This window comes from Coffea eugenioides, chromosome 2 (genome assembly GCF_003713205.1).
Source record: "Coffea eugenioides isolate CCC68of chromosome 2, Ceug_1.0, whole genome shotgun sequence".
NCBI classification, from domain to species: domain Eukaryota; kingdom Viridiplantae; phylum Streptophyta; class Magnoliopsida; order Gentianales; family Rubiaceae; genus Coffea; species Coffea eugenioides.
This window is the reverse complement of record NC_040036.1, coordinates 25494417-25552310: the sequence shown is the minus strand read 5'-3', so window position 1 is coordinate 25552310 and position 57894 is coordinate 25494417. Positions and strand designations below refer to the sequence as shown.

General features: G+C 36.5%; 4 protein-coding genes across 10 annotated transcripts; 2 read left to right on the top strand and 2 right to left on the bottom strand.

Annotated features, from left to right (window-relative positions):
• Positions 1-6829: 6829 nt before the first annotated feature.
• On the bottom strand, positions 6830-12040 carry LOC113759326 (cell number regulator 6-like). Its single transcript, XM_027301892.1, has 6 exons — positions 11945-12040; positions 10930-11044; positions 10512-10780; positions 9313-9459; positions 7145-7309; positions 6830-7051 (listed from the first exon to the last, which is right to left on the bottom strand). The coding sequence occupies exons 1-6, from the start codon at positions 12038-12040 to the stop codon at positions 6830-6832; spliced, it is 1014 nt and encodes a 337-aa protein (XP_027157693.1).
• A 1311-nt stretch (positions 12041-13351) lies between these two features.
• LOC113760948 lies at positions 13352-26318 on the top strand. Of its 4 annotated transcripts, none has more exons than XM_027303710.1 (19): positions 13352-14339; positions 15326-15862; positions 15960-16079; positions 16162-18105; positions 18210-18326; positions 18462-18644; positions 18748-18810; positions 19172-19243; positions 19358-19621; positions 20270-20389; positions 21144-21203; positions 22486-22526; positions 22709-22786; positions 22874-22958; positions 23349-23511; positions 23632-23774; positions 24171-24357; positions 25365-25469; positions 25926-26318. In XM_027303710.1, the coding sequence occupies exons 1-15, from the start codon at positions 13452-13454 to the stop codon at positions 23481-23483; spliced, it is 4707 nt and encodes a 1568-aa protein (XP_027159511.1). In that variant the 5' UTR covers positions 13352-13451; the 3' UTR covers positions 23484-23511; positions 23632-23774; positions 24171-24357; positions 25365-25469; positions 25926-26318. The 4 variants fall into 4 exon arrangements, with proteins under 4 accessions (XP_027159511.1, XP_027159510.1, XP_027159509.1 ...); XM_027303709.1 differs by having other exon boundaries at positions 25341-25469; positions 25961-26318; XM_027303708.1 differs by having other exon boundaries at positions 25341-25469.
• On the bottom strand, positions 26156-29261 carry LOC113760949 (putative pre-16S rRNA nuclease). 4 transcript variants are annotated; one of them, XM_027303713.1, is made up of 8 exons: positions 28903-29261; positions 28737-28796; positions 28140-28252; positions 27673-27741; positions 26921-26972; positions 26716-26803; positions 26604-26609; positions 26156-26367 (listed from the first exon to the last, which is right to left on the bottom strand). In XM_027303713.1, the coding sequence occupies exons 1-8, from the start codon at positions 29203-29205 to the stop codon at positions 26345-26347; spliced, it is 714 nt and encodes a 237-aa protein (XP_027159514.1). In that variant the 5' UTR covers positions 29206-29261; the 3' UTR covers positions 26156-26344. The 4 variants fall into 4 exon arrangements, 3 of the variants coding, with proteins under 3 accessions (XP_027159514.1, XP_027159515.1, XP_027159513.1); XR_003467111.1 differs by having other exon boundaries at positions 26604-26803; positions 28903-29260; XM_027303714.1 differs by lacking the exon at positions 26604-26609.
• A 5899-nt stretch (positions 29262-35160) lies between these two features.
• On the top strand, positions 35161-37636 carry LOC113762540 (SPX domain-containing protein 3). Its single transcript, XM_027306029.1, has 3 exons — positions 35161-35567; positions 36668-36824; positions 36975-37636. The coding sequence occupies exons 1-3, from the start codon at positions 35322-35324 to the stop codon at positions 37340-37342; spliced, it is 771 nt and encodes a 256-aa protein (XP_027161830.1). The 5' UTR covers positions 35161-35321; the 3' UTR covers positions 37343-37636.
• The last annotated feature ends 20258 nt before the right edge of the window (positions 37637-57894 follow it).

Genomic DNA, 57894 nt, shown 5'->3' with positions numbered 1-57894 from the left:
GGTGAAATTTAATTTATTTTTATAAATAATATAAAATTTATAGTCTTATAATTATATAACCTTACCCTTATATTGTAATATAACATGAATGAACTAATTTGCCCCTACTAATTAAATTTAAAAATTTTTGATAATTTTGCCCCTACTACTAATATAATAATATTTGGACTAATTTGCTTGTGCAAATGATACAAATTCACACTAAATATTATACAATCAAACTCTCAGACAATGATATGATAATAAATGACTAATTTGCCCCTACTAATTATATTAATTTTTTAAAACTAATTTGCTCCTATTCATTATTTTAAATTTTTTGACAAATTTACCTCTATGAATGAATTTAATCTTTTGACTAATTTACCCCTACTTACATGATAATAAAAGGATTATATTGCCCTTACTAACTTTATTTTCTCAATCAAATTCTATATAAGCTCAAGCTCGACCCAAAGAAAAATATTCTACTGGCTTGAGGTTGACTCATTTAGAACTTTAAATGGGTTGAATTTTATTTAATTTAACCCCAACTCAGTCAAAACTCACCCCATTATTTAATTAAATTTAAATTTTAGATTCAAAAACTAGGTTAGAACCTATTTTTTAAGGGTCCGAATGGAATGAGTTTTGAATGCAAATTTTTATATATCAAAACCCTTGATTTACTTTATAATTCTAAAGTTTAAAATTATTTTATTTTAATGAAATTTACAATTTTATAAATTATTTTATTAAAATGATTTTGTAAATTAAGGGGTATTTTGGTCATTAAAATAGTAATCATATCTCATCCAATCTCTAACCTGTGACGACCCCGCTTCTTCCAAGGGCGAACCCTAGGGTATCGGCGGGACGCCTGCCTAACTCGCGCCAGGACTCAAAATTTCAAAACAATAAAAGCTAGACAAACCAAAAGAGTACGATTTACGATATATACAACCCCCAAAAGGTCTATTTACATCCTCAAAAGTATCCAGTCAAACCACTATAATACATTATGATAACAACCAGCAGGAAGTAGACCCTAAGGAGGGTCCTCATACAAACCACCAAAACAAAACAAACATCTTAATTGTCCAACTATTACAAACTAAACCTAACTATACTAGTGAATGTGCCAAGAAGTTCCCCGCATCGCCCCCTGCTAAGGAAAATAAAGGAAACGGGGTAAGATATATGCTTAGTAAGTAATCAGGGGTAAAATCATAAATTGCACATTTAGATAAACAACTATTTCACAAAAATGTCCAGTCAAGTGCAAAAGTAACAATACAAATGAAGGATACAGGTTGGCTCCAAAGCCAAGTCGTTTGCCATGCGTGACCTCCTGCTGACACTCCGTCGACCACAAATAAAGTCCGTAGAACTCAACTTGTACACCCACCTAACACCTTATCACCCTCACTGGCCAGTCACCTCACAAACTTGCTCGAACGAACGAAATTGAGCCTGGTTCACAAGCTCGGTTCACAAACTTGGTTCACAACTTGAACCTACAAACTTGGTTCACATTCTCGGTGAATCGGATTCACAAACTTGGTGACCTCAAACTAGGTTGGACTGGTTTCGACCAAGCCTTGACCGATTCGAATAGTCCATCTAGGTCGGAAGATCAACCCCAACTTACAAACGTCACACCGAGCTACAAGCTCAAGGGATTCAAACCCAAAACTCACAAATATCACCCCGAGCTACAAGTTCAAGGGATTCAAACCCAAAATAATTCATGTATACACATCTCATAAAGAAACATAGGTACAAACTAGGGTTTAGGTCGAGTGTGATAAAGTACACCCTCGCCTAAGTCCCCCTTTTATTCACATCAAAACACATAAGCAGTTTATACACATAAACGGCCTGAATACTTACTCCAAAAGTACGTATAGCAAAAATGCAAGGATCACGTCACGTATACAGCTAGTAGGCCCCACCGACACCGTCTAGCCCGTCACCGTCTGAAATAGAAAATTGCACCACAATATATCACAAACGGCTACTAACATGCATAACTCAAGTAAAACGGCAAAATGAACACACGCGCGCGCGGAAACCGCAAACGGAAACGGCCAAATTTGGCACCTAAAACCGTTTTGATCAAATTTCAAGCTACGGTTATCAGATCGAAGTGCATGAGGTACTGTTACGAAGCTAAAAAGAAAGGCTACAACTTTCATAAGACACCTCAAGTCAGATCTCAATGGAACTAGGACAAAAATGTGCAAAACAGTTCCAGCCATTTCATTTCGGGTTATCAAACAGGTCCTGTTTGAAAGACCATAACTCACGACTCAGAAATCGAAATCAAGAAATTCCAGAGGCGTTAGAAAGATTATTTATAAGGCTATAACTTTTGTGTTTTGACCAAAAGCTGAATCAGTATGGAGCATAGGGAAAAAGAGGTTCAAAGTTTCTGTCAGAACTGTCCAAATTCGAAGGCAATTCTGACAACCGATCTTGTTTTGGTCATAACTGAAGCTACGGAACTCGGATTCGAATGTACTTTATACCGTTTCGAAGCTAAAACCAAGATCTATATTTCTTATGAAGGGATCTATACCCAGTTCACACGTTATCAAGACAGACAGAACATGGTCAGAAGCAAAATTCAAAAACGTAACACAATCCAGTGTACAAAACAGGTGCAAGTGTTTTGGCTATAACTTAGGCTACAGTGATCCGTTTAACCTGAAATTTTGCAGGTACACAAAGGACTCCAAAAGATACAACTTTCATGTTTTAGGCAAGCCTTGAATCCGTGTGGAACATACAGAAACAATGGGGCCAATACCGAAATTCTGGGCTGCCCTGTTTTTCTGATTTGAATGGTTTCGCGTGCTTCAAACGCATGATCCGTTTTTTTTTTTTTTTTGTGTTTATCATGCAAGATTTCCAGTCAAATGAACACCAAAAACACACCCTTGAACCATCTCTTATGTAGCCTTCTAACGCTCTAAAATTGCACCAATAAATTCTCTAAAATTAACCAAACACTAACCACACTTTCTAACTTAACTTCACATGTACCTATTAACTTAATCTAACCATTAGTGCATCAAACCCCAACCAAGCTAACCCTAACCAAACTAATACTCCTTTCTTTAGCCTAGGGTTTCTTAACCCAAATCAGTTTTTACCATCCACTCACCAAACAAATAAAACAAATCATCAAACACAACCATTACAATCTTCATAACACAAAAATTAGAGCTAACTAACTTGTTTAGCATGAAACCCTAATTATGGCTCCTATGGCCGAATCATCAAGGCCCAAATTTAACCAAATTACTCCATAAAAATAAGTGATAAACACAAGTGAAACCATAATCAATCACAACTAACAACTATTATCATCATTTCCACCATTTCAAATATCATCAACCACCTTTAATTTTGTATAGAAGCTTTCTTACCTCAAGATGAAGGTTGTATGATGGCTAAGAAACTCAAGCTAGCTCCAAGTTGGACTCTTTATGCCTCAAAATGAAAATCTATGGAAGAAATTTGGTTGAACTTAGCAAAATTCCCCTTGGTTTCTTCTTCTCCCTCTCACGGCTCCAACTCTCTCTCTCTCTTCCTCTTGTTTGTTTGTTTTGTTTTGTCATACAATGACTTAGTTGTGTTTCCTATGCCTTAATATGTGGTGCAAACCCACTTAGGAGAGATATTTATTAGCCAACCAATCACACAAAAGGACTTTATTTGCTTCTTAGCCCTTGTACTTCAATTTAACTTTTGTTCCACTCTTGCCCTTAAACCTTTACTTTTCTATCAATTTACTCCATAAGTTGTAAACTTAATCTAATCCAAACTTATTAATCTTCTTAGTTTCTCTACTAATCACCCTACCAACTTAATCACCTATACTTAAACATACTTTATCCCACATAAAAGCAATTAAACAATAACCTTTTTGTCAAGGGCAAAATTAGGGTTTAAACCCAACTTAAAACTTCTAATCAATCTTAACACTGGAGGTTTTACTCATTTTGGGTTTCTAACCTTCTTAAACTTATTTAACCTATATAAAATGGATCAAATCCTATACTTACCCACACTAAAACACACACTAGCATAACTAACTTTAACCACCACTCGAATTTATGATTAATACAAAAACTAGGGTTTCAATCCTAACCCCAACTTAGGGTTTTCGAATTAGTCCCAAAACCTAATGTTACCGCACAAATAATAAATATAACCTAATATCAAACTTAAGAACTGACCGGGGTCTCACATAACCAAACACAGGATAGGATTATGTCCCAATATATCCTCTCCAACTTAGAATCAACTAAACACTGGATGATATGGATTATTAATCCGAGAATGAATTATCCTACCTCATCCAGTCCATGAACCAAACAAGCCCTTTAAGTTTTACGATTTATCCATACTACCTAATTTCAAATGGCATCTAGTTAATTACAGTTAAAGTGCCACAAATGAAAAGTTTAAGCTCTGCAATGTATAAAATGTAAATTTAATGTAATTGAAATATTGTAACTGAGTTCAAGGACTGTTCGAAAAATATCGCGGATAATATTTTTAAATTTTGTATTCTAGACTCAACAATTTTATGCGACTTGAATTAGATTGGAGTTGAGAAACGAAAAATAACATTTTATCGAAACTTATAGTACCTTGGTTAAACTGGAGTCGTTAACCAAGGAAAGATAAAAACAGAAATTTCAACCAATTTTCTTTGCAAGTACCTTGAGTTTTAAGAGGCATAATTAACTAAAATTTGCAACTTATCAAAATGGTTAACACCATCCATGTATTACTCATAGAATAAATTAATTAAACTTATTCAATAGCTCCAAATATTAATTTGCTTTCTAAATGCATAAATCAGCATCTTCTTCGAACCATGCTTTGTTAATTGCCAGCGAATTGTTTCCCGTGCTTGTACACGTATAGGTGCAGCTACAAATCTCCCAAGAGCTAGACATGTTTGCCACTAGTAACTGTAATCTTGACATTTTTTTAAGGTAAGAATCTGCATGTCCGAGTCATCTCATGCAATTAACTTTTGGAGACCCTAGACGAAGTACCAAAAATCTTATATAATTTCGTGCGTCCTGCATTTTCATCAATGGAAGACGAGGCATCCGGTTTGTTACCAATACTCATCTCTTGTTTGTTAACAACGTTCATTTCTTGAACTGGGGGAGGATTCACAATTGTTGTTTCGTCTGCGTGATAATCAGAAAGGCGGCACTTCATTTCTCTGTGCTTTTGACATATAGCACACCAATGACATAGATACATGAGAACTTTTCACTTAGATATATATATATATATATATATATATATTTGCAGCCAAATCGATTATAGAATCTTGAGTTTGTTAACTAGTGCTAATAATTTTCTTTTGTTGTCCTTTGATCTCTGTCTCTCTTTACCTTCCTCATTTTCATGTAATGTGCAATTGTTCAGTAATCAATCACATTTCATAAGTTAGGGTAACTTAGTAAAATTACTTGTACTCATGTCAAGTAAATATTTGTACGCTTCAATTTCCTTTTCTATGCAGTTAACCTCTTCCTAGGAGTTGTTTCTTGACAGACTATTAATACTCTTACAAAGAATGTAATAACATGCTGTAGCATTCAATGGGTTGTGCATTCAAAAACTCTTCCGTCTCTTTTGATGGCACAAACAACAAAATTCAAGCTGTGATTGAGTCAGCTGTCTGCCCAGAAGTTGTGGAGCTACTTGTTTAAGTATCATTTTATGTGATTCGCTTCTTACTTATCTTTGTTAGTTGTCATTAATTTGTGAAATTCATGATTACATTATTTGATTTGTCAGGCATCGATCTCATTCTGTGCCCATTTTTGCACTTCTCACAGTTGAAAATATTGTAATAGGAGGTGATTATCATATACTTGGATATGATCTTGAGCTGGCTGAAACGAAGGTGGGAAATTCCTTTGCCTAGAAATTATCCATGCTTTGGTTAAATTGCTTTCAGTTTCAATAACTTGACTGCGATCAACTTGGACACTAATGCTTTGTAAGAGTTCTTCTACTGCATTGGACTGATTTTTTCTTTGTTTATGTGATTTTTAGCCTTTAAAAAAGACTGTCTGATCTTTTATGGGTCAAGGCTGGGTCGTATCAAAGGACAGATAGCAGATAGTCTTTGAGGTTGGCGTTGTTGGTGAATAAAGTAACTGTTGTGCATATTGAAAAAGGACCCAAGTGTTGCTTGGGAGTTTGAAGAGGCTATTGCATGCCAACAGTTTTCTCTAATTTTTTTTTTCTTGCCGAATAATTGCTACAGAAATGAGATATTGCTGATAGGGAAATCCTATATTAAGCAACATACGATTTAAGCGACGACATAAACAAACTAATGAATATCTCGTCTCGTACTTGATTTTGGAGATTCTCATATTTGTATTTATCACTTAATGATATCAGTGATTTATAATCACTTTTTGTAGGTGAGCTCTTGTTTATAATGGATCCCCTCTGACAGTAACATTCGGACTTCCAGATGCACAAAGGGCAAAGATGAGAATGAAATTCTAGCTTGATTCAATTAGAGAAATAAATTATAGGAAATTCTCGATCACTAAAAAAAAAAAAAAAAAAAATCCAATCAATATTCAGAAAACAGTCAATGTTCTTATTTTATCAAGTGCAGAAGCGTTTGGCTTCATGATTCTTAATATTAAGTACAGCACAATAATCTTGCCCAAACAGCTATAGAAAAACAGCTAGGATGGCACCCAAAGAAAGCTCAAAAACCTTGATCCAAATAAAACTGCCCGTCCACTCAGTACTCGTATGACCGCTACCATCTTCCCTGATGCTGTCACTCAATCTTTAAAGATCCAAATGAACTAGAGATAGAGCGGCCTAGTGTGTCATCAAAGACATAGCAGACGTCCCCAACATCTGGAATTCCAAAATGGACCTGCTTGCATTTATATCCTCCATCTGAGAAAGCATCAAGCATGAGCTTTTTCACCAATTTCGGTAGGAGCACCCTCACGGTGCTATTAGGTCCAAAGTTTCTGAATCTGACTTTCTTATCCTGAAACAATTGAAAAGCTGTTCGTTCAGAAAGAGTTGAATCCGTCCTGTAAAACCTCACAACCATTCTTACATGCAACTTCTGTTAACATACCGAATTTTCTGTCCATCCAGTATTCAGCCACGATCCGTTCAATGCTTTCTCATCCCCAAAAAGCATCAAATATCTAGTCCCCCAGTACTCAACCGAAAGCGTCACTAAACAACACTTAATTGACATAATATCAGGAATTGTATTGTTCCAGAATTTCAACAATATCTAAGATGAATGAGTTTATGGAACATAAGGCTATAGATCAAACAATAATGATTGTTTTCAGATCAATATAACTAATACCCATCATACCCCAAAAGTTTAGATCGACTCAAATAGGTTAAAACTCAACTTGGATCAACTTGTTCGCAACCTTAGCAATGGTTGTGCTATGCTATGACCAGTTCTACCTAGTATATATACATACATATAAATATATACACATGCATAAATAACAAAGGCATATCAACTTCCATTTCGGTCTAATGTTTTGCTACTCGAGCGTCGTACTAGTTTTTGTCCTAATTAAGTAAAGTCCATAATATATCAAAGCAGACCAGAGTTCTAGCAAATGAACATTTCCACTAAAACAAGTACTTAACTAGATAAAATTGTTGAAAATTGTAGTGATTTGGCCTTGACTGATATGCACAAGAGCAACTTTTGCCCGTTTGGATTGTTATTTTTTGAAACTTTTGTAGAAAAATATACTGTATCTATTTAATATATATAAGAAAAAATGATAATTAAAAAAATGTATTTACTGAGAGGTAGAAGTTTTTTTTTATAAAATTGCAATCGAAACATGGCATATATTTCGAGGATAGATTTTGTGTCTTACCATTCGAACTCGAGCAATTTGATCTCAATTTATTCCTGAGAGAGCTTATTCTTTTACACAAGTTGAACTCAAGTTTCAAAATTAAAAAAAGTTTATCGTGCACAGGTTTAGGTAGCTTACTTCGAACTCAACCTAGAATACATTTTCAGCGTGTGATGCAACCCACGAACAGAACGTTGGTTGACCCGCTTAGAGCATATTACAAAAATATATAATAAAAAAAAAATTGCTCATGCATAAACCAACCCAGGTCTGTAAAAGGGAGTGTTAGTAAAAGAGGAAGCGGAAGACGGGTTGAAATACTGAATATGCTAGGTTAGTTGCAAGGGATTCCGAAGAGAGATAGCTAGCACTCCTTCCTTCTGCAGCACATTCACCTTCGACCACAAAACATCTGTGTATTCATGGAAGTAATTGAACAAGGTAAATCTCAAATTGTTTCCTTTCTTCTAAAAATGTTTGTGTCTTCAAAAGTGGTCTTGTCTTCTTTCTTTTTGTCAAATTTAGTAATCAAATGTTAAGGGACACCAATTTTTCCTTTTTGTTCCTAAATTTGTCAGCTAGAATGTAGTTTGGGGCCCCCATTTTTAGTCAAAGGAGTTGTGGGTACTGAATACCTCCTAAGAACTGCAAAAAAGGAATACTAAATCCTGGAATAGGCTGACTTTGAGATTCAAATGTGTGTGTGTGTGTGTTGTTTCTTTTGAGTTAATAATGGCTATGGTTAAGACAGTTTGATAGGGAAGTTTCATGGATGAAATACACGGCTTAGCATGTCATACTTCTCGTGTGCTATCTGTATAAATTTAGCTGCTCGATTCATACTAGAAAATTAATTGTCTTGAAAGTTTACCCTTGATTTCTTTTCTGTAGGGTGAGTTTCCATTCACCACTCAAGAAACTCAACAAATTTATGCGACTTGAGTTAGGTTTCTTTGGAACTTATAGTACCTTGGCTAGGTTGGAGTACTAGTTAACCAAGAAAAACATATAAACAGAAATCTAATCTAGTTTTCTTTGCAAGTACCTTGAATTTTAAGTGGCATAATTAACTAAATTTTGCAACTTATCAACCTGGTTAATTAACATCGGCTATGTAACATTCGCAAAACAATTAATTGGACTTGTTGAACAACTTAAAATGTTAATTTGCATTTTAAAGGTATTGATCAGCATCCTTTTCGAACCATGCTTTGTTAATTATTACCTAATTGTTTCCCATGAATGCTTTGTGCACATATAGGTGCAGTTACAAAATCTCCTAGACAAATTAAGTGCCAAAATCCTATATAGGTTGCAATTCTAAGTTCGTGCGTCCTGTATTTTCATCATTGGAAGACGAGGTCTCTGGTTTGTGACCAATACGCATCTCTTGTTTGTTACCAACGATCATTTCTTGAACTGGGGGAGGATTCACAATTGTTGTTTCGGTTGCATGATAATTAGAAAGGCGGCACTTCATTTCCCTGTGCTCTTGGCATATAGCACACCAATGTAAACATAGGTGCACCAATGAAGGCTCACATGGTGAATCCTGCAAGCAAACAATGACATAAATACATGAGAACCATCTAAAACACTATAGATTTATCCTTTTGGGAATTAAACCTAAAAAAACGTGGCTCCGTAAATGTTTTTAAAGGTATTTTTGAAATATTTTATTGTAATAATGTATGTGAAAAACTTTTATTGTAAATGTTTTTAATAGTGCTTTTGGGAGTGTTTTTGAGAATATATTTTGGATATTTTTAAGATTTAAAATTTTAACGAGATATTTTTAAAATTGCATAAAACCTTACCACCACCCCTTCCCCCCTCCTTCCTCCCCTCCCCTATTTTTGGTGGTGTTTTTGGAGGTATTTTTGGAGATATTTGGGATGTACTTTGGGATATTTTTATAATTTAAAATATGTTTGAGTACTTTTTGATAAATTTACACCACTCACCACCTCCTCCCTCCTTTTCCCTCCTCTCTCTCCCCCTCTTCCCTTTTCCCTCTCTTTCTCCATCCTCCTCTTCCCCCTCCATTCTCCCCTTTCTGGTGACCTTCTTGGTCGCGACCAGAAAGGTCACGCCACTGTTGGCGCTGGCACGACCTTTCTGGTTGCTACTAGTGCGACCAAAAGGTCGCAGTTGAAGCTGCTGCTAGTTCTTGGGGGAGGAGAGGAGAGGGAAGAGGAAGGAGGAGGAGGAGAGACAAGGGAGGGGGAGGAGAGAGGAGGGGAGGAGTAACGGTGGAGGTAATAGTGATGGTGGAGGAGGGAGGAGGAAGTGGTAGATGGTGGTGGTGGGTGGTGGTGATTGGAGGAAGAAGAAAAGGTGATAGGATTTATTTATTTTTTTAACTTGTATTTGAAATATAAGGAGTGTTTTTCGATGGTGTTTTAGGAGTGTGTTACTGTAGATATGTAGATGAAAAATAAATATTTCAAAAACTCTCAAATCCGAAAGGAGCTACGGTATTTAGTTCGCATAGAAAATATTAGCCAAAAGCGATAGCAATGCATGATTCACTGATCCTGCAATACGGTCTCAAACATTTCTGCACGCAAATAGCTTTCTCTTAAAGTAATATTAGGAGATCACCTTTAAATGATACTTTCTCTGTAATGCTTGCCGTGCCATGCCCGTGTAGACACCACATATCCACCAAGTGCAGAGAAGACCTTCTGTTATAAGCCCTACTGTCTGGGGATCAATAGCACCATTAAACGCAGCCATAAGTGCTGCAAGAGTAATGCCGCCTTCGATGCATATCACATGACCCATACATGCGCAAGAATATGAGACTTCATCACTCAAACTCTCAACATTGCGTCCAAATAACACACAGGGGCAAAACAATCCAGTCCAACCTGCAAACAAAGATCATATATATATATTAGATCGATATTGCAGTACTAACACTACTTATATATATATATATGTATATATCAGTTGCAAATTAATTTGTTTCTATATGTCTTCTATGTTTAATGAAAATACGTTTTGTTAGAGATCTCACAGCTCTCTGGATCATCAGCACAACCAAAAATCCCAGTACTCCAGTCTTCGTTAGCAGGGGGATGGTAGCTTTCAGGCAAAGCTTGACCACATTGAGGGCACCTAGCTGCAGTTATCTGATAGATGATGCCGTGAACTACACACATTAATTATGTTTTCAAGGTGCAGTAAAACAGTCACAAACTTTGAAAAAAAAAAAAAAAAAAACAGAAATACACATGCAGATTGTTAGAGGTTATTGAAGTAACTTCTTCCATGAGATTTGTACATAACAAATATTATGATTAGTTATTGACTACCCAAATCATATAATGTGTCGAGTACGAAGTTAATCTTGTCACCTTGATTTGGTTAACATTTATGCACAGACGCTTTCTCAAGTATCAAGCTAGACATTCATTAAATTTGCTTTTACGAAGTTATTCACTAGCTAGTTTGCAAGTTCATAGAAATATACTATAACTAATCATACTTTTAAATCATGGGTTATATATGAGAGAATACAAAAGAAAAATTACTACTATATATAGTAGGATTAATCTTCTATACACTGACAGTGTATACACTTTCACCAGTAGATGCATGACACATAATCCGAATTTGAAACTTAAATTTTGTATATGTGTCGTATATCCAACCGTGATAATGTATACACCGTCAGTGTATATAAGATTTACTCTAATTATATAATATATCTTCTAAGTTTCTAACCATTTTACGTGATACAACTTTCTCATACTATCTATACGAATACTCCTGCATATGGGACATGTCAGATGTGTGCTATGATAATCATACACAACTATATATACCCTATATCTGATGATATATAGTGCTTTTTTTTTTTGGGTACGTACAATATTTGATGATATAAAGACATAGCTATTGTATTATGTTTGAATATTATTATGACAGCTGAAGATGGTTCAAAGATTGAACCCATATATAAATGACGATTAACATACATATTATCGTGTTCAAAGGATATAATAGCTGATGTTTAATATGGGGACTACCTGAACAACATCGATAGGTTGATTAAGCTCTCCTGGAGTGATGTCCTCCAACGCCTCTTGCTCCTTTGTCAATTGTACATAAGTCCCATCAACCATGTTTAGTAGCTTTCAATGGCCGAAGACAAAGGCTAATTGAATATTTTGGTAAAATTTTGTATAGATGCTATGGAACGTAAGAACGATTGACAGAAGCACATCAGGAAAACTGAATGTAATAAGAAAGAAAATCCAAGCTCTTGAACACAAAAAAATGAATGAAAGTTGTTACATATGGATAGAGAAAAAAAGAAAGGAGAACGTCAAATGAGACATTCTAGGCACTCATGCCCTCTATCTCTCTCTTTCTCCATATCCCTCTCCTTCCCCTTCCTCTCTCCACCTCTATCCTTTCTCCGTTACAAAGCTGAGGCCTATGTTGCACATCGACATTGAAAATAGGAGATTAATATGAGAGAAATGGATCATAGTCCACCCAAATTGCTTAAGCTCAATAGGCCAGATCACATTGCAGTTGTCCATTTTCTATTTTGATTGGTCAAGTTCAAGCTTCACGAGGAAAAAATTATTACCTTCGCTATTTTTAAGGTTCGGGCATTGGTGGGGTTCAAATTCCATATGAAGCGGAAAAAAAAATTCAAGGGTGATACTAAAGCATTCCTCTGGTCTAGTAAGATGTGTATACCTGCTCGTTTCCAACACAAGTCTCTTTAGGCTCCTTCTTCTCCTGTAATCTAGGATAAAATAGGTTATACAATTGTTATCGTTTTCGGGAAAAAAAAGGGTATTGAGTAACAATATTAGCATAATAAAAAAAAGAGTAAGTTAGATGAATTTAAGGAAAAATTATTTGTCAAGAAAGAAGTTTTGATCTAGTGGCTTTCTTTTCTAAACCTGTCAACTGTTGACTAAATTAATTAAGAGTTTTTCCTGACTAAATTATTTAAGAGTTTTTTTTAAATTGTTATTGGACAGTTAGTTAATGCACACACTCTATAATTACTGCCTTGCATGAACTCCATATTAACCAATGGAAAAGTTTAGGTTGAACTTAGTTGGAAGAAATTCTTTTAAGAGATATTTTTTAAGCACATTTTTTATTCCAGCATTTTTTTTCTCTCAGACATAGTAATATAAAGAGAAATGCTATAGTAAAATATTTTTTTGTTTAGCTACTATTGTAAATATTTTTGTAAATTAGAAAAAAAAGCTTTTGTCTCAAAACACCATGGGTGCCAAACGGATCCTTGCTTGAGATTTATTGAAAGAAAAATAATTGTCGCTTCTGGAATATAATACACAAGAAAATCCACGTCAAACTTCAGAAAATATCCCCTTGCTTGGATTTTACTTCCATCAATTAATTAATCTCCACGGTCCCCGTCTCCCCTCATAGGAACCGTACTTTTCTCCCGCCTCATTTCACCACCACCGCCGCCGCCACGTACCACCACCTCTGCTACTATCACCACCACTCGGATAAACAGAGTTCTTCCTAACAAAATTCAAAATGCAAAGACAAAAACCTAATTACAATTCAAATTTCCCAATGAATTCAGCTCGTCAACTCATCGATTCCCTAACTTCCCACCTCTCTTTGTACCACTCAAGTTTCCCGAATTCAAACCCTAATCCTAACCCCAGATCATCAATCATCAAATGGTTCTCATCTTTGTCAGTCCAACAACGCCAAGCTCACCTCACAGCCGTTGATTTCAAGTTCACCCAAACCCTTCTCGAAATGCTCCTCAAGCTCAAGACCAATGGTCATGGATTCTTCTTCATCCTAGCCGATATTCCCCGTGCGGCTCCTGATTACCGCCACGCGTCCGGCAGCATTAGCCTCCCCAGCCTCTTGTTTCGTAAGTCTAACGGGTTGTTGTCCCGAGTCGCTGAGGCAAATCAGTTTGAGCTGGCTATTCGCGAGTCTATTCGGTTGTTCAGCTCGGAAGAAGGTGAAAACGTTAATGATTTTTCGCGGTTAGGGGCTGATGTTTGTATTGATTCGATTACTGTGAGTGAGGAATTTGTTGAAAATGTGGAGATGTTTGTTGAGATCATGGATGGGGTGTCGAATGGGGCATTTTTGAGAGGAGAGGAAAGTGGAGGGTTGGCGGCCGAATGGCCAGAAATGGAGTGGTTGAAGGCAAAGGGGTATTGTAGCATGGAGACACTCGTGGCAAATAGATTGGAGGTTGCATTGAGGTTGGCTTGGTTGAATTGTAATAACAGTGGGAAGAAAAGAGGTGTGAAATTGAAGGAGAAGATCAATGGGGCTGGGGTTGCAGCAAATGTGTTTGGGAGGAAGAAGGGGTGTATAGATTGGTGGACGAAGTTGGATGAGGCAATGAAGAAGAAGGTGTTTCAATTGGTAGTCGGAAAAGCAGCAAAACTTCTGGTATATTTTGTTGTGGAACTTTTCTTATTCTATGATTTTAGTTTTTCTAAATTGCACGTAATGCAGCTTACGATTAATATTTGGTGAATGATGATTTTCTAACATATAAATTTGGGAATCATCTAGTGGTTCTGGTTTTTGTTGCAAACCTGATTATGCATTTAATCTTTAGTCTTGACGGTAGAAAATGGTGTGCTAGTCTTGATAGCTACCTTATCGAAAATAAAATTCTAGGTTGTTCACTGTCAAATAGAATTGACCTACCAAGTTGGCTAAACTATAATATCCAGACAAAGGTCAAATGCGAAGGGGAGTTGGTATTACCTAAATTAGTGTATAGGAGTAGGTAACTTTCTGTGAGCAAGGAAGAAGGGTAGTGTGATTTTATGAGAAAAGATGGGTTAATTCATGTGAAATCAATTTTCTCTTGCCAATGCAAGCCATATGGGGAAGCATATAATATGTATGAAATGAAGTTGGGAAATAGAGCAAAAAAAAAGAAGAAGAAAATATAATAAGGTGGTTAAAAGCAGCACTAATGGCGACATGCTGACAAAGATCATAAGATGTTACAAGTACCCCCCAACCCCAAAAGGGGAAAAAAGAGTTGCTGAAGCATGATTTGTAATTACTCGTCGAGTAGCTGCCTGAGAAAAAATTCACACTTCTTCTAATCATTTATAGAGTTGGGTGAAAGTCTAATGAGTAAAGAGCTTATAACATATGACTGATAAAGAAATGGTTATGAGAATGGAATGACTCAGCAATCCTTAATTCTGCTGCAAGCAAATGATGACTGTTGTACATTGCATTCTTTTCTGCTTCTTTTTTTTTCCCCCATTTTTACATATGGTCATATGGTGATTTCTTGCATTATGATCTTCTTGAATGATTGCTTATATTAATTTTATTTACCAAACCCCAGAAAATTGAGGTTCTTAATTTGTTGGAAGCTTGATCTGATCCCTGATTGTTGTAACTGTCAGACTGCTGAAACTTTGAAAGGTAAAGATGTCTTGGAGAATGAGAGGATGCTCAATCCCAACACTGACCAACCATTGGCATACAACACCTTTTTGTCACGTGAAGAAAATGATGGGCGTCCCCCAATACCAGATTCAAAAGTTGAGTGCAGGGCTTCTGTATCAGTTTCTAAATATCCCTTCCAACTAAAATGCATGCTTAGTGTTTTGATTCTTCTCGAGGATATTTCTTCTATGTTGTTAGTGTTTCAGCATAGTGGATATAATGAGGACAAGCTGTTTTTTAGTTCACTGGATTCTGTTAGTACAACTTCTGACCTTATATTAAGAAAATTGCGGGATATACTCATGGTGATTTCACTTGATTGTACAAAATTTGAGCTACTTGAAGAGGGAAAAATGAGTTCCTCAACAAAGAAGCAGAAGGAAAAGCTTGGTACTAGTAACCACAAGAAAAAGGGGAAGAATCGGAATTTGAAAAAGCTTCATTCTGCAGCAAGATCTTCAGAACTTGATAATTCACTTCCTAAACCTGCAAAGGTACATTAAATCCTCGCAGACTCCTTCTAGAAAACTGAATCAATATGGATGAAATTTTCACTAGCAGTAGACCTTATTCTGTTGAAGCGTATTTCAGGAAAATGGTACTGGACTTCCACATAAAAGAAGTTATAATTTAAGTCCATCAAGCAAGGTTTCTGAAAAGGTTCAGGAGAGAAATCCTTCGACAGAGTGTCTTGTCTCAAGAATTGACATGGTTGTACTTGTCTTTTTTCATATGATATAAATCATTTTAAGCTAATAATTGGAATGGTTTATAACTGATTGACTGTCACCAGGCCCGCAATAATGGAAGTGCTTCCAGGAAGAGTAAAAAACAGAGAAACAAACTTAGAAGTTCCAGCACTCATAGCTCAGTAGAAATTGAAAGTTGTCAAAGAAGAGAGGTGGAAGCTGTCTTAGTTTCCTCTAATTGTCGGAATGGGAATGCAGAGTCTGATTGTATAGCTGAAGATCCAATTATTGATAATGCACATGAAGGGATAGGAAATGATAAACATGAGCCGAATTCAAGTAATTCTACAGTTCCAAAGCCTCTTAACTCTGGTAATTCTGAAGGCACTAAAAATCCTGGTTTCAGGGACTGCCAGAACTCTGGCATAGTGGTTGTAACTAATGGAGCGGTTGCCAGTCTTGAGTCTGTAAAAGGCAATGTGGACTGCGAGGCATCTCCTTCTATGCCAACACAATATTTGATTGATGATTTAGGCAGTGTGGAAACCAAGAGGGCAAAGAGTAAGCAGCAACATGAGGTGGACAGAAAATCAAGACTTTTGACAAAACTGAGCAAAGATAGCAATGTCAATGGAAAAGCTACTCCATTTAGGGAGCAAGGTACATCTGGACTCTATGATATAGGCATTATAAACTCTTCTGCCTATCTTTCTTATGAATGGCCAACTGTAGCTCCTATACAGATTCCACCTTGTAATTCGCATCTCCCGGCTGCTACTGATAGATTGCACCTGGATGTTGGTTATAATTGGCAAAATCACTTCCATCAATCCTTTGTACCAGCAGTTCATAGAGTGAGAAATTCTCCAGTTGAAACTGGGTGCAGTGGCATTACATCTCAACCATTACCTATGAGTTTAGACTGGCCTCCAATGGTGCGTGGTGTCAATAGAATAGCTCCTTCAGTCGCTTGCAACTATGATTCAGGGTTCATCTCAAGGCGGCAATCTTCTTTTCAGCAGGGCTTCTCAGCTTCAGGTGTCCACTGCAGTGTGATGACTGCTGAGGATGAGAGGGTTTGTTCCAGTGATGTGATGGACTTTTCAGATGCCATAAATTTGCATGAGCTGGCTGATGATCAGGACAATCAGTGGATGTCTGAAGAAGAACTAGAGCTACATGCAGTTTCTGGGATGGATTATAATCAGTATTTTGGGGGTGGTGTGATGTACTGGAATCCTTCTGATTTCCCTGTGAGCAGCTTTTCTCGTCCTCCTTCTCTTAGTTCAGATGACAGCTCATGGGCTTGGCGTGAAGCAGACATGAACCAAGCTGTTGATGATATGGTTGGCTTTTCTTCTTCTTATAGTACGAATGGTTTGACTTCTCCATCTGCTGCTTCTTTTTGCTCTCCTTTTGATCCATTAGGTCCAGCACACCAGGCTGTGGGTTACGTTTTATCTGAGAATGAGATAGGTGGCAAAGTTGTCCCCTCCTCATCAACAATCGCAGAGGTAGTTACAGATGACAATATCTCAGGATCTTTTTCCAACTTGTCTGGTGACTGTGAAGCGAAGACTGGAGATTCACTTCAATACCCCATTTTGCGACCGATTATCATCCCAAATATTCCAAGAGAAATACCAAAATCAGATTTTAAACGTAATCTTGATCGTAAAAGCCCCTGTATTCCTCCTATTAGCCGGGAGCAGCCTCGGATTAAGAGGCCACCTTCACCTGTTGTTCTTTGTGTTCCTCGTGCTCCACGTCCGCCTCCTCCCTCTCCTGTTGGTGATTCTAGAAAACATAGGGGCTTTCCTAGTGTTCGGTCTGGTAGCTCTAGCCCAAGGCACTGGGGTGTTAAGGGCTGGTCCCATGATGGAATTAATTTTGAAGAAGCTTGTATACGGATGGATGGTAGTGAAGTAGTTTGGCCTTCTTGGAGGAATAAAAGCCTCCAAGCCCGTAAATTGACGCAACCTGTGCCAGGAGCTTTGCTGCAGGATCGCCTGATTGCTATTTCTCAGCTAGCTCGTGATCAGGAACATGTACCATTGTTAATCATGTTTCTACCTTTCTGTTTTCTTAGATGATTTCTGTCCTTTCATTTTGTTCTCTATATTTGGCTGAATATTCTGATATATGTTTTCAGCCAGACGTTGCATTTCCATTGCAACCACCTGAGTTGCTTAATTGTTCCAATCACAAGGCATCTCTCTCTGTGATCCATGGCCTCCTTCATGATGAAATTGACTCTTTCTGCAAGCAGGTACAGCGCTGAAGAGTTTGCTTATGTATTTAAGATGAATCTGCAGCTACTATTTTGACCTACGTTTCGCTGTTTTTTATTTAACGTGGTGGACTACCTTAACTAATAGGCCATACTCTTGTTATGATACAAAAGGTTGCTTCAGAAAATTTATTGTGGAAGCCTTCTATTAATTGGGCTGTCAAGCGAGTGACACGGTCTCTTCAAGTCTTGTGGCCTCGATCCAGGACAAATATTTTTGGTTCAAATGCTACTGGGTTGTCACTTCCATCAAGTGATGTGGACCTTGTGGTTTGTCTCCCTCCAGTGAGAAATTTGGTGAGATTATCTTATTGTAGCTATTCTGGATTACTCGTCTCTTTCATTTGGCTTTATGTGTTGAGAACAGATAAAATGGTATCTAATTCGTCTTCACTTTTAGGAACCTATAAAAGAAGCCGGGATCTTGGAGGGGCGCAATGGTATCAAAGAAACATGTCTACAGGTTTGTACAAAGTTCTTTATCCATTTTCTGGACCAGAAGAAATTGTAATCTTATCCAATGTGGATTTTTTATTAGTAATTTTTGAGCTCCTGGATGCAAACCAATAAGGATTTTTAGAATCCCCCACCCCCTCAGCCCGGAAATAAGTAAAATAAAATAAAAAGCATAATCTCTCTGGACTTCCATTAATCTATGGCAGCTATATCATCCAGGATAAGAATTTAGATCTGCATCAGTTCTTGTACAATAATGTAAGCAGCAGTTGTACTCACCCTGCTGCATGCTGTTAGGTATCTTGAAAAAAGAACAATATTAGCTTATTTTATGATGGTAACTGAGGGGGCTGTTGTTTTCCTTGCAGCATGCGGCTAGGTATCTTGCTAATCAGGAATGGGTTAAGAATGACTCTCTCAAGATTGTCGAGAATACTGCTGTAACGTCTCTGTTTCAGTTTCTTTCATTTGCTACTTTTTTGGGATCCCTCCTTTCTAATCTTGTAATCCCTTTCTCTTGAGCTTTCATCTTGTTATGCCTTTTCCTTTTTTAGATTCCAATTATCATGCTCGTGGTGGAAGTTCCTCAGGACCTCATTGCATCTTCTGCATCTAATGGCCAAGCATCAAAAGAAGAATCAGTTCAAAAAACTAGTAAAGAAAACAACTCTTTCCAGGCTGATCCCACTGGATTAGCAACCGGTGCTTCAAATAAGTGCTGTCATATGAAGTATGAAATGGAGAAGGATGTAAAATCAGTTCGTCTTGACATTAGTTTCAAGTCCCCATCACATACTGGACTGCAGACTACAGAACTGGTACACTTAGGTTTTACCATTCTTTTTTTCTCTTCTCCATTCTTTTTCTTCCTAGTAGGTTTTGCAGAATGAAGTTGTAAAAGAGGTTAGGAAAAATAAAGAATTTTTCCACATTTCCCCAGTAGGAGGGTTGGTAGGGGGGAGGGCAGAAGACGGGTTTCTAGGTTCATCTGGTAATCTGGATGATGCTGGGAAGAGGTTTGCTTAAGCTTATTAACCATTTAGTGAGTACTTGCATGGGTATTTGAGGTATGCCCCAAAAGATCCATGCAGAAACTATTAAAACACATCTTAAGATGTTTGCATCTATTTATGATGTATTGCTGAGACCTATTTCTCAAAGAGAAAAATATATATGAAATTCCCCCCACCAAGCCCCCAAAAAAAAGGCATAAATTAAAATGCAATTCAACTGACACGGGTACCTCCTCCAGCCCATTTGATATGGTAGGATTTCACTCAGCATGTGATATTAGCACAAGTTGAAATTAGAATTAAATGAAAAGTTGGGGAAATCTGGTTTTATAATAGGAGTAGCTTTACGGAAGGTCTGTGTGTTTTATGGTTTGTGTCCAAACCACTACTAAGACCTTTTGACTTTCTTTGGTTTGCTGTTTCCCGTGCTGATATATTTGACTGTTTATTTAGGTCAAAGAACTTACAGAACAGTTTCCTGCTGCTAAACCGCTTGCATTGGTGCTAAAGAAATTCTTGGCAGATCGTAGCCTGGACCAATCATATTCGGGTGGTTTAAGCTCATATTGTTTAGTAAGTGCCTACCTATTAGATCTGCATTGCAGATGAACTTTTTGACTTCAAATGGATGAAATTTTTTTGGTTAGTTAACATGAAATTTTGCAGAGGAACTTTTTGACTTCAAATGGATGAAATTTTTAGTTCTCTTTGGTTTTTCTTTTCAATTTGATTCTTGATAAATAGGTAATATTGGGCTTGGCATCAGAACATGAGGTAGATGAGATGGCCATTGCTCATCGCTTTCAAGTTTGTGGGAGCATTTAACCCTGAAATTCCTACCATTCGAACAATTTCCGGTCTTTGGGTGCACCTTTTTTGCAGTGATCAAGCCCATTAAAAATTCTTTTCAATCAAAATTCATGGTCCCCTCTTAATTTCCTGTGTTAGTATCCCTTTCCTGAAACATTTATGTGTCTGGATGGATAGAGCTTAAACACAATGTGTGCGCTCTCCCTACCTGCTCAATGTACCTTAAACACAATAAACTTATGATTGAGTGTATAGAACTCTGTTGTCAAATCAGATGATATCTAGTTTTATCCTGATCATCTTATCTCTTATCGTGCGGTAAAATGGAAACCAACTGTTGATGCCTGTAAGGACATTGATTTTCTTTCTTGATCTCATAATTTCTAATGTGAATACAACTATGAGCTCTTTTTTACAATCATTTTTTAGTTTATGGAGAATTGGAGATCCTTGTTTATAAATTCTTCATACCTCTGTAAGTTGTGGTTGCTGATTTTTTTTTGTCCCTGTTGTGCAGGTACTGCTGATCATGCGTTTTCTGCAGCATGAACATCATCTTGGCCGGTCTATTAACCAGGTATGGATGTGGACTATAATGAGTTCACACTTTTGTCTTTCTTCGACCATATATGAAATGTTACATTCAGATGTCTTAAAAAATTATTCTTGCTACTGTTATCCCTGTTAAATTTACCAAAATTATACTTTTAGCTTCACTTCTCTTGTTCTTACCCTACCATGTAACTAGGGCATATTCCATGTTGATACCGTTTTGAGTTAATATGCATGGTAGCATATATCATTTTTAGTGTTTTTGAACTTGGAATAAGTCATTGCACTTTTTTCGCAACTTATGAATATGAAGAGTTAACAGAAATGTAAATGTTTGATAGAGTCAGAGAGAAAATGATGAAACTGTATTGCTTATAAATTTGGAGGATGCATAACATATTTGGGATAATTTAATTGAAATATTAGATCATTGTAACTAAATAACTGTTAGCTCGGATGAAAGTCACTTTTATCTAGTATGGGACTAAAGAAAGACACTGAGCTAACGGTTTTATGAACTTTGAACTGAAATTGTAGAGAAGTTTACTTCTGTTTTTTCCAAGAAATGCAAAAACTAACTGATTAGTTGTTTACCTTCGAAGGTGTCAATAGCATGGTTATATGCACATTCTAGCTTTTGATTTGTACATTTTAAATTCATGATAAGTTGGCATCACATTGATGTTGACTTGTTATAATCAATTTATTAATAGACAGGTTGAAAAGATTGAGACTCTATCAGTCATTTCAAGAATTCAAATTACCTTCATAGTCTAAAGAGATTTGATTTTGAAACCTTGTCATTCTACCTTTATATGTTAGATTTAAGTGGATGTAAAGAAAATACTAGTCGCTTAACTATCCGGCTTTTCTTACTGGGCCACATCGAGATAGTACCACTTTCCCTAACAAGGTTTTCACCTAATGTATAACTTCTTTGGCCCTACTTTGTACGAGGAAATGGTTGATGCTAGCCACATTTTTTACCTACAGATTTTTTCAGCTCTTGCATGATATTTCTGGCAAGTAAAAGTAACATTTTTGGGTGGGATAGATACAATAATGCTTTTGACTGGTACCACTTTTCATAAATTCTCAGTATGCTTTAATCTTGGAATTTCTATTGTGAATGTCATGTGTGCTTGCTGATATGCTAGGGAATGTTTTTCATGAACATTTATTTGGGTTTTATTCAACGTAAGAACATTGACTTTCAGTTTGATATGTTTGTTGTGTATATATGAACTTCCATTCGTTGGGTTTATTAGTCAGACTAACTCTTAACATGCTTACTGGATGATTTGTAGAATTATGGAAGTCTCCTCATGGATTTTCTTTACTTCTTTGGGTAAGTCAAATGCTTCCATGAAATTTTCCTTTTTCTGTTTTTGGCATTCACTCTTTTAGTTCTATTATCAATTGTAGACAAGTTAGTTGTCATACACTGACGTATCAGTATCATTTTCTTTTTTTCCTTGTAAGGGTGAAAGCCTTGGATTAGATACTGATGTAAAGCCTTTATTGATCTAGGAACGTATTTGATCCTCGCCAAATGCGTATCTCTGTACAGGGTAGTGGTGTATACATAAATAGGGAACAGGGGTACAGGTAATTGTATACCTTGTTAATTTCTTTACTGGGGTACTAGGTTTTCAATTTGTCCTATTGACTGTGATCAAATTTTTTAATTTGCAGCATTGATCCAATTTATATTGATGATCCTCTATATCCAGCAAATAATGTTGGGAGAAATTGCTTCCGGATCCATCAGTGTATCAAGGTTAGCTAGTTTTTAGTTTCAGCGTCTTCCTTTTTTTTTGGTGTCCCTGAGAATTTGGTAATAAATCACATTTTTATGTTACTCAGTAATTGTCATATTGGGTCTTGAATTTAATGGGTGGTGGAGACTTCCAGTTAGCACTATATGATGTAAAAATAGGCGTGCAATTGATTTAGTTTGAATCAATTTGGGTTCTGTGGGGTGTTTTAGCAAGATGTTTCATCTTCGATTTTGTTGTAGCCAAGGAACTTTCCCTGGAGATTGGTACCAATTATGATAGGATTAGGATTGTGTGTGTGTGTGTGTCTGCTCTTGATTGTTGGACTGCTATATGGTGAGTGCAGGTCACAATTGATTTAAAGACCTAATTAAGGTAGTTACATGGTGCAGGCTTTTGCTGATGCTTATTCTACTCTGGAAAATGAGCTTACTTGCCTTCCCAATAGCGATGAATTGAATACAAAGCTGGCGTGTAAGCTGCTCCCAAAAATTATTCCAAGTATTGGTCTTTCTGGTGGATCCTAATTATCTGAAAAGATTATCCTACTCAATGGTATGTTGAGAAACTTAGAGTTTCTCCAAGTTCAATTGAATCAAGAGGATAATAGTCTATATAGTTTTAGAGAGGTTTAGTTCTTTCTCTTCTGTGTGTTCTACTGTCCTCCTTTTACAGATCATCAAACACTTATGGCGAAGTTTGAATTGCTGGTTTGGGGTCATATGGTGAAGCTGTCATGCCATTGTTACCAATAGCTACACAACTTTCTGGCAAGCTTGGTCTTACTTCAAAATTAAACAATCGCATGGCCAATACAGGTATTTTGGACATTCTTTTTGTGTTTCACAAGCAACGGCCGTAGGCAAGACATATCTATAGTGCAAGTGGTTATAGAGTTATCAATTTGAAGCTTGTCACCTATTGCAGAATGGCTCAAACTAGTTGAAAGAAAATATTTAACAATCAGAAACCTAACTTATCAAGTGTTATAGCTTACAACTTCATTCACCACTTCATTATTGTTGATTTCTGTTCACTATATTAGTAAGACGTGTTGTTCTAATCTGTATATTGAGATAAAGTTACAGTGTGTTTGAAGCATGCAATTGGGTTTACATGGTTGGTAATTGGATTGAAAACAGCTTCTTGGACTAGCCATTTGTGGTTTCTTATGTATGGAATCGTGAAGAAATTTTTATTTTCTATTCTGGCAGAGCTATGCAGCAGAAACTCGGAGGCTGGAGATGTCCAGTAAAAGTGCAGTAAATGTCCAGTAAAAGTGCAGTTACTGGAAGGCCTTTAAATGTGCCTTATTCCTCGTACTGCTGATCATGGTCTGAGCTTGTCCATCTTTTCTCGTTATGGCTGGCTTCCACTCTCAGTACTGGGAGAAGTGATCTGGTAATGTTGCGTGTCCTAGTTGATACTCTTTAATTAAGATAATGGTGATTGACTAGTAGTGAAACACATCAGCAACATAAAATTTAAGGAAGTAGCAGGAAACAACCTATTATTATGTTTTGAGTCGACTTTTAGAAACTAATGACACGCATTGAGGTATACATGATTTGTTTCTAGTATTGAAGGCTCTATATTGGATATGATTAGTCAACACCCTTGTAAGACGGAACTATCTCATCAACAGGTGCAATGACAGTCCAGTGCAGCATTATAGAGAAAGATTCCAGTTTTTAATTGACCTACTGAAAAAATGAATGAAAATTTATTTATACCCAGACAAAGTGAGTGCTACATAGGACACATTGTGTTTAGATCTCATACAAGTGCCAACATGATCAGCCCCGAGGGAACATCTAGATCTAATTTGAACATATAATCTTTTCCCCCTTTTTCAAAGGAAAATCATCTTGAGATAATGGGGTGCACAGGCAGAAGCCAAGGAAAATTGCTCTGATTTGCCTTCTTGTCAGAATAGAATTTATCCTGCACCATGGGGTTCTGCCATGTGCTACATTAGTTTTTTAAACATCACACTGAAATCTTTGGCGCAGGAGACATCTAAATTTTGCATATAGGCTTTGTTGCATTGCATATAATGGTACTGGTGTTTCTACCATGACAATTTCTTCATTCTGCAGAATGAGAACTAAAAATCTAAGAACAAAAGGAGTTCCTGACTAATAATTTGGAATTTCAATAGTTTGAGGGAGAGGATATATATATATATATATATATATATGTATGTATATATGCATAATTTGGATCTAAGTATGCAATAACTTTAACAAATTGAGTAAAAGGCATTATGTGCATATCTGTCAAAGATACTAGATTAGTCTCTCACATCAATTGTGAAGATTTTCTTTTTAGTTCCTATTGTGTTTGTATGTATATATACTCCTGACTTTTTGAGCTATCTGCAGAAATTTTGACTATTTAATGAACAGATTAGCAGCAATATCCTACAATACTGCACTTCCAGATCAACTCTGAATGTCTGTATGAAACCACTATGTTGCCATGTATTGTACTCGCACTTCTTCTGGTTCAAGGTATTTATTGTGCCATAACTATTACCCCAATGAGCTAGACATGGCCACTGATATTTTACTGGTTTGCTGTTCTTCTGCCAATTTTTCCCAAATTTTTTAGTAATTCAGACTTCTATAGTAAAATTTACTACATCATGTAACTTGTAAGAATTTTCGTGCAATGATTTTATTGTTGGTAAGCATAATAACCTTTGCCATCTCTTGATTGTCTTGTTCCATAGTTCCCAATACTCAGAAACTATCTTCTCACACTTGCTAACCCTGAAGTTGTTGTACGTCCTGTTTGTCACCCTTACTAATTTCTATTCGATGTCCAAGTTTACAAGTTTTTCCAATGAAGAAGCCACCATTTATTATTCTGTATTCAAGAAGCATATTCCATTCCTTTTTAAGAAGAAAAAGTAGGATATTTTATCTGAATTTGTGTTTCAGTCAATCTCGTCTGTTTTTCTGCAGTCAAAACTGTGTCTCAAGTTTTTGCTGTCTATCAGATGCCATTACTAGAGGAAATCCAGATTGTGGCGTCCATCTTGGAGAAGGGCAGATTTCAAGTCTGGCAGATGAAGGATGTCAGTTCTGCATCTATGTTGGATGAAAGGATATCTGCAGTAATGCTTGTTCAGTTGATTTTCTGCTCCGATACAGTAACATGCATTTTATACCCTTTCCGTCCTTGGACCCAGAAATAACAATCGATTTGTACATTTTAGGCAGGGATAAGAAATTTGATCAACCAAATGTTTTATACAAGGAAAAGAAGTTGGACGCATTGATAATTGGAATCTTGATGTCTGAAATACGTTGTAATAAATAATTGATTGCTGACTCAGTGCTACAACGCAGTTTCAACCTGTTGCTCTTCCAGAAAATTGCTTTTAAGAACGCTTCCATAGCTTTCCTGTATTGGCATTAACAAGGAAAATGAAATCACAAAGCAACTTGACAAAATGAGGAACCAACTTAAAGTTCCACATGTTTTGACTGCTATCATAGTAGGGGGAAATGTACTCCTATTAGATTTGTCTGTATGTTTTGCAATTATTGGTATGCCTCCGCCACAGCCCTATCTATCATTAAACGATGCAAAAGACTGCAAACATTACAAATACAGAGGTTTGCGGAGAAGAAACCTACCCCGATCTGAGATAAAAAAGAATAAAAGAATTATGAACGCATGAAAACATAATGCAAATTTCTGAGTAGCAAAGATCCGCTTAAAACGACTCAACATTCCTGGCAGCACAACCTCTAAGTTTGTTTTGGAGGTCCAACTGCTTGGGCAAGACAAGTTCAACTCCTCCTCCTGACTCTGAAAAGTACTTTTCGAGCACCATCTGTGATTGAGGAAAATGGAGAAAATATTCACACTTGTATGCCAGATATCAAATCCACCAGAAAAACATTCATTCAAACGTGCAAAACAAAATGGTAATGTTGAATACAAAGCGCACCGCAGCTGCATAGGCATCAATCCTCCCCCGGCGACCAGACTTGCTGTGTCCCCTGCAAAATTTTGGTACATTTAGTCGGTCTACAGGTCCTATCTTCCAAATAAATGTCCCGTTTCAAGTTCATTAAATTCTAACTCATGCTTTCAAAGATAGTGGCAATATGTAGTATGGTATACGATAATCCACCCATGGACATCTGATTATCTTCTATTGATCTCACTAGCGATTTACACGTTTGAGAATCTTTTTGCTTTTTTTGGAATAAAGAGCATTTTGATAAATTCCCTTTCACTTATCTAACCTATCTCCCCGTCTTCGATGTGCCAGTGAATGTGTGTGCTCCCATAGTGGAAGCTCTGGAGGAAGATTTTTGTGGAATGGACAGCCTTACCCTCGTGCTTTAATATATGAAGAGAAAAGGCTCCCCATTTGCTCTTCAAAAAGATCTTAAGCAGCTGAACTGGACTAACCAAACTCTTATCCAAATCTGTACTAAGTTTTAGTAATCTGCCGAAGTACTTGAAGAAGCTGTGGAATGTGTCTTTGAGGGAAAGTTTAATCAGCATTCTACTATTTATTTCAGGTTTATGGATGCATGAGTAACCTTGACATTTTAGAAGCATAGCAGCTCAGCGCAGAATACGTTCCTTTTTTTTTCTTTACCACTCAATGGCAAAAGAAATTTTGATAATTCTGCATAAGAGCTGTTCAGGAATCTAATCAAATAAACAAGAGGAGAGGAAACGAATTACATGTCTATCATACGGTCAAGTGCCTCAGTTGAGGTCCCATATTCATCCTGCAAGTACACTCTCAAGCCCCTGCATTGAAATAGAGATCAATGTGATAGCAGAAAAACATTTAGAAGGTTAACAAGTCAAGCAAGTTCCCTTGCAACATAACTGATGAATAAGTTCAGAAATAGAAGGTTAATACAGATGAAGGTATTAGTCATACCTTGACATGAACAGATAAAAAGAAGTTCATTACAAAATCTATGAAATAGAATTTCGACTTATTCGTCCTGCAAAAGTCTTACCATAATGGCAACAAATTTGTTACATAATTTGTTGAAGACTAATATCATACAACCGCATCCTGAATTCCAATTTACCATTTTATCAAGCAGGGTTGCAACAACAAAACCATCATGAATGTCAAATTAGAAGTCTGAGAGCATGACATCCCAGACAACAAAACCTGTTTATTATCACTTTACCTCTCAGCAGCCCGGACGGCAAGTCTACCAGCAACACTACGGACTTTATTCGACTGTGGTGTTTCTCTCCCATCAATAGATATTGGAAGCCCTATTATGAACTCGTCAACCTCCTAAATTCCATATAAACCCTCAGGATTTAGATAAGATATTTTACTTAAAAACTCCAAAGCAAGAATGGAAATTGTGCTCAATAGCGGAAAAAGTCAAGGCTGAAAGCTATAAAAAGCTAACTGAGTTTGAACTCAAATGGAGCTTGAGTTGAGAAGGGCGTATGGCAACAAATCAAAACACTGCTAAACAATGATTTAGCGTACATGAAGTTTTCAAACTCGGCAAATAAGCAAAAAGCCTTGAACTATACATCAAGCTCCCTGAGCTGAGCTCGAGTTCAATAACCAAAAACATGATAATCAAGTAAAGCTCGAATACATTTTAAAGCTCGTTAAAAAATCAAATTAAACTTAAGTACTATATCCTCCGGCTTGAGCAATTCTTGTTTAAACACTCATAGCTCCAAAAAGATGGAAACCTTCATTGCGATTCCCTTTCAATAGCCACAAAACAACATGCCCGCCCAAAAACTCAACTTTGTACCTGGTTTTGAGCAATATCAAGTAGACGAAGCTCCAGCTTTTGGCCTCTTAATTCAAGAACCTACAACCTCTTATACATAAGCCCACAAAATGCAACCAAAACAATAACAGATGAAAGCCCAAAAAATTAAGTAAAAATGTTTTAAAGGCAAATTCATCATACATACAGTTAAGGGACGAATTACAAAGCCTTTGCTGATGGCAAGGCCCGTCCGCGAAAGACCCAGGTCTACCCCTAGGCTGAACCCACATCTGGATGAGGAATCTTGCTTCTTGCGAAGGGCATTAGGCCGAAACTCTTGTTCCAAAGATAAAGATACTGTTTTCACTGCTGCAGAAGACGAAGTTGAAGGAAAGCGCAGAGACTCGATAACGCGTCTGGGGTTCTCATTTTGGGCAAAAGAGTATCCAATTGGGGGTGGAAAAGGTAATCTGGTGATGGCGTTAGTCACTGCAGCCGCTGCATTCATGGACTATTACTGAAGAGGGGAGTCTCCGCCGAGCTAAAATGAGTAGTGGAGAAGAAGACGAATTTGCTTGAACTTTATGTGTTGAAATTGCATTCTTGCCCTCAAATTTTGAAAGTCGTTTTATTCTAGTCCCTCACAATCATCTGTTTCGTACTATTGGGAACATTAAAAAGAAAAAGTAGGATTAACGATTTTAACTATGTTTATATTTGGTTTGAATGCTTCACAAGTTTTAGATAATGTTTTCGATTCTTAGAAAAAGTCGAGTAGTTTGATCATTTTGAGTATAGATTTGTGTTTATATTTGGTTTGAATACTTATCAAGATCTCATTAGTGTGATACTAAATTACCACATAGTTTTATACCTGTAATGTGCCAATGAAGCCATAATTTACTCGTTACATTAATTTGAGCAAGTCGTAAAAAAGTGAACAAATTGGTGATTCCTAAAATTGAATGGCTAGGATGAAATAAAATTTCAAATGCTCTTTTGTGGGAAAAAAGCTGGTAACACCTACCCTAAAAAATGCTGGTAACGAAGATAAAAAAGAGAAGAAGAAGAACGAAGAAAACTGATGGGACTCAATCCTCTCCGGCAGCAAAAATTTTCGTGTTCTTGTTGAACAACGTGTTCCTTGGATCCGAGTTTGAGAATTCGCATTGAATATCACCTGTTGAGCAGTAATCTTTTGCGCGAGTTAACCCTTTTCCCTAGAAGCTACAATTAAGAAACACTTTAACCAGATAAAAGTGCAAATTATAAAACTATAATTCCATTATGTTTTCTGTTAGTAGTTAATATGATTTCCATAAGAAAATAGAAGATGTCGTGAAGCAGATTACAGCTTTCTTTTTCCCTCCATATCTTATGTAGTTGAATCTCACTGACAAACCCAAGTTATGGTTTCTGATACAACTACTTGGAAGATCTTTTTTTCATAATGCAGTAAGGATCATTATGGATGAAACATCTACAGAGGCACTCGCTGCTCTTGGGTGTTCCAAATCCTATGCCAGTTTTACAAATTCAACGCAGAGCACGACTCGTTTCTTTCTTTTGGTTTTTCGTTTGGAAGCCAGAATTTAATTGTGGCAAAAGACGAAGAGACGAGAGCACGATTTAGATAAGTCTGCATCTGGGGTGTTGATCATCACATAGATTTTTAAGCAGGAAGGAAACTGTAAGGTCCCCATGAAAGTGGTTCAACACGCTAGCTATCTTCTCATTCACCCAACTCTCATGTGCCCTTTAGCCAGACCTGCAAATGCGGGACTCCATCAATATTAGACATGAAGTGCATGTATCAGATGAACCATGTAATTAACCAGCCCATTGCTTGATTCAGGCCTTGAAAAACTATGCATCGAGAGAATTTGCAGTTCAATCAGGATAACTTGCATTGTGAAAGAAAGACCTAGGTCAAATGCGTCAAGAATACCGAAACCATCACGGCATGCACCACCTTAATACACAGCAATATGTCAATAATAATGAAAATTCTTTGCACACCAGGGTACCAGTGGGGTATTAATTGTTTTCAACTCTCAAGATTAGTACAAGGTTGATCTCTTTCAAGTTTAATGTTATGTACTTTTCAGGCAAAGGCCTAACCACAATGATAACTCTGCTGTTGCCACCGCGAATAAGATCGTCAGAGCAACAACAATTTTCTTCCCTCCCTCCATCTTATGTAATTTTCTAACCAACAATCTCAATCTATGGATTCTGATAGCACAACTTGGAAGTTCATTTGTACATGGAGAATTACTTAATGCAGTTAGGATCGATATCGACGAAACCATAGGTTGTTTTCATTGCTTTTCCATGTCAGATGCCAGTTTTACCAGTTCACTACAGAATTTTCTCGTTTCTTTCTTTTAGCTTTTCGTTTGGAAAAGACATACCACAATGCTCCCCAACACGGAACTCCCAATTCAATTTGTGGCAAATGATAAAGCGACAAGAATGCAAGATCTGGGCTAAAGATCATATAGATAAATATTTGATTGCAGCCTTCACGCAAAGGAAATAAGGTCCTCGACTGTGAAAGTGGTTGATCAACACGCTAGCTATCTTCGCATTCGTTCCCCCTAATTAGTTCTCATGTACCCTTGATTAGCCAGACTTGCAAATGTGGGACTCAATATTCAGTGTAAATTTGAAGGGGCATCATTCCCTGCGTTATCTTTCAATTGAGTGTGTATCAGATGAACCAACCACCATACCAACCAATTGCAAAGATTATGCATCAACACAAGTATAAGGACTTTAGGATACTTAGATTGCGAAAGAAAGACTTTGGTAGAATATGTCTTTGGCTTCTTTATATCCAGGTCTTGGAAATCCTTAGCCACCGGAGAGCGAAAATATGCCTCCCGCACCATATATTTCCAGATGGAACTGTTGGAAAATTTTTCAAGAACAATGAAAATTCTTTGCATCATGGGCGGAGCTATAGTCATTTTAAGCTCAAATTTTTAAAACCTATAACGTAACCTATAAAAAAATTGAATTAATATTATATACATTATCGGTATAAAGAATACTTACACTAGCAAATATAGATATATGATACATTGATGAATTTAAAATTTAAAATATAATGATGTTGCTTTCATCTAAATCTGCTTGTCACTGACGGTGTATAAAAATTAATCTCTAAAAAATTTACCCTTTTTTATTATGGTCATGCTCTTGCCCCTCTTGAATTTTCAAGATATTCCATCTAAACCTAAAATTGTCCCCCAAAAATGTTGAAAATTTCCTTACCATTTCTTCTATGGAAGTTTGAAATCAAACACGATGCTTTTTCTATTTTCTTTCTAATAAAGTTTTATTTACTTAAAATTAAATTTTACTTATATGTCCCAGTATATGAATTAGAAGTGAACCAAATATTCTATTCATACAACAATTTAACTGTTCATATATTATCTACACATATGTGTAATAATAAATTAAAATTACAAACTATAGACATTGAATAAATTGGTTCATTGCACCAAAAGCTCACAAACCACGTGTTTAACTTAAAATTATTGCACCCCGTGAACGAATGTCCTAACTTTGCCAATTTTGCACGCCTGTGGGTTTTGTTTTTTTTTCAACTCTCAAGATTCATCTCTTTCTTTCTTTAGGTTTGAAATTACGTACAATCTTCCTTCCACAGCCAAGTTCGTGTTAGGGCCCGGTACGAAGACCAAAATCTTAACCACAACGAACAGGTAAGATTTGGATCAACTTTTGTGGAAATCTAATACTAACTTACGTGCAAATCCTTCCGGTAGAATGCTAATGCAGCACAAACCGTAACGTCTCATAATGGAAGCCTGTTGGAAATTCTTTTTAAAAACCAGAAGATTTTCAAAGAAAAATTATCTGTAGCATATTTATCTATAGCACGTCTGACATCCCATCCCAACCCACTTTTTATAGAACGAGGTGATCACGAATCACCTCTCAGGATTAGGGATGTACGCGAGCCGAGCTACTTGCGAGTAGCTCGCGAGTAGCTCGGTCAACGACTCGGCTCGAACTCGGGTTGACCGAGTTCGAGCCGAGTTTCGAGTAACTCGAATGAAAATCGAGTCGAGTTTCGAGTCGAAATAGCCCAGCTCGAGTCGAATCGAGTAGCTCGACGAGCCGGAGTTATTTAAATAATATATTTATAATTTAAATAATATATATGTATTATAATTATAAAATGACCATTATGGGTATAAGTTATATGAAATTTACAATATATCCTTCTTTATAATAAAATCCTATAATGGCAAAAAAGTAATAACATAATTGTAAAAAGACCTAAAATGAAAAAAATTTTCGAGCCTCGAGTATCGAGTCAAGCCTCGAGCCTAAAGGAAATTTTTCGAGTCAAGTCTCGAGTATCGATTTTTTGGGCTCGCTCGAGCTCGACTATCGATTTTTTGGGCTCGCTCGAGCTCGAGTCGAGCTCGAGCTTTGGTGTATATGAGTCGAGTCGAGCTCGAGTATAGCAATACTCGAGCTCGACTCGGCTCGATTACACCCCTACTCAGGATCCCGCCTCGAAACGGAGAAGCCAACACAACGAAATTTATTTGAGTGTTTTGCCTTCCAAAAATAAATATTGGAAGCCTAGTTGTAACATCGAGGTTTATAAAATATTTCTACATGCAATAATCATATTTTCAGTAAACTGTGAACACAACGAATATAGTGTTTGGATTATAGTTTTCTATATAAAAATTTTTTTACGCTTTTCATGAATATATTTTTTAATTATTTTTTTATTTCACATATATCTTATCGTTACCGTACATTTTTCTATAAAAATTCTAAAAAATAGTAATTCAGATAGGGGTAACTATCAAGATTATTGTGGAGAAACCAGTAAAAGGCATTATGGGAGAGGCATGTCGTTTTAAACTTTGGATTAAGAAAAAAATGGGGTGACACTTATCCTATTTTATGGGACCAGGCCGTGGCGGAGAGTTTGGAGCTTGAAAGGGAAGAGAATATGCGAAAAAGATGCTGCCCAATAAAGCATATTCCTTGAAATGTGCGATGAATTCTGTTGTCATTTTCATGTTCTGAAATTACGAATTGGGAACACGCCTCTATCCAAAAAAAAAAAAAAAAAAACAGAGGAACAGGAAAAATCAAGAAGAAGAAGAAGCCATTATTTTTTGTTTCGACTTCAAGGGGCATATGCTTTGGTCTTCTTTACATTGTAACGTTTAGCTCCAACCACACAAAATATCTTGATTAGTTTGTTGGTGCGTTATATTATAATTCGTGGCTAGAAAACTTTTTTTTTTGTTTTGAAAAATACAAGTTTGGATGGGTTCGACTCCAATTATCACTACAGGTCAGAATATGTTCTCGGAACCATATGTCGCTCACAGGGTTTATACACATTACCTACAAATACAGTTCTTGCACCAGTAACGAGATTTAAATACACTGCTCTTTTGTAAATAAATGGTCCGTTCTTACTAACTGATCCAACTTGTACGTATGTTGCCGAGACTACAAAGTTGTATGCGCCTAGACACATAGCAATGCGATGGACTTTCAGCTCTCCCAGCACCCAAAAAAAAAATCAAAAACAAAAAAACTCTACATGTGATTCTTATTAAATCCACAATGTGCCAATGAAGTTGAGATTTCATTCATTACAAAATGTGCTAGAAATCACAGAAAAGTGAAGATCTTGGTGGTTCCAATCCAACATTTGTGGCAGGATTTGTCCACCCATATCCAAGCCAAGCATTGTGACAGCACATTTCAAATAAGTACTTTTCTTAGGAGAGAGGACAAGAAAAGAAAATGTCAAAGGAGTCGAAGATTTTGCACATTGATAAACGTCAAAAAGTCGTACGATGGTCACTGTTGCTAAACTGGCTGAGCCCACACATACTGACTGATATACTAAAAAAATACAGCATGTACTGCTTGCTACCAGAAGTTCAAACATATATCGAGATATTCCTCCATTTGGTGCTTTCCCATTGAAACCTTCCCATTAATAGCTTTGATTTTCTCATGATAGGAGATTCCAAAGCAGATTCCCAGGAATCATCCGTTTCCAGAAGCCCAATTCCTCCTCTTTCTCTCCTAGCGTCACAGCTTACACTAGCCGGAACCTCAATGACAGACATCAAGATCCTGCCATCTGTTAGTGGTCAACTGCTACAATGCTTATACAACTTTTCATTTTCTCACATTCCATGTCACTTTAGTCCAATAGACCACCTAATTTCCTCAATAAATTACTCGTAAGAATGCCAAAAAGTCATTAAGTAGCCTTAGTCACAGGCATGACTATAGTAACCGAATATGCCGAGAATTCCCTTACATCGAAGGCCCCTTTCTATACCTTTCCTGACTGCCACTTCATCACGCCAAGCATATGCTCCCTAAATATTCTATCTCTTTTTTTACTACAAATATAACCGTCCAAAAATTTTCCCTTCTCATTCCTTCCCTTCGTCCATCGCAGACCCAACATATTTTCTTACCATTTTTTTCCTTCAGGTTTTTGGGCTCTTTTTCATACCTGATTCTCTCCTCGATCGAAGTTTGAAACGTGTTGAAAGTCAAAAAAAAAAAAAGGCAGGGTGGGGTGGTGGGATGAAGTTTGGCAAGAGATTAAAGCAACAAATTCAAGAAAGCTTGCCGGGCTGGCGAGACAAGTTCTTGTCCTACAAGGATTTAAAGCAGCTTCTAAATTTAATCTCATCAGCTCCGCCAGTGTTGAGTGGATCAGTCGAGTATGTTCGAGCAGAATCGGAGTTTGTAGTCCTGTTGAACAAGGAGATCGACAAACTCAATTCATTCTTCATGGAGAAAGAAGAGGACTTCATCATTCGGCATAAGGTAACCAACCAACCAACCCTTTTTTACTTTCACGAGTTTGGATTTGGAACAACTTTCTTTTCTTCCCTTTTTTTCAGTGGTAATGACTAATGTGTGATAATATATGGTAAAATGGGCCGCTGAAATTTTGGTATAGAACTCAGTCAGTAGTGGCTTTTCTTTCTTTCTTGGAGCTTCATTTGCTTGTTAGAGCAGAGTCTAGACCAGGACGTAAAAGTCACAAGCACTTGAGTCAGTCAACTGGAGTTTCGTTTCGTTCAAAATTGCAACAGGAACTCAGACATGTTGGGACCCACAACTTTTCTTTTCCTTTTCTTTTCTTTTCTTTTGTGGGTCCACTCGTTTACTTTGTCTGCATGGCAGCCCGCCCCCCCTTGGGTCTTAGTACTCACTACTCAGACTTTAGTCCATTTATATGAACTGATCACTCAAAGCCCGATTAAATATATAGCCCAAAAACGATTCTCCTAAAGTGTCCAGCCTAGTCATATAAGAGGCCAAAAGGCCCAAACAAATTACCACCAAAATGAGTAATTGCGTAGGATTTGTTGTTTAGTAATTTTTAAAGGCAAGATGTGGGATTGTGTTTATGCTGTTAGACAAAGGCTGTAGAATTTTTTGATGAAAAATGTTTGGAAGGAATAACAACTATATAAAATTTGAATTTGAACTCCAACTTTTACACATGTATTATAAATTCAACGGTGATATAAATCCAACGGTGATAGTGTATGCACTGACTGTCAGCATATATAAAATTTATTCAAAAATTAAAGAGACTTAATTGATAACTTGATGATATATATATATAGGCTCTTGTTTTGATAACTTGATGATCAGAATTTGCATCAACTACATATCAAATAATCATTCTCAGATGAAGATGTTTGTGGAATAGCCTGTATTGTATTAACAATTAAATACATGTCCATCCAAAATAAAAATGAAACTAAAAGGAAAAGCACTTGGTCTTCGTGAACTTGCCGACCATAGTACAATGGGCTGCCTTTATGTTATGTTCTGTGCACTGATTCGATAATATAGCAAGGTTGAGGTCATCATACTTCTTCTAAGTAGATATTCTGGAATTCTGGATGTAGGAATTGCAACAGAGGATCCAAAGGATGATAGCTAAATCCGGGAGCGAGGCGTCGGAGATAGATTACAAAGCGGAGATGCGAAAGATCAGAAAAGACATTGTTGATTTCCACGGCGAAATGGTGCTCCTTATCAACTACAGCAACGTCAATTATACAGGTAAATGCATAAGCTTCAGTTTTCCCATAAATATGCAAAATTTTTCCAAATGGGGTTTCAGTTTTTTGTGTGAATGAACTTCCCTTTGCTACAGAATACAAAATCTATGTGCTTAGCCACAAAATTTTTTTTTGTCCCTCGAATATGTAGGATTGGCTAAGATATTGAAGAAGTATGACAAAAGAACAGGCGGATTATTGCGCTTGCCCTTCATCCAAAAGGTGCTGCAACAGCCATTCTTCACCACGGATCTCATATCAAAGCTCATTAAAGAGTGTGAAATCACAATAGATTCATTGTTCCCAGCTCCTGCAGAAAAGAAAGCTAGAGGTGAAATAGAGGCAATAACTGTTGCTGGTGAAGGAATTTTTCGGAATACGGTGGCTGCTCTTCTGACCATGCAAGAGATCAGAAGAGGCAGCTCCACTTACAGTCATTTTTCTTTGCCACCTCTCAACTTGCCAGACACTGATGTTGTCAAATCTCTGCAACTCAGTTCACCCATACCCATTCCTTAGAACCATGTATTATTATTACGCATTATACCACATGATATATGCTCTTGACACTTGGTTTGATTAGATGATAGATCAAGAATGAGGCATTCCCAGTTTTTTTTTGTCAATCGGTTTTTTGGCCTGAAACATTTGAGATTGAGCTACTACTTATAGCCAGAAAGTGAAGGCCCTGTTTTTGGTGGATTAGCTCGCTCGAACTTTTCAGGGGTTTTTTTATGCCCAAAAAAAAAAAAAAACTGTGGTGCTGTTTAGATGCAATACGAAAGAAGTCATTACGCAATTTAGCTGGTTAAATTGTGATCATATTTTACAAATTACATGAGGCTTGGACTGGAGGAATGCATTTGGCTAAGGAAGGAAAGAAATATTGCAACATACACTTATTTAATGTATACTAAAGAAAGTGCAGATAAGAGTACATTTTCAACAAGAAATTGAAAATTGAATGCAAAGATTTACTTATCAATACTAGTGTTGCACCAGAGTGAAGGCCCAAAGGTCAGGTCATGAAAATTGCGTAATTCTCTTTTCAGAGCTGGATTTCTGCCCCACTGGGACATGAATCGAGACCGGGATATGCATTTGCCCTCAAATAAGCAATAAGCCCACTCAAAATCTTTCTCCACACATGAAATCTCCTTGGTCAACTGCCAAAATCAGCTGCTGCTAATTGCACAAACTTTGGCCCTTTATCCACTGAGACAGAGAACTCTGCAGACTTCAAATCATCTTAAGCTAGAGGTGTAATACTACTGTATATGTGTTGAAAGCTTAATCTCAACTGTATATGGAACCTATGGATAATAACTCAGAGCTGATTATTCTTTTGCTACCTTAAACGTGTTTCCATTAAGTATTCTGTCAACAACAGCCGTACTTCTGCTGGTTAACTTGCGTCGTTCTCATCTCGTGAGTCATCATAATTCAGAATCTACGACTAATTCGAGCCCAAATTATTAGCATGGGAAAACGACTGATATTTGTCGCTCTTCCAATCTTTTGCGTTTATAGATTGAAATCTCACCCTTCCATGCAAGAACAGTTTCTCCAGCGTTGGCTGAAAATATATAGTTAAGGCGCTTGCGAGTTGCAAAACTAATTTTTGTATGGAGTTGGAGATGATTCAATTTTGGCTCTGCAATTTTGCTTGTGAAATCCTTGTTCCATTACTTCATGGGTTATATTATATAATAACTGATAACGGAATAAAACTTTTCTACAGACAACAATTGAATGCATTGATAAGATCAAATGCAATGGCTGTTGCAGTTATTGGATGCAAAACCATCTATTCTAGACAAATGATGGTGGGGAATCCGGGGGACATTTTGTCAAGCAGTCCTGGTAACAGACGGGATCAACATCCCCAGAACGGGTTCGGCAGTAGAAGGTACAGGCTTTGTCGCAATAGTCTCGGCACTCGTCGTCATGGCAGTCCTCCAGACCGATCGGTCCTTTGTGAGTTGTCGTTGAGTCTGCAATCGCCACTGTCAATAGCATCGCCAGGACAAGAAGAAGTGTATTCTTTACCCCCATTTTCTGCAGCTCTCTTCTATGCATACAATATACTAACTAGTAGTATTAGTTTTGATAAAATAAGTTGGAAGCAGGAAGTGTTATATAGTACTTGGAATATATACAAGCAATTAATGTCCAATAAATAGATTTTCATCCATATATATGCATCTGCATAGATGCAAAAGATTATTTTCCATATAAAGCTTTGACCACGTGCTCTGAATGCTTTTTCCATTTGATTTTTTTCTTTTTTTTTTGAGATAACTTGCTCTTTATCTTCTTTTTTTTCCGATTCGATAAATTCTATTATACGTCTACTTATCTTTTGCCAACTGGACAACGTTAAGATTATTTTCCATATAAAGCTGGTTTTTTGGGATAAATCATGCTTGCTTTTTATCCTTTTAACAACTACTACGGACTAATAGAAAGAGGATCTTAATCAATTTGCCAAAGCTCTTTGGAATATCCAGATTCTCAGTCAAGTAGGGGACCACTTGACTGATCGATCATAAGAGCACTTTAGATATCTACCTACACCACAGATGAGTAATTCTTACACAATAATTACATCATCAAACCAAGGCCACCAAAACGGGATGGTAATACTTACAAGGAAGATATTCATAGCTACTATAAAATAAAATAAAAAGTGGTATCTGCTTCAAAACACCATATGTGTAGGAAAGATATTCGTTCAATTCTAGATAAATTTATCATCATCAAAACATGTACTAATTTGGATTGCTGAGTTTTTTAAAAACTAGTTTTTCAAATACAATTAAAATTTTTAAAAAATACTCTAAAATATACTTTAAAAAGTAGTCTAATTTTTTTTTTATGTTTAAAAAATATCCCAAAATATATTTTAAAAACTCTTTTACTCTTAAATATCCCAAAATATACTGTAAAAACTCTGCTACAGTTGTAGACACCAAAATTTCATTTATTTTATTCAACTTTAGCTTTACTCCTGTTTTATTTTATTTATTTTTATTTTAATTGATTAAATGATAGTTAATGTTCATTTTGTTTATTTTTATAAATTAGGTTTATCATTTTCATTTTTAAGGTATTTTTGCACTAAATTTCTAAAAAAGGAAAAATTCTCACAAAAAATTCAAAATTTGTCTTTAAACCTTTTAGATTCATTTTTTTTAAGATAAATAAAAATCGTGCAATGCATTTACAATTAGGAGTTAACATTTTTTGTTGTTTACCTAAATTGATTTTGAAAAAATATATAATAAATAAATAAAAATAAGAAGACAAGTGTATTAGGGGATCTTTAGACCAGTGTATTAGGGAGATATTAAGCAAGTGAAGTGCATGCAAATAGGACAAGTATCCTCATTCTTGGTTGACAACACATGCAAGGGGGGGTTAGGTAGCTAGACACTTGGAAGTCTAGGATAATTTGGAAATTTTGGAACAAAAAAAAAAAAGAAAAAAGGGCAAAAAGAGAGCTCGGGTGGTGATGAAAATGGAAAAAAAAAAAAAAAAAGAAACTAGAGGAAGCTATGGGCTGAGGGTTTTAGAGACAAAAAAAAAAAACCAAGAGAGAGAGAGAGAACTACGGGTGACGGCTGATGAACAAAAAGAGAGGGAGAGATTGAGAGGGGATCGGCTGGAAAACAGAAAGGAAAGGAGAGGGGGGCTGAGGAAAAAGGAAAGCTATGGGCTGAGGAAGAAAGAAAGGAGTTTGGCGGCTGAGAAGGAAGAGCTTCAGGTAGCGGGCAGAAAACTAGAGAAAAGAGCTACGGGCAAAGCAAGAAAGGAAAAGGGGAGGATCTGAGAACGAAAAAAGAAAAGGGGAGAATCTAAGAGAGGATCAAGGGAGAGAGAGGGGCGGCAGCTGAGCAAGGAGAAGGAAAAAGAGGGTTTTGAGGGTTGGCGAAGCAAGAAGAGAACCTGGAAAAAAGCGGGGGGAATTCATAATTGCCTCTACCATCTCCGTTCCTGTCAACATGTTATCAGTTGCTCCAAAGCCTCCATAAGAATGAGCGTATGCTTGCATGCTTTAAGCTCCCTTGAGATTTAGAGTTTTAGTACAAGTCGCTCCCACACGCCCTTTTCAGCAATTTTGCTGAGCATGCAGTGAAAGAAGGTATTCGTAACAATCCTAGTGAAAAAAGAATTGCTAGTTGCACGCGGTGTAAAAATGAAAGGCTGTACAAGACGTAGTTCATATGTTAAATTTTCATAAATAAAAAGTTAATTACAGAAAGTATATAAATGCAAAGAAGAGAAATAATTATCAGTGTATGCATTTACATGATATGTTATATATGATTTTGGTGTATTAATAAGTGCTCAATAGGTACTACTAAAAAAACTTAAAAAAAAAAAAAGAGATACAGTATTGTTTCCAAAATTTGATGAGTGACTTAACGGCATAAATTTATGCATACGTTGATTTTAGCGTTTTGTTAAAGACAATGCATTCAGAAGTAGTGAAGTGAAATTCCATAGCCTTCCTTGACGGGAAACATTACATATTTACCTACACTTGGACGATGGAATTAAATTAACCACACGTGGACTAATGGAACCAGGGAATGAAATTAAAGGACTAATTGTGTTCATCAACTGAAATAGAAAATAATATAATTAAGTAGAGAGAAAGTACAAGAGTTGCTCATTCGAAGAAATAACCAGGGTTAATTCCACTTTGTCCCCCCAAACTTTGGACGATTACCCACTTCAGTCCCTAAACTTCAAAATGGGACACTTAAGTCCCTAAACTTATAAATACCTCCCACTTAAGTCCCTAAACTTATAAAATGTGACATTTAAATCCCTAAACCCTTATAAAATGGGACACTTCGACCACTAACGGCATTCAGGATTTGTTAACAATTTTCCTTAAGTGGGAGGTATTTATAAGTTTAGGGACTTAAATGTCCCATTTTGAAGTTTAGGGACTGAAGTGGGTAATCGTCCAAAGTTTGGGGGGACAAAGTGGTATTAACCCAAATAACCATGAAGATCTCCTAGTGATTAGAAACAACCACCAATGTTCTGATTAGCGAATAGCTATTAGTGGCCAAGGCATATCTAGACTGATGATAGCTGACTAAATCACGACAGATTTATAAAATGCCTTGATTTCATTTAGACCCACAGAGTATGTGTGCTGGTAATCTCTCAAGTTTAGATGTCCAAACAACTTATACAGAACTCTCAAAAAATATAAAACGACAAATGCCAACACAAATTGGTTCAGTTGACAAAAACGAGTTACAAACTCACAAAAGATTGTGTGCTCAAATTCCGCTGCTCATGTGAAAGCTATGTTGGTGGGTGATTTGTAAGTACCTCTATAAATGATCTATGGTTCCGAAGGTCTACCCTGACTCGTAATAGTGATCGGAGTCTAATCTATCAAAAATTTTAATTACCAAAAAAAAATGAAAGGCAAAATTAGTTTTACAACTTAATATATGAAGCACAAGATAGGAGAAACAAATTCTTGAAAAGGTATACGTTAAGGCAGTGAGGTAGCAGAGGAAGAAGTATGTAACGTTTAGATAGGAGTTAGTACATGAGTAACAAACTGCCCTGTGAGCGTAGTAGTACCCCTACGGCCGCGCCTTGTAAATAGGAGTATCCTTTTCTCCATTCTCAATCCTGATGATGTCAAACGTCTGACGTAAATTGTCTGACAACAGCACAATGATGTACCGGCACGAGCTCAGCATGCTTAGCCTGAAATTTTTGGGACAAAGTTTCGTGTTTAATTGAGTCGGCAGAATTTGGACTTAAATGTAAAGTTCGAATTAACTGTTCTAGGAGACGAAATTGGCCCTCTGACTATTTAGTTGTAATTTTGACTACTTTATTTCTTGAATTCTAGTATCTCAACCCTTGAATTAGTTTTAAACTTTTTCACAACTAAACATGGAGGAAATACCTCATAGCAATAAATGATCAATTGTTTAATAATTATTGAAAAAAGTACTAAATTTTTGTGTTTTCGAATCATCTATTACTTTTGGACTTATTCATTATTCTTTAAACCAAATTTTACAACTTTAAACAATTTTGTGAGTTTTTTTTTGTAAAAAAAAATAAGATATTGCAGTCACTAATGTAGATGTCTCCATAAACAAGTAACGCAAAATGATCATTAAACTATGTATTGAGGGTAATTTTAACATTTAAATTGTTATAAAGTCTAGATTATGGGTGTTTATGTCATTTTTAACAATAATGAAAAAGGATGGATCACCTGTTAGTAGCTAGAGTTAAGACTCCACGAGTTAGAGATTTTAAGTTCTAATCTCTCTTTTAATCCCATCCCTTTCCTGCTAAAAAAATTAAAAACAAAATGGGCAGAGTGCGTAAACTTCTTTTTAGAGTGCTGAGAATAATAATGCATATAATCTATTAGTGTATATATATATATTATAAAGTAACAAATTAATAATTTACATACAATTATAGAACAATACTTAAATATTAAACATATATTAGATATAAGTTTAGTTGAGTTTGAACCGAGTCTGATATAAGTCCAAAGCCTCACATGTGTATATATATTTCTGAGTTGAATATGAAACTTATAGTATAAGCTTGACCGAAACCTAAAAGCTCTAATTCTTTTTGTGAACCGAACTTGGGTTTATCGAAACCCGACTCACAAAGCTATATTGTGTTAGGACAGAAGGTTTTAGAAATAATAGTAAAAAATAGTTAGAATTAATGACTGAAATAAACATTAGTGATACGGCACCGATTTGAGGTATGCTGAGTTAGTTAGGTTAGTTAGTCAATAATAATAAGTAAGGCCCACACTTGTAAGTTTGCTCAGACGGTTATGAACAAGAAATCTCACTTTCTCTCTCCTTTCCTCTCTCTCTCTCTCTACATTTTTTCATCATTCCTTCTGATTCAATTCTGCAATTCATCATCTCAATATTCTAAATTCCTAACAGATTGGTATCAGAGGAAGCAAATCCTTAGACTGATCCTTACGAAATCATGGCAGAAGGCACTAGATTTAAGACACTGGAAGAACAAGTAAGGAGGCAGGAGACTAAGCAACTAAAAATAATGGAGAATCTTCAATCTTCGCAGTTATCGCTTCAACAACTCAAAGAGGAAATCCGGGTGGAACTAGAAGAAAGTAATAAACGCATGGAGAGCTTGGTGGCTGGAATGTAACAGAAATTTGGTGCATTTCTGGAACACAAATTTAGTTCACTGATGCTGAATGTGACAGGCGGGAAAGAGAAGTTGCTCGAAGAGGAAATCAGGGGAAGAGCAGACCAAACACCGCCATTGTCACCAACTCCTCCTCTTCAATCCAGACTATATCCAGAAACAGAACTTCCAAGAGCTCCCAGGAGAGAAGGTAAAATCCAAATTCCAAATCCTCCAAAAATTGATTTACAACTGTTTTCAGGGGAAAATCTGAGAGATTGGCTGAGAAAATGCAACAAATATTTTATCAAATACCAAATTCAGGATGATCAAAAGGTAACAATAGTAGAGATGTATCTTGACGGAAGGGCTGATGAAACCAAGACTAACCTGGGAGGAATTTAGGGAGATACTGTGTAAAAGATTCAATGATAATGGCTACAGAGGTGTGGTTGAGAAATTTAACGTGTTACAACAGAAAGGGAGTGTTGAAGAATACAGGGAGAGGTTTGAAGAATTGAAGTCATTAATGATGATCAAGAACAAGAATCTTGATGAGAGTTATTTTATTTCAAGTTTTATCAGTAGTTTAAAAGAAAAAATTAAGCCTATGGTATGAATGCTGAGACCAACTACACTGTCTGAAGCTTTTGAAGTTTTTCAGTGGCACGAACACAACATTAAAGTCCAATCTAGATGAGTTAAAGAAGGCCACAGAGTATTGCAGAGAGTAAGTTTGGGATCACCAAGAACACTGCTTCAATGGCAGTCAACACTAACACGTGTAAAATTCCTTCAATTGGGAATTTTAGGAGCATTAAATTCAAAAATTTGCAAGCTGATCATCAAGATTCAAAAAGGATTTCACCTCAAGAGATTCAATACAGAAGGAATCATGGCTTTGTTTTAAGTGTGGGAAGAAATATGGACTTGGACATCAATGTAAGTTAGGTCATCTAAATTTTCTGATCTATGAGGAAGAAGATGACTCAATGTTTGAGGATGCAGTGGGGGAACAAGATGACCAAACAGGAAACCCTGGCCAGGTTATGGAAATGTCCCTTCATGCCTTATTTGAGGCTTTAAAAGGGAAGACTATTACCATAACAGAAAAAATGGATGGGGAAGAGGTGTTAATTCTAGTAGATACTGGCAGTTCAGACAGCTATATCAACAATGAATTGGTCATTGGCATGGATATTAAATATCCATTGGTCTCAAACCCATTCTCTGTGATCATGGGAAATGGAGCCTGTGTTACCAGCAATGCAGTTTGTCCGGGTGTAATGTGGGAAGTCAATCAACACAAATTCAGGTTTGATCTTAAGGTAATGGAGTTGGGAGGTTGGGACATCATATTGAGAGTGGATTGGATGGTACATTTCAGCCCAAGTACGTTTGATTTTCATCAGTTGAGAATCTTCTTGTTCAACCAAGGACAGACAGTACATCTACAGGGACAAGCTGAAAATTGTGACTTAGATTTGATCAGAGGGAAAGATTTGAAGTATTTCATTGAATATAAAAGACATGTGTGTGCAGCTATGTTTGAGTCAATGTTTGAGAATGCAGTGGGGGAACAAGATGACCAAACAGGAAACCCTGGCCAGGTTATGGGAATGTCCCTTCATGCCTTATTTGAGGCTTTAAAAGGGAAGACTATTACCATAACAGGGAAAATAGATGGGGAAGAGGTGTTAATTCTAGTAGATACTGGCAGTTAGATAGCTATATCAATAGTGAATTGGTCAATGGCATGGATATTAAATATCAGATGGTCTCAAACTCTTTCTCTATGATCATAAGAAATGGAGCCTGTGTTACCAGCAATGCAGTTTGTCCGGATGTAATATGGGAAGTCAATCAACACAAATTCAAGTTTGATCTTAAGGTAATGGAGTTGGGACACCATATTGGGAGTTGATTGGATGGTGCACTTCAGCCCAAGTACGTTTGATTTCCATCAGTTGAGAATCTCCTTGTTCAACCACGGACAGACAGTACATCTACAGGGACAAGCTGAAAATTGTGACTTAGATTTGATTAAAGGAAAAGATTTGAGATATTTCATTGAATACAAAAGATATGTGTGTGCAGCTATAGAATTAAAAGAAAGTAAAGGTGGAACTGAGAGTGTGATACCCAAAGAAGTAGAAGGCATTCTCAGTGAGTATGCTGATGTATTCAAAGCACCAGATTCCTTACCCCCTAACAGAAGCATTGACCATGAGATTACTCTCAAACCAGGTCAAGCTCAAACCATATCGTTATCCCCACTCTCAAAAAGGGGAAATATAGAGACAAGTTACAGAGATGTGAAAAAAGGAATAGTCATACACATTACCAATCCCTTTGCATCTCCAGTCCTGTTGGTGAAAAAGAAATAAGGGTCCTGAAGATTCTGTGTAGATTATAGGAAACTGAATGAGATTATTGTTAAAGACAAATACCCAATACCAAATGTAGAGGAGCTACTGGATGAGTTAGCAGGAGCTGTATTCAAATCAAAATTAAACCTAACAGCAAGATATCACCAGATTCGAGTACCCACAAAACAGCCTTTCAGACTTACTGTGGCCACTATGAGTTCCTAGTCATGCCATTTGGCCATACTAATGCACCAGCCACTTTTCAATCCTTGATGAACAAGGTATTTCAACCATATTTAAGGAAATTTGTCCTGATTTTTTTTATGACATACTAGTTTACAGTCCCACATTGGAGTCACATGTCTAGCATTTGAAAATAGAGCTTGATACATTGAGGCAAAACTAGTTATATGCAAAAAATTCCAAATGTGCTTTTGCTCAGAAGATAGTAGACTATTTGGGGCACATTATTTCTAAGAAAGGTGTTAGTATGGACCAATCTAAAATCGACTGTATCTTGAAATGGCCTGTATCTCAGATTGTGAAAGAATTAAGGAGTTTTTTGGGGCTGACAGGGTATACAGAAGGTTCATACAACACTATGGGCATATATGTAAACCTCTGACTGAACTTTTGAAGAAAGATAGCTTTACATGGAATGAGGGAGCTCAGAATTCTTTTGAGCAATTGAAGCAACTCATGGTCACTGTACCAGTACTTAAACTACCTGATTTCAGTAAGCCTTTCATCATTGAAATTGATGCTAATAGAAGAGGTCTAGGAGCTATATTAATGCAGGAGGGCCACCCTATTGCATTTTTAACCAAAGCACTTTTCCCCATAAATCTTGGATTATCTGTGTATGAGAAGGAATTCCTTGTCTTGGTCATAGCTGTTACTAAGTGGAAGTATTATTTGGTAGGGTATTACTTTATCATGAGGACAGATCACCAGTCACTGAAATACTTGCTTGACCAAAAACTGAACACTACTCTATAGCACAAGTGGTTAACCAAGTTATTGGGGTTGGACTATGAAATTCAATATAAAAAAGGTGCTGAAAATCTTGTTGCAGATGCACTTTTAAGGAGACATGAAAGGGTTGTCACAGTAAACAGTAACACTAGATCCTGTTTGGCCCTTTTTGGTGTAAAATCAGGCTGGATTGAGGAGCTGTTGAAAAGTTATGAAGGTGACTCACAGTGCCAAGAAATCGTGTCTCATCTACTACTAGATTCAACATCCTAACCTTCTTATACCCTGACAGATGGGATACTGAGAAATCAAGGAAAGATTTATGTGGACACAGGGAATGGCATCAGAAACAAACTTATCATAGCCTTACATGCATCTGCAATAGGGGGAAATTCTGGACAGAAAAGATGTTGGCACAGGATTAAGTCTTTGTTCTACTGACCAGAGTTCAAGAAAGATGTTATTACCTATGTATCGGAGTGTGATGTGTGCCAGAGAAATAAGCCTGAACACCTCTCATATCCTGGCTTATTACAACCCATTCCAATTCCTCAACAAGCTTGGTCCCATATTTCTATGGATTTCATTGAGAAGCTTCCCAAATCACAAGGCTATGATACCATTCTAGGTGTTATTGACAGATTTACTAAATTTTGACATTTCTTGCTACTAACACACACTTTCACAGCAAGATAGGTTGCACAAGTTTTCCTAGACAATGTTTTCAGGTTGCATGGTTTACCAGAATCTATTATCTCTAATAGGAATAAGGTGTTCACATGTTGTTTTTGGAAGGAGCTGTTCAAACTAGTGGGAACTCAACTCAGTTACTCTTCTTCATACCATCCACAGTCAGATGGCTAGAGTGAGAGGCTTAACTAATGTTTGGAATCGTATTTGAAATGCATGACCTGTGAGTTTCCATCGCAATGGAGCAAATGGATACCTACTACAGAATGGTGGTATAATTCTGCATACCACACAAGCCTGGAACTCTCACCATTTGAAGCTTTGTTTGGGTACAAACCAACTCCTCTCCCATTAGGACCCTATTTGGATTCAATGATACCTGCTGCAGCCCAGATGTTGCAGGAAAGAACCAGAATTGTCAGTAGCATCAGAGAGCACATTTCCAAAGCTCAGAATAGGATGAAGCATTTTGCTGATAAGCACAGGACTGAACGAGAATTTGCAGTAGGGGACTGGGTATTTCTAAAATTGCAGCCTTATAGGCAGCAATATGTGTTAGTTAGAAAATGCTTGAAGCTCTTTGCCAAGTATTTTGGACCTTTTCAGGTTGAAGAAAGAATTGGGAAGGTAGCTTACAAACTGAAACTTCCTGCAAGAGCCAAAGTGCATCCAGTATTCCATGTATCCTTACTAAAGAAGCACGTTGGCCCTCTGCAGCAGATGTCTACTACATTGCTAGAATGGGATGAACATGATCTGTGCCCTCTAAAACCGGAAACGGTTCTTAAGAGGAGGGCAATCTTACAGGATGGACAACCTATTGTGCAGCTCTTGATCAAATGGAATCATCTCAGCTTTGATGAAGCATCTTGGGAGGACAAAATTTTCATTGAGCAACAGTTCCCAGATTTTGCAGACTTGAGGAGAAGTCAGATCGAAGGGGAAGGGATTGTTAGGACAGAAGGTTTAGAAATAATGGACAAAAATAGTTAGAATTAATGACTGAAATAAACATTAATAATACAGCACCGTTTTGAGGTCTGCTGAGTTAGTTAGGTTAGTTAGTCAATAACAATAAGTAGGGCTCACACTTGTAAGTTTGCTCATACGGTTATGAACAAGAAATCTCACTTTCTCTCTTCTTTCCTCTCTCTCTCTCTCTACATCTTTTCATCATTCCTTCTGATTCAATTCTGCAATTCATCATCTCAATATTCTAAATTCCTAACATATTGGTAGCCCTAAATAGTGACCAAGGTGGCCTAATCAAAAGACAAAAAACTATTTAGTTACGAGAAAGGGATTAAAATTCTTAGGAATGTAAGTTGGGTGTTTGAAAACTGCATCGTCAATTAAAGATGTAGAGGATGTGCTGTACATTGCATCTCTCTTGACCCGATGGTCCACTCCTTCTAACCCTTCATGTAAATGGTACTAATTAATTAAGACCATATTCAGGTTAGTAGTTTTTTTTTCAAGTTTAATATTACTAATATACTAATGGTAGTAGTAGTTCTTCTATTATTACTAGTAGTAATTTTAATATTACTTGGACACTATACAAACAGTATTATTAATAGAGTTCACTTACAAAAAAATTATTCTAAATTATAATATTTCTAAGTGGTAGACACAAATATGAGAATTCTTAAAAATAATGAGGTAGATTATCTATTAGTTTGTTTCTATCACTTAAAGCGTATGTTGTTTAGTATATGATTTTCCTTATTAATAATACTAGTAATATTTTTCATATTATTATCACTTGGGTCCGTTTGGCGGGTATTCAATGGGCACTAACTGTACATCGGTTAGTGTAGAATTTTTCTTGTTAATAATACTGGTAATATTTTACATAGTATTACTACTTGAGGTGTTAAAATTTTTAAAATATAAAGTTAATTAGAAAAAGTGTATAAATACAAAAGAGGATAATAATTATTAGTACTTAGATTTATATGATAAGTTGGTTGTGATTTAGGTGTGTTAATCATTGAGTTGTGTTTTCTTTTAAATTTCCTTACTTTTTGATAGTGGATCTTCATTGCTTACCCATAAAAAGACTAATTGGATTTGCACCCCTTAACCCATGACTAATTCTCATTTTGCACTATCAACTATAGTGTTGTACATATTACACCTTAAACTTTAGATCCCTACTAGGTTACCACTTACAACTGAATATCTCTCTGTAGAATAGCATGTCTTTTAGGAGTATCTTTTTCTGAACAGATACTCCTTTAACAAATAGATACCTTTACCGGGCACATATCTTTATCTTTTTGTTAGGAGACACTAACACTTGTTTGATAATCCAATTCAACATTTAAATTTAATGGATTCAAATCTTAATTATTCAAATACGTTTGATAATAAAAAATTGAAGCTGAATTAAAAATAATAATTATGAAATTAATAGAATTAATTTTGGGTTTAGAAGGCTCGAGGCCTAGGTGCGCATCCTTTGACATTTATACATTATTTAACCCAACAGTCATAATAGGTCAAATACATTAAAATTTGGAATTTCCTTTTATAATTTTTTCACTATCCAATTTTATTTTATTTTATTTTTATCAGATGGCAATATCTAGCATTACCTACTTCTACTCTTACTCCTACTCTAACCTATACTAAGAGAGGGGAGATCCCTAGTGAAACCTAAAGAAATCGACGAGAACTGAACCATCATCGGACTAGACGGGCGTACTATGCATCCATATAAATTTAGAAGAAATCACATATAGTGACACATTGATTGAAGGCAAGTTTGAACCTTTGACCTTTCACCCCACTAAGATTTAAAAGCCTTTGGTGGTGGCCAACCATCCAAAATGCCGTTGATTACTATCCAATTTTATTTGAATTGGTGTACAAATGTATGTAACGTTTTCATCCTCTACAAACTTTTCAATGTGGGATCATCAATAATTATATCCAACAATAATGACATAGAATGTGTACTGTTGATGCTGGAAAATTTTGTGACTTAACCAAGCTTTTTATCCTTTTATTTTCTTAATGTGTCATCCAAATTTATCGAAAGACTGGTCTAGAAAACAAGCTCAGATTTCTTATTTTAGGAAGAGCGGGACTTGTAAATTTTGAAGGTAAAAACCCCTCTCCTTGGCTTGACGGTTAACGCTTCAACCGCTCTCCAATTGACAACAAAGTGTGTGAGCCAAAAATTTCGATGAATCATGATGTGACCATTTCCCAGCATCTAAATGCAGCAAAATAATTTATATAGGCCAAAATTTAGATGCCAGGAAGGGTGGAGCCCCTGTATTAAAATTTTCTTTTGGCATTCTTAGCGTCCAAATCCAAGTGAAGCATTGAGCGCAACGGATCTTCTGTCCCACATCCTGTGCCACTCTCTGTCCCTTCCTAAGGAAACAAAAAAAAACTAAAACATGATGTTTATTTAGGAAAAATAGCAATATAAAGGGAAACAAAAAAAAAACTAAAACATGATGTTTATTTAGGAAAAATAGCAATATAATAAAAAATGGGACAGAGAATGGCACAGAATATGGGACAGAAGATCCGTTGCGAGCATTGAGATAGACGTAACTAAACTTGTGGTGGCACAGCACAAAGCTCCTGCTAGGCCAATAGTCGAAGATAGAAATAAATCATATTGCATGAACAAAACTTCGAAAATTAAGACATGATTCTCGAAACGACAGCTCCAGTACGTATTTCAGGTGCGCTTTCTTCTATATTGGGTGGGAACGAGACTCCTCCACTATGGCTTTCTATTATTTGCTACCTAAAAGTGCAACACCTTATCACAGATCTTAGTATGATCACGATGACACACATCCCCCTTTAAGTATGAGATAGAACTCAAGTTTACCTCTAAAAAAAATCAGTGGTTCCATTCTTCTCTCTATCATGGAAACTTGTTCTCCCTTTTCTCCCACAAATCCCAAAATCCAACCTCATAGCATTTCACGTATGAATAATCCAAACAGAAAAAAGTAAAACCAAACTGAGTAGCTTCCCATTCTATTGTAAAATTGATTCTGCCAATTTCTTTGAATTGACTGAAAGTATTTTAGAGGAAAAATAAGATAAGAAATTGCGAGAAAGATTAGCCAATCTGGGAGGAGAAGAAGGAGAAGACGTGGAGGGAGAGAGGAGAAGAACCCTAATCCTTTTTTTTTTTCTTTTTTGTCTTAATCTCTCCATTAGAAAAGGATCATCGTTTGCTGCTTGAGTTGGTGAGAGTTGAAACTTAGAAGTCTTTTATAGTTTAAAGATGACACATGTCACCGTATTAAGATCTGAAATAGGGGTGTTATGCTAGTTCTAGTTCCATATCTACCGAAGATTCCTTATTCCATGGTTCTTTCCCTCAAATTTGATCAGGGCCACATTTGCTTTCCAGCCCAGAATCAATTCCAACATTAAAATGTTCATGTGGCTTTTGCTTGTGAAAGGTTTGTGTCTGAGAATTGAAATGTTTTCGAGAAAATTTTAATTACAATACAAACACGTTGAAATAATATAGTAAAAACTAAAACGTAAAAGTTTACTGGATTTCATACTACTTATTGCATTTAACCCTTAGTTTCAGCTCGCTAACCCAGAATCAGAGTGTGGCACTAGTCAAGGAATTACACAGGTGATTTTGTCCCCTCTTGGGGTGGTTGCTGAATAAAGATGCTTCCATTGAACAGTTTTCTTGCCAGGTAAACAAGAATATTAAGCACAGTTGTGAGTCCTGTGAGAAGCCCATTATAAATGCCCTGAAGTACCGGAAATGCTGAGATGACAACAAATAATACCCAGGAAGTGTAAAGGGCTATTAGGCCATGAAAGTGTGGGAGAATCATTGATACTAGCGAGAGACACGAGACTACTCCAGCTGCCAGAGCAATGCGGTCGAAGATCTTCCAGTAATCATTACTGCGATTTCGTGATTGCTTCATTTTCGAAAGCATCAGGGAATAAATGAGAATGGTTATCAAGAAACTCCAAATATGTACAGCAAATCTTTTGGATGGGTCTTCAGAGATCGCCTGGTACTTGACCGCCACAATGGCAAGTAAAGCTGGAGTCAAACCTTTGAAGACCGTATGAAAAGGAGGCTTGGTACTGCAATCAAGTGGCAAGAAACCCAATTACTTCACAGTAACATGCAGGCGCAAATTTCTTTATTGATAAACAAAATTCAATTGTTAGCAACTGAGATGGAGACAGATTCATTTGCCAATAAGAGAGACCGGCGAACCCTACCCATCTCCATCTGCAACAAAGTTCTCAGAGAGCCACAATACCAAAAAAGAAACAGAGAGAAACCGAAGGAAGTTCACTCCAAGAATGCGGGCCATGTTGCCAAATGCAGGAGCCCCTGTAATAATTTTGTCCAACAGGCCCGGTATTCTTAAGAATGCAACGCTGTCGACCGTATATGTTAAGAATATAGCAGAAGAGAACCAACCTGCGGCCACGGACACCGACTGGAAGAAAGCGGCCACTTCCAACGTGGTTGCATTTGCGCCTTGTAAATCTGTTTCTCTTTGTTTTCGATGTCTGTAAACCGATTGGGGTCTCCTCCCGGACTTCATCGCCAAGGATGACCATTGAATTCTCCATCTCGCTACAACCACGAACTGGAAATGGAATGAAACAAACGAAACAGAGTGCTGATGCAGCTGATGCTTGGAAGACCGGTGTGCTGACTCCAGTAAGCTACAATGAAAATCGTGAAATTTAAAGGGGAAGTCGTGAAATTTAAATGTGTTATCTTCTGCTAAAAATGGTAGGACCCCTCCTTGTTGGTTGTCCTTAAAATGGTCGGGACGGTTGTCTTGCTATGCTATGTCATACAGACAACGGAGTCGGGAGAAAGTACGGTTGTGTTGGTTTATGATTGTTACTGTTGTTAGTCTAATTGATCCCTTTTCTGGTCGTCGAGCTTGGAATCATATGCCAAGTCCAAAAAACAGGATCCGCAATCTAAACAAAACGCGCAAAAACTCCTGCTTCTATTATTAAACCACCCAATTTCACCTTGCACTCCCAAGAATTTTCTGCTGGACGCAAACTCATTGGCAATGCGGCAGGGAATGTTCACCCCTTTTAGCATCAGAAACCCTTTTTGCCACCATCCTCCCATGGTACATAAGACACATATGCAACTCCGATGTCTTCCCTTAGTGCGCAGGACCCATGTAAAACCCTCTGATGACGTCACTTTGTACGTAGGATCATAAGACTCTGACGTCACTTTGTACGTAGGATCATCAAGACTCTGGAAATCCTCCCATAGTGCGTAGGACCCGTATGTAACCCTTGAACTTGAGAGGAAGTTCTCCGTTGGTGGGTGAAAATTTTTCAATTTCTCACTCGCCATCAAAGCTCATTGTCGCTTTTCCAAATCAGCATCTAAAGTGTAAGAATTGCTTGTAATTATCATCTTTGGCCATTTTAATATCGATTAATCTAAATATTAAGATTCAATACTGATTTTCTATCAGTTAAGGAGTTGTTGTACACTTCAATATTGTGCGAAATTTAGATAAATATGTAAAACAACGACTAGTTGTAGCTTGTGTTTCCTGGTAAATTGTTTCTTTCTCTTTTTTTTTTAAAGAAAAATTTTAAGCAAGAAAAGAGTGGGATGTAAAAAATTGGAGATTTAATTTTGATTTTTTTTATGTTCTTTTTTTTTGAGGTAAAAGACTTGTTATGTTTACCCTTCCTAGGCACGATCAAGGATGGCTAGCCCCGCCAACATATATTAGTTTAGTTGATAAAAGCAAATCATTTTTTATAAAAGGTATGTAATTGAATTTCATTCATAATTATATTAGTGAGGAACAGTGGCGGAGCCACAAAAAATTTTCAGTGGGGGTAAAAGCAACTCCAAAATTTTTTACCTACTCTTTTTTTAATTTTTTAAGGAAAAAAAATATTCACCAATAAGTACAAATGATGCATATATTTCATGAAAAATATCAAAAAATAAACTCAAAATTATTAATGTAATAATAATTTTATTTCAAAAGCAAACTAAACCATTTACAATTGTTCATGACAAATTTTCATATTTTAATAACGGTTTACAACCTTTTCATTTTGAACTTCACGAGTATATTTTTCTTAATATAAGTAATTAAATAATTATTTATCCAAGTGTCTTCCATTTTATTTTGTAACTGATTCTTCACTATATTCATTATTGAAAAAACCCTTTCTACGGTAGTTATAGCAACAGGTAAAATCAAAGATAACTTTAAAAGCATATTAACCAATAGATACACAACTCCAGGGGGCACACTTGAAATTACATCAAATTTTTATAGGTATTATAGAAATTTAAGAGGGGCAGTGGGGACCTATAAACCAATAAATACACAAAATTTCAGGGAGTACTGTTGAAATTACATCAAATTTTTATAGGTATTATAGGAATTTAAAGGGCCCCAGTGCCCCTAGTGTAAATCCGCCACTGGTGAGGAATTTGTAAGTATTCTTGTAAATAACATATAATTTCAGAGCATGTTACGATCGATGATAATAGCTAGAGTTGAATAATTTAACCTTTTTCCTATTTAGATAGATGACGGGGTAGGGATAGTTGACCCTGACCTCCCCCGTCCTGGTAGGAAATAAGTTAGTCATTTTTCAGATTGTCATATATTTATTAGTATTAGGAGGTTATCGACTGTGCTAAGCATAGCCTAGGCTCCCTATAATCTATTGTCATATATTTTCGTATAAGGTAAGATTAACAGTAATGTTTGTGAAATAACATTCTTAAAATTATAAATTACCAAAATCAAGCATGCAGCTAACAATATAAGACTAAACAAAACTAAAAAATCATTAGCATTGCAAAAGATAAGAGAAGATGACAAAAGATTGGCAAGTAGTGTTACAAACAACTTGATATCTTCAAGTGCAAATTAGTCTTACAGAGATAGGAGATGACTTGCTGAATGCTTAATATAAAGTGCAATGATAGACGGCAATTACAAAAGATCACATATTGAGATCCATTAAGGTGCACAAAAGAACAATTTCTTAATGGATATCAATATTATGTCAAAAGATGCAAGATTAGTAATTCAGCTGTAAAGTGTTTCAACATTAGCAAAATTAGTAATTCAAAAGGCTTCAAGAAAGTTCAGAGTTCATAATCACGCTGCTTCTTCAAGGGACTTCCAAGTGCATTGGTGGGCAGCAAGGTAGATGTATTAGCTTCAGCAAAATTCAAACCAATTTCAGAAGACACAGTTCCAAAAATCAAGGTCCTTTTTGCTGTGGTCACTGGAGGCGGCACTTTATTTGCAGTAGCAGAAGATTCAGTGATGGTATCAAGCAATTTTTTGGTTGATGGACTGAAAAATTCATTTTTCTTGGCAGACTGCAGGACAGTAGCATGAAGGTCTGGAATTTTTTCATTCGTTTCTGCAGTCGTGATTGCCATTGGAATGTGAACTGATTCCTCAGTAGTGTATGCCTTGACAATATTATACTTGCCTTCCTTCTGGCCTTGATAATCTGCCTTATAGTAGCGAATGAAACACACAATTGAATGCTTTCCGATTGCAGATGCTAGTTCAGCAGAAAAGTTAAACTCCTGCAATTTTTTGTTTTAAAGTATAAATAATTAGCAAGTGTATCCTGAAATATTAGCTATTTGTTTGGAAGTAGAAGCTCTTATTGTAGATTTTGACTTGGGCAATGATATTCAAATTCTGAGTAATTTCATGTTGTGTAAAAAGAATTGGATCCCAATCATAAGTTATGGAAGGAAACAAAATATATTATACCCAAGATATTATGGAATTACTGTGAATGATGGCAAAGCCAAATAATCTTTTATTTCCTACAATCATTAGACTTTTACATGGTGAGAGCAATATTCATACCCAAAAAAAGAAGCATAAAAATCAGATTATTCGGTAGTTATTACTTGTGCCTACTCATCAGACTATTCTGAGTCTGTTTAAATTATTTGACTCATTCTGGACATGCAGTTCCAATTCGATTGAGATTGGATCTGTCAAGCGAAGAATGTCCAATGCTCTAATTGTTCAATCGTGCACAAACTTTATTAGTATCAAATATACAGTTCCAATTGTGCACAAAATTTACTTATTTACCTAAAACCAATCAAATCTGGCAAAGAAGGGGTTGGAAGAGGTAACTCAATATCCCATTTATAGGATAGCTCAATTGGACTCAAATCTCAGAACCTTATCCAGAAAAATGTACATATTAACAGCTATCATTGTTTTTTCCTGAATACCACCATCCCTCCGTTTGCTTTATGGGTTTCTTACAACTAAATTTCTAATAAATTATCCTCATACAACAGTAAGAATTTGACAGTTTGTGGCCTCAATAACTAATAGAAAAGGCTACAAGCATGAAAGCTCAAATTAGTAGGAAAACCAACTGGCTGAGTATCACACACAAAAACAACAAAAAAATGAAAAACAAAAATGAAACTGACAATTCCACTAGAAATATAGTCCACATGATATAGAAAACTTTCAAGTCAGCAGAAATATAGAAAACTATAATGGGCAGCAGAAATATAGGCACATGAAATTCATGGTAGTTGAAGGGGAAAATGAAGAAATCTATGAAGAGAAAAAGAATTGACAACATTAAGCAAGATGTATTAAGCTGGTAGTTATATTATCATGCAAGAGTTAAACTTGTAGCAGCAATTTTTATTGCCAAAATTGTTAGCTTACCTCATTATGAGCTTCTCATAATTGAAGAGCTGTAAATGGGATAAGCTTTTCAGCATCAAGGCCAAAGATAACAGTGTTTATGGAGCCCGTACCATCATCCACAGTAATCCCAATTCGGGTCCTATTACACATT

What these genes read in the sequence shown, in the direction of transcription:
- LOC113762540 (XM_027306029.1), top strand. Translation starts at nt 35,322, where the DNA reads ATGAAGTTTGGCAAGAGATTAAAGCAACAAATTCAAGAAAGCTTGCCG. An exon ending in ACTTCATCATTCGGCATAAG is followed by an intron (nt 35,568 to 36,667) that starts GTAACCAACCAA and finishes TTCTGGATGTAG; the next exon opens with GAATTGCAACAGAGGATCCA. An exon ending in CAGCAACGTCAATTATACAG is followed by an intron (nt 36,825 to 36,974) that starts GTAAATGCATAA and finishes TCGAATATGTAG; the next exon opens with GATTGGCTAAGATATTGAAG.
- LOC113759326 (XM_027301892.1), bottom strand. Translation starts at nt 12,040, where the DNA reads ATGGTTGATGGGACTTATGTACAATTGACAAAGGAGCAAGAGGCGTTG. An exon ending in AACCTATCGATGTTGTTCAG is followed by an intron (nt 11,045 to 11,944) that starts GTAGTCCCCATA and finishes ATCATCTATCAG; the next exon opens with ATAACTGCAGCTAGGTGCCC. An exon ending in AGAGAAAGTATCATTTAAAG is followed by an intron (nt 9,460 to 10,511) that starts GTGATCTCCTAA and finishes GTTTGCTTGCAG; the next exon opens with GATTCACCATGTGAGCCTTC.
- LOC113760949 (XM_027303712.1), bottom strand. Translation starts at nt 29,205, where the DNA reads ATGAATGCAGCGGCTGCAGTGACTAACGCCATCACCAGATTACCTTTT. An exon ending in TTGTAATTCGTCCCTTAACT is followed by an intron (nt 28,797 to 28,902) that starts GTATGTATGATG and finishes AAGAGGTTGTAG; the next exon opens with GTTCTTGAATTAAGAGGCCA. An exon ending in TTGATATTGCTCAAAACCAG is followed by an intron (nt 28,253 to 28,736) that starts GTACAAAGTTGA and finishes TATGGAATTTAG; the next exon opens with GAGGTTGACGAGTTCATAAT.
- LOC113760948 (XM_027303711.1), top strand. Translation starts at nt 13,452, where the DNA reads ATGCAAAGACAAAAACCTAATTACAATTCAAATTTCCCAATGAATTCA. An exon ending in GAAAAGCAGCAAAACTTCTG is followed by an intron (nt 14,340 to 15,325) that starts GTATATTTTGTT and finishes TGTAACTGTCAG; the next exon opens with ACTGCTGAAACTTTGAAAGG. An exon ending in TAGCTCGTGATCAGGAACAT is followed by an intron (nt 18,106 to 18,209) that starts GTACCATTGTTA and finishes ATATGTTTTCAG; the next exon opens with CCAGACGTTGCATTTCCATT.